This window comes from Alnus glutinosa, chromosome 13 (assembly GCF_958979055.1).
Source record: "Alnus glutinosa chromosome 13, dhAlnGlut1.1, whole genome shotgun sequence".
NCBI lineage: Eukaryota > Viridiplantae > Streptophyta > Magnoliopsida > Fagales > Betulaceae > Alnus > Alnus glutinosa.
In genome coordinates this window covers 518,356-589,220 of record NC_084898.1, presented here as the reverse complement: position 1 = coordinate 589,220, position 70,865 = coordinate 518,356, and the positions used below count along the sequence as shown (strand labels likewise).

At 36.5% G+C, this 70,865-nt stretch overlaps 8 protein-coding genes across 8 annotated transcripts; 7 read left to right on the top strand and 1 right to left on the bottom strand.

The window, feature by feature from the left end:
* The first annotated feature begins 1,230 nt into the window (after positions 1-1,230).
* Positions 1,231-3,835, top strand: LOC133854709 (beta-carotene isomerase D27, chloroplastic). Its single transcript, XM_062290963.1, has 6 exons — positions 1,231-1,742; positions 2,171-2,263; positions 2,808-2,869; positions 3,042-3,148; positions 3,388-3,483; positions 3,554-3,835. The coding sequence occupies exons 1-6, from the start codon at positions 1,362-1,364 to the stop codon at positions 3,601-3,603; spliced, it is 789 nt and encodes a 262-aa protein (XP_062146947.1). The 5' UTR covers positions 1,231-1,361; the 3' UTR covers positions 3,604-3,835.
* Positions 3,836-8,297: 4,462 nt separating this feature from the next.
* LOC133854882 (endoglucanase CX-like) lies at positions 8,298-11,711 on the top strand. The gene is made up of 7 exons (XM_062291147.1): positions 8,298-8,588; positions 8,686-8,895; positions 9,794-9,994; positions 10,082-10,174; positions 10,254-10,415; positions 10,596-10,707; positions 10,951-11,711. Exons 1-7 carry the CDS (start codon positions 8,370-8,372, stop codon positions 11,445-11,447), a joined length of 1,494 nt encoding a protein of 497 aa, XP_062147131.1. The 5' UTR covers positions 8,298-8,369; the 3' UTR covers positions 11,448-11,711.
* Positions 11,712-15,466: 3,755 nt separating this feature from the next.
* LOC133854153 (protein CANDIDATE G-PROTEIN COUPLED RECEPTOR 7-like) lies at positions 15,467-17,297 on the top strand. Its single transcript, XM_062290212.1, has one exon. The coding sequence runs from the start codon at positions 15,621-15,623 to the stop codon at positions 16,926-16,928; it is 1,308 nt and encodes a 435-aa protein (XP_062146196.1). The 5' UTR covers positions 15,467-15,620; the 3' UTR covers positions 16,929-17,297.
* Positions 17,298-20,014: 2,717 nt separating this feature from the next.
* LOC133854502 (endoglucanase 20-like) lies at positions 20,015-26,589 on the top strand. The gene is made up of 5 exons (XM_062290742.1): positions 20,015-20,254; positions 23,193-23,245; positions 23,365-23,419; positions 23,597-23,667; positions 25,986-26,589. The coding sequence occupies exons 1-5, from the start codon at positions 20,015-20,017 to the stop codon at positions 26,587-26,589; spliced, it is 1,023 nt and encodes a 340-aa protein (XP_062146726.1).
* Positions 26,590-30,505: 3,916 nt separating this feature from the next.
* Positions 30,506-31,769, top strand: LOC133854341 (protein CANDIDATE G-PROTEIN COUPLED RECEPTOR 7-like). Its single transcript, XM_062290496.1, has one exon. It carries the CDS (start codon positions 30,526-30,528, stop codon positions 31,738-31,740), a length of 1,215 nt encoding a protein of 404 aa, XP_062146480.1. The 5' UTR covers positions 30,506-30,525; the 3' UTR covers positions 31,741-31,769.
* A 7,980-nt stretch (positions 31,770-39,749) lies between these two features.
* LOC133854488 (protein BRANCHLESS TRICHOME) lies at positions 39,750-41,249 on the top strand. The gene has a single exon (XM_062290719.1). It carries the CDS (start codon positions 39,969-39,971, stop codon positions 41,010-41,012), a length of 1,044 nt encoding a protein of 347 aa, XP_062146703.1. The 5' UTR covers positions 39,750-39,968; the 3' UTR covers positions 41,013-41,249.
* A 6,255-nt stretch (positions 41,250-47,504) lies between these two features.
* Positions 47,505-48,741, top strand: LOC133854815 (uncharacterized protein At5g39865-like). The gene has a single exon (XM_062291084.1). It carries the CDS (start codon positions 47,594-47,596, stop codon positions 48,524-48,526), a length of 933 nt encoding a protein of 310 aa, XP_062147068.1. The 5' UTR covers positions 47,505-47,593; the 3' UTR covers positions 48,527-48,741.
* Positions 48,742-58,766: 10,025 nt separating this feature from the next.
* On the bottom strand, positions 58,767-60,541 carry LOC133854444 (NAC domain-containing protein 43-like). Its single transcript, XM_062290652.1, has 3 exons — positions 60,173-60,541; positions 59,810-60,078; positions 58,767-59,713 (listed from the first exon to the last, which is right to left on the bottom strand). The coding sequence occupies exons 1-3, from the start codon at positions 60,354-60,356 to the stop codon at positions 58,916-58,918; spliced, it is 1,251 nt and encodes a 416-aa protein (XP_062146636.1). The 5' UTR covers positions 60,357-60,541; the 3' UTR covers positions 58,767-58,915.
* Positions 60,542-70,865: the final 10,324 nt, after the last annotated feature.

Sequence of the window (70,865 nt, the reverse complement as noted above, 5' to 3'; positions counted from 1 at the left end):
TTATAACCTTTATAAATGGCAAGGATCAGTTGAAAGCACTGAAAAAAATGTACTCTAATTTTCTTCATATACAAATCTTTACCTATTTCATTGATTTCAGGAGATTTGGTGTTACTGCAACGATTGATGATGGTTCTACTCGACAGTTCTGTTACATCCCAATCAGGGTTTTTTTTTCTTATTATTATTATTTTTTTATATATATATATATATATTTATTCAATATGGGAGAGGGGAAAGGGAAATACATCCCAATCAGGTTAATCGAAAGATAGAAGCACTTATTTGACACCCATGAGGTTGCCTGGGCCTAATTAATGGGGCTTGCCCCAGCGAAGGGCAAAATCTCGGCCTTGTTTTCCCTCGGGGCTGAACTTGCTGGACTGGATTTAGAGACCACTTTGAGAGTCTGAGACCCAACGTCCGTGAGCCCTTTGACATATGTATCCTCAGTACCGACCAAATAATAAATATTTATTTCTGAGCAACTCCAAGAAAAAATAAATAAAAAGAAAAGAATTGGGGTTTATGTAGGGAGTGACAATTCATACTCTTGGGTCGTGTTTGAGATATTAGTGCAAGACTATATAGGTTAAATCACTATATATATTGGAAAAACTAGATTTTTCCTGCCTAATTATCATCCTAATTGCAATTTTTTCAATATTTAAATTTTACAATATTTCCCTTCCACACCTAAAATGATAAAAATACCTAATATGTCAAAAAAAAAAATCAAGAAAAAACCGAAAAACCAAAAAAAAAAAAGAAAAGGAAATAGACAAAATTAAATTCATAAAATGGTAGATTAAGTATTTTTTTTTTTTTTTTTTTCACTTTAGATCACAGAAGGAATACCTTGCAAGTTTGCAACCCCATTGGTAGACTAGGAGGGATATTGCAATTTTTTTTTTTTTTTTTTTAATGAAAGATTTGAGTGTTTCATTTATCAAAGATTACGAGCATAAAATTCTTACATCACAAAGTATAAAACTCTGCAAAAATTTAAACATTAAAAAGACATTATAAATAGAGTAGTAGTAAGAGGAGTACATATATAAATATTCAACATGAAATGTGAAATTAATGTGGAATATAAAATATTCTTTATAAATGGTTATAGATGAGTGGGGGGCTGTTTAGTCATTCAACAAATAGAAGGATCCAATAATTGAAAATGAAAAAAGAAAAGAGAAATATTAATAATCTGTTCCAGAAGTGGCATGTATGGCCACAATTTTTCCTATGGAAACAAACCAAACTCAACCAACCATACGATCCTTAGCCTCTCCGGAGCTGTTTTGTACTGTTCTTTCTGGAATCTCCAGATGCTACATACAGTTTGAGGTCAGTGAAAATTCATGGTGGTCCTAAGCCTGCAAGTTGCCCAGTTTAGGCCTCCTCTGCATTTCACATTGCCTAGACGACCAAGCTCCGGCAATGTCATCCGGTGTGGGATTGCGGAGCCATCCGGAGAGCCTGCTCCTTTAGGACAGAAAACACTGTACAATGATGGGTTTTTTGAGAAGGTGTTCATGACACTGTTTGCTCGGAAGATGGAGAAGTTTGCAGCTCCGGCAAGAGATGTGACAGAGACTAAGAAGAAGGGATGGTTGGAATATGACTACGAGAGTTTTGTGGACGTGTCCAAGAGAGTGATGCAGGGAAGGTCTCGCATTCAGCAGCAGCAAGTTGTTCGTGAGGTTCTCTTGTCTATGCTCCCTCCAGGTGCGCCTGCTCAGGTGGATAATGAATGATAATTCTCAGTTCTCTCACTTACTTTGGTTCAGTGGTTTTTACTCTGTTTACAATTCCTTAATGGTTAATACATGAAAATATTAGCTAGGGACTTGGTTTTTACTGGTCTATATGATGTCTTGGTATGAGAAGTGAATGATAATAATGTTTGAATTCATGACTTTTACTCTGATACCATGTTAAATCATCAGTTATCCCAAAAGTTTAAACAGATAGAAAATAGTGAATTCAATCAATTAACTAATATTCTAACAATGTGTAGATGCGGGTGCTATTGCTAATAAGGTTTAATGAAAGAATGATTGATCATGAGGGTAAACTTTTAAGTTCATATCAGGGAGGTAAAACAACACTAAATAATCTTCTCACAATTGGTGCAAGGTATAGGCTAACAAAGTTAATGTTGCTGCAGTTCAGGAAACTATTTCCTCCAACAAAGTGGGCTGAAGAGTTCAATGCTGCATTGACAGTGCCCTTCTTCCACTGGTTAGTTGGGCCTTCTGAGGTAATTATGCTGCCAACTTTTCTTAACAATAGTCTTACATGTATTGCTCAAGCTCAAAGGGGCATCTTCTGACAAAGTTAACAATGCGCATAGAAGACTATTACGTTAAATCTTCACCTATTTCAAAAGTTTAAATTGATAAGAAATGATGAATTTAATCACTTATTTAATATTCTAACACTCGTTTTTTACTTGTGACCCCAAACTCTTTTTCAACAAATGAGATCCAATACGTGCAATATTTAACCGAAATTGGGGTAGGTAATACCATTTAAATTCTAAAAACTTAAACTGATAAGAAATATTAATCTAGCTCACTCACCATATCCATATAGAGGAAAATTAGTTTAAGGTTTACATTCCAAGTTCATTTCCTTTTTAACTTGATACAAAGCATCAAGGAGGCTTGTTATTCATTTTTCACTTTTATGAATTACATGCATGTGCAGCTAGACTTAAGATCTTTCAGACTTTCATATTGAGATTCATGTGCTGCTTCTTTTAGTGTTCTATCTTTAAGATTAATTTGATGAGTGTCCACTAGGTTGTAGAGGTTGAGGTAAATGGGGAGAAGCAAAGGAGTGGAGTTCATATAAAGAAGTGCAGGTAATTTCTACATCATAAGAAATAATTCGACTTACATTTCACTTTTCCACCATGGCAGCAGCCAAATGAAGCAGTGTTCTTGAAAGAGAAGAAATGATTAGTAGATGGTATTATCATTTAGAATAAAGACCTAACAATGATTTTCCAATTTCCACAATTCTTCCCCTCCAAGGTATCTGGAGAACAGCGGGTGCGTAGGAATGTGCGTAAATATGTGCAAGATTCCTACACAAGATTTCTTCACCAATGAATTTGGGCTTCCATTAACCATGATCCCAAGTATGTATTCTTATGCTCTTGTTCTTATCATGCCCCAAATCTTTGATCTAAGACTGAAATAGTGACATTGTTTACTTTAGATCGATGATTTGGTAGTGCATATCAGCTTCTATGTAAAATAATTGTGCTCTGATTTCGCAGTAAAAATACATTCTAAAATGCTTGTGATGGAACATATTTAAGCAGATTCTTAATTTTTTTTTTTTTTTTTTTTTTATCTTGTCTATGTTCATCTTTAGATTTTGAAGATATGAGTTGTGAGATGGTGTATGGCCAAGTTCCACCCCCACTTAAAGAGGATCCAGTGTCCAAACAGCCTTGTTTTGCAGATATTTGTAAGTTGTAAAATTTCTATTATAATCAATGAACATTTTCTCTGTTTTCTAACTATAGCACCATCTGCAGGCTCCATGGCAAATCCCAGCTCCAGTGTTTGTCCTAAACTACAAGCTTGAGAAGAGCTTCCATTTCATATCAAATTGTTATACAAAAAATTAGCTTATTTCATGTATACAGCTAAAATCCATTTGGCATGCCCCTTTCTCCTGCTTAACAGAGATATATGACTTTAAAGAATGTGAAAGTTAGGCAATGCCACTATTTTTGTTTGTAAATCTTAAAAAAGAGACTGATATTTCACCCTTTTTCATATCTCATTTTGGAGAATTACAGAGAACAATTCTAAAAGTGTGATGGACTGTACAGATATCATATTCTCAGTTTCTATTCAAGAAACAAGTACAAATGTTCTCCCCTGCTTTTGGGATGCATAAACTTTCTTCTACATTAAGAAATTTATGGTATACATTACAGCTTTTACAGGGGATTCTGTCCTTGCATCTATATCAGTTCTCTTCCATATTTTAACAATATGTTCTGTCTTTCTACTTACCCTTTAATTAAAATAATAGAAACAAGTTTTCTCTTATATATCAGAGAAAAAGTAATGATTTCGCGTATGATATGGAGTTGGCATACAAATACAAGATAAGAAGCACTCTCTTTGATTAGCATAGTAGTTTCAAGTGTCCAAATGAAGATTAAGATTGAATCTCAAGAATCTGTTTATCAAAAAATGTGTATTTGTGGAACCAAATCATATGGATCAGACAGCATCTAGCATGTAAACTAGAGCAAGGATTATCAAAGGCATAGTTCCAATCCGAATTCAAAAGCAATGGGTACAAGAGCTGTGGGAGTTCTCTCGATGATGCTGGAGGATGATTTGTCTCTCTTTGAAGTTAGAATTCTATAAAATGAGTTGGTGGTTACCACAGCATAGGGTGAGAAAGTTTAATAACATGCTAAAATAAGTGTTAACATCTTACTTATCTCAAATAAAAATACCTCTTCTCTAAGTAGCTCTAGCAATTTCTTCTTCATGCGTTCTTATCAATTCACTTGAAGAGTATGTTTTCAAGTGCATATATAGTTGATCAGATCATTAACTCACTAATTATTCTAAAAACTTAAAAGTAATTAAAAAAACAAAAAAACAAAAAGACAAATGAAGTTAGTAGAAGGTTACTTTGGAGCATTTACCTATTAAGAGTACGTTTGGCATTGCGATTTCGCATACCAAAAGTTCATTTTTAAACAAAATCGCAAAAAAAATGTATCGTTTGAGAGTACATTTTTAAAAAATTATGATTTGAAAATGTTAAAAAATCTGTATTTTCAAAATCCAATGAAATGGTCGGGGTGTGTTTTTAAAAATGCGCGATTTTAAATGCCAAACTGCGATGCTACCAGACATTTAACTGCATTTTTAAAGGCCAAAATAGCATTTTCATGTACGTTTGTGATTGCAATTTTGTAAGCAAAAAGTGCGATTTTAAACTAAATCACAAAAAATGAATATTTTGAAAATTTAAAAAATTGCAATTTAAACACGTAGAAAACTGCTTTTTCAAATCGCAGAAAATTGGACGCTTTTTTGAAAATGCAAAATTTTAAATGCTAACTTGTAATTTTAAAGGTTAAACAACGATTTTGCCAAACGTTTAACTGCGTTTTTAAAAATTATTTTTTCAAATCGCACATTTTAATCACAAATTCAAATGGATCATTCAAATCATACATTTTAAAATCATTATTTATAATCTCACATTTTGAAATCGACTTAAATTTCACATCAGTGGAATGTTGCCGTTGCACCGCTCACTTGTTGGTAGATATTAGTCGATCCTGCATGCGCTCCTAACACCTGCTTACTGATGTGGGTGTTTTTTATTTTATTTTTTTTTAGAGGGAAAGTTTTTTTTTTTTTTTTTAGAGGTTTTTGAGGAAAAGTTAAACATTCATTAATACAATAAAACAACATTACAACAACTGATGTGGTTTTTTAATAAAGTTGTCTTATACATGTCGAGGCATCTTGCAATTTATGCTGGAGTTGACCAGCCTGCCTTGTACTGTTCATACATGGAACAAAAACAATGTTTTGGCTCTTCAGCAGTAGAAAAATCTTCTAAAGGTGTTTTTAATATTCCTGTTTTTCCTCTGGAAATGGACAGGAAACTAACGTGCAAGGAAGCATTTCTAACATTAAGAAACATAAATATTTGGTCGTTGAATTGGTTGGCAGGTAGTTTGTTCAATAAGTAAAGCTATTTTCCTTTTAATAATAGCTCAGGACTTTCTTTGTCAATATCTCCATTTTAGCCTTTTAGGCATCAACTCCTTCATTAGAGTTTTTCCCAATTTGTTTGTGGCGTTTTTCCGGCCTTATCTACCTCAAATTGGGTCAAGTTTTCCTTCAAGCTGGGTTGAAAGATATTTCTCTAACTCGGTCTATTAAACTGATATCTGTCTTTAGAGCACGTGATTCTCACATATATTTTTAATAAGATTAACAAAGAGCATGTGAGAATCACGCAATCTAAAGACAAATTTCAATTTAATAAATGGGGCTAATTTTTTTCTTCTCCCAAAATCTTAGTTTGGGAGGAGGGAAGAGCTTCACTCCTCTTTGTAGGAAAAATAGAAGAGAAAGGCTGAAAACTCACATTGAGTGTGCCGTGTATTCCATTCTTTAAATATAGATTACGTACAACATCAGAATTAATACAAAAGATCTTGAGAAAATCTGTAGAATTGATAGGGAGACAATCATGGGATTGTAATTGAGGAGAGGATTAAGGGATTGGGATTATGATTATGATTAGTTGAGGAGAAAATCTTGAGATTACGTTTTTTTTTTTTTTTTTTTTTTTTTTAATTTATTTTTTTATGAATCAGTAAGCATTTTCATTCAAACAAACTGCAATTACAAACAAAGGTCTAACTATCTAACTAGACCCATCAAAACAACAAAGCTCAAAATCTACTCTGCATCAAAACAGAGAGAACTAAACAAGAAGAGAATCAGAAATCAAAATAAGACTGATTCTGCTACTATATTCCAGATATGACAAAGAGAAACATTTACTCTAGAAATAGGAAACTTGAGATTATGTTTTGAGAAATAATACACATACATCTTTTTTTAGTACATCTTTTTTTAAAATTAATTATTTGACCTATACAGATTTAATAGTTGATTTAAAAAAGAGATGTACTTTTCGTCCCCAACTCCTTCCTCCTATTCTCTCTTTTTCAGCTTCTTTAATTTACTTTCTCTAGCCTACATGCATATTAGAGGTTATATCTACTGTATTCCCTCCGCCTCTACCATCCACGCGCCCATGCATGACGCATCCTCCTCCCTCGTCGGCCTTTGGTCCATCGACTATTCACCGATTTCCCACCCCTGCACCCACATGGGTACCCCACGTGCCGCCTTGGGCTACATGTGATATCTTTTCCCTTATTAAAATCACCACCGATGGAGAAAGAATCCAAGATGAATCATCGCCATCACGGCCATATATGATATGTGAAAACATAATCCAAAGTTAGGCTACTCTACCACTCGTGGTCCTCCAAGAGTCCAAAAATCAAGCCGCAGCTTCCTCACACGAAAATTCAGTGAAATAAGAAGATGGTTTAATTTTCCCACAAAAAAGAATCCTAATATACTTGACCATCCACGTGAAACTCTAGGCCATTCAAAAGGCCAAATCACATGATTTGGAATTATGGTTGAACTTTTAACTAATTAAACTGTTAACCCAATTAAGCAGCCAACCTCCCCCACCACTGAGTAGTCACTGATGGCCTTATCTTTTTTGCTTTGACGGCTCATGCATGTGATTCACTTTTCTACGTATCCCGTGACTTTGTTGCTGCGGACAAATTTATTTTTCTTCAAAACTTTTAATACCATAGTACTGTGCCTCAATTTATGGCATCCAAAGTCCAAAGATGCCTAAATTAATACCATATTCGTCACACGTAAATCACGCTTTAATTTAAAGACTTTTGGGGATAATCAAGAGTGACTCTCTCTCGGTACGAAATCCTAAAAACCATAAAGTTTTCTCTAAATTTAGTTGAAAGAAACTTCTTTTATTTTATTTTTTTTTTTTTTTTGAATAATTTAAATTGATAAAAGAAAAGACCTAATGACAATACATTCCTTATGAACAATGTCAAAGATAATGATTAATTAGAATTTCTTTCAGTCATATACTATCTATGACATCGATCTATTACACCCGTTTTAGTTAGAAACTTCTTTAATTTAGTTTATTAAATCAACATCTATTTTTAAAGTATGATTCTCATATGGATACGAGAATTAAAAATATGTATGAAAATCGCATGCTCTAAGGCAAAATATCCGTTAATTTAAAGGGTGTTTCTAAATAAAGCCACGGAACACGTCCGTGTGAAAAATACAGTGGTTCCAAGCGATTTTAAAGGCCGAATCACATGCATTAACTGCGTTTTAAAATTAGACTTACCCTTGGTAACTATATTTATAAAAAGCACATTTTGAAATCGTTATCTTTACAAACAGAACCCTTTAAAAAAAGATAGCGAGAATTATGCTCGAGTCTATCTCTCAGTCACGGCTCATGATTTTCAGGCTCAAACAGTCATGAGGATAAAGTTTTGTTTGTTGTCCCCACGACAAATGTCCCGTTAAGCGCCTTTGATTCCGTGAGCAGCATGACACACAGGACACAAACACATTATCTCAACGACCATTAACGAACCTCGCTCCCAACGTCCTGCTTTCTATAAATTGCAGTCCCTACCACGAGACATGTCAAGCTAGCCCACAAAATCTCTCTGGTGCTTTCTGTATTAAACTACCAGAATTAGAAGCGAAAAGATGGCAAGTACCACCGCACCTTCAATGAAGATTCAGATTCTGTGCTTGACACTTTGTTCCCTCTTCTTGTTATCCTCTGCCTTTACTTCTAAGGATTACTCTGAAGCTCTTGAGAAATCTATCCTCTTCTTTGAGGGGCAGCGGTCAGGAAAGTTGCCGTCAAACCAGAGGGCCTCGTGGAGGGGGAATTCTGGGCTGTCAGATGGCTCTTCTTATCATGTATGAAGCTCCATTGTGGTGTTTGTCATTGCTTATTTAGACCAACTGTAAACTAAATGGATGAAGCTGAACTTTTTTGCTTGCTTGTGGATTTCAGGTGGACCTTGTCGGGGGTTATTATGATGCTGGAGATAACGTCAAGTTTGGCTTGCCAATGGCCTTCACCACTACATTATTAGCATGGAGTGTCATTGAGTTTGGGAGCTCCATGCACGACCAGCTTCACAATGCCAAAGATGCCATCAAATGGAGCACTGATTATCTTTTGAAAGCAGCCACTGCAACCCCTGACACTTTATACGTACAAGTGAGCAAAAACAATATGCTCTAAGAACCAGCAAAAAATATGGCAGTATTTATATATATATATATATATATATATATATATATATATATATATATATATATGAATCCTTACATAATTACATTAGAGTTAATGCTCACTGTTGGATCCACGAAAAATCTACCATCCGCACGTTCGGATTGAGCCTTTTCCAAAACCTACAAAAAAAAGAAAAGGGGTCGCCAACAGGCCGCCGGTCTTTCGACCGTAGGCACTCTTATATTGGACACATATGTCCAAATCAATCTTTGATGTGCAGTAGGGGAAGGAAAATGGAGAGAGTTAGGTGAGAGAGGTCCTTCTCTGAGAAGGAACCCTCTTGAGTGTAGAGAATGAACATGTCTTACTTAGTGAGGAGGAGACCTTAATTAAGAGTAATGCCACACTCATTTTTTCATCTTAAGTGACTTTTAAAATTACTATTAGTTTTGACATATATCTTTATCGGATTTTAATCCAATAGTGATTTTAAAAACAACTTTAAGAATGAAAAAATGGGAGTGTGTGTTACTCCTTAATTATGTCTTTCTTAGGCGCCTCCCCGGAGCCTTGTAGCAGCTTGCTTTCCACTAGACCATAGGGCTTCTCTTGAGTCTAGTAACAGTAGGTCTTGTATTCGATTGGATCTCTGATCTTCTTGACTATGCTTGAGTTGGTCTAGGCCGGGCCTCTGGAAACCCATGTAGTCCCTGTGCGGGTTAGAGACCCCTTGGGCCTAGCTTGGGTCTCCTAAACTAGTGACCCAAAGGAACCCCAAGATAGGCCCAGGCGGGTTGAATCTAGACCCAACACTCATCAACACTATGGAATGGTGCAGAATCATATTGCTCGAGAGCTGATGGTTTGGTGCTGAATGGTGCAGGTGGCAGATCCAAACATGGACCATCGTTGCTGGGAGAGGCCTGAAGATATGGACACGCCTCGCAATGTATACAAGGTATCTGCTCAGAACCCGGGATCTGATGTGGCAGCAGAGACAGCTGCTGCACTGGCTGCGGCTTCAATAGTATTCAAAGACTCCGACCCTTCTTATTCCACCAAATTGCTTCATACAGCTATGAAAGTAAACATCCAGACCACTTGTGTTCTTGGTTTCCCTGTTCTCTGTTTCAGCAGCTAAATTAACAAGAAAGCTCATCACAATGGGCAGGTGTTTGATTTTGCAGACAGGCATAGAGGTTCTTACAGTGACTCTCTCAGTTCGGTTGTCTGCCCATTTTACTGCTCTTACTCAGGCTACAATGTAAGATAATGAATTTTAATTTCTTCTAGCTTTGTTTTTACTTAACAACAGTTCTTGACCCCAGAATTCTGTCAATTAGGATGAGCTTCTCTGGGGTGCATCATGGATTCATAGAGCCTCAGAAAATAGTTCATACTTGGCTTACATCCAGTCCAATGGCCACGTATTGGGAGCAGATGATGATGACTACTCCTTCAGTTGGGATGACAAGCGGGCTGGGACCAAAGTTCTACTTTCCAAGGTCCTATTCCAAATGTTAAATTACTACTTATCTCAAAAGTTTAAGCTGATAAGAATACATCATAACTATAACACTCCACTCACGCGTGGGCTCAAATTCTCCAATTTTGAGTCAATTGTTGCTACTCTAAATTATCTTAGTGGTCTCATGAGAATTACCGTACTTGGAACTTTTCCACAGGCTTTTCTAGAGAAAAACAATGAAGGATTTCAGATATACAAAGCACACTCAGACAACTACATATGTTCTCTAATTCCAGGAACATCTAGTCTCCAGGCTCAGTATACCCCTGGTACGTCAGCAATCTCCTTCCTTTCTTTTCCTCTGCTTGTATATTGCAATGCCAATGGTATAGGTGCAGCTCACATTCACAGTATGGCGGGCCTGTCATCATCTCAATAGAGATCACAAATTTCTTGTTTTCCAGTATATGGACGACAGTGACTCCCCCGTGCTGTGATTTGAGGCAAATTTTCACTCCAAAAAGATGGACCTTAATGGTAAATGCATGATTGCCTAACATTATAGTTTACAGGGGGACTTCTTTACAAAGGAAGTGCGAGCAACTTGCAGTATGTTACTTCCACAGCTTTCCTTCTCCTGGCATATGCAAACTATCTTAGCTCCAATGGCGGAGTTGCCACATGTGGTAGTTCAAAGGTGACAGCAGAAAATCTCATCACACAGGCAAAGAAGCAAGTTGACTACATTTTAGGAGATAATCCTGCAAAGATGTCTTACATGGTGGGCTTCGGGGAGAAGTACCCCCAGTACGTCCACCATAGAGGCTCCTCCGTACCATCCATACACGCACACCCTGCTCAAATTTCCTGCAACGATGGGTTTCAATACCTCAAATCCGGTTCCCCCAATCCAAATGTCCTTGTTGGAGCTATAGTTGGAGGCCCTGATAGCGGAGACAATTTCTCCGATGATCGGAATAACTACCAGCAATCTGAGCCGGCTACATATATAAATGCACCATTTGTTGGTGCTCTTGCTTTCCTCTTAGGCAATCCCACCACTAAGTAATAACACTCTTATTACCTATGGCTTGAGGATTAGTATCTGTACCATGTAAGTTTGAAATTTAGACCGAGTGGATTTGAAGAGAAATATATATATATATATATATATATGCTTCCCTGTAAAAGCAGAGGAGCTTTGAAAATGCTCTCATGTTGGCTTTCAAACTTACTTTGGTTTTGAGAAATTGAGATAATATCATCAATGAGAAGAAGCTTCTTGCTCTACAAGTACAATGTTATAAATAAAAGAAGGACATTCCTCTATCCATACTCAATCTAGCACCTGTGAAATTGCAACCTTTGCCATAACATGGGCTGCTTTATTAGCTTCCCTTCCAACATGTGGAATCGTCCGGTTGCTCAATCGCTTTAGCTTTATTTTGGTATCTTCTATCAGTTGGCCGAAACCAGACCAGCAAGGCTCCGTGCTCTTGTATCAATTGGCTTTCAAACTTAAAGCTGATAAGAAATTGTGAATTTAATTATTTATTTTACCAAAATGAAGGTTAAACTATAGAGACATATTTGAACTTAGAGACTTTTATTCTAATATCATATTAAATCACCAATTATTTCAAAAGTTTAAATTCATGGAAGGTGATAAATTTAATAAACTTTAATAACCACAATGCCAAAAAGCCGTAGGCATAGATGAAAGCATTAAATTAAATAGCTCATGAACATTGTATGATATCGAGCACTTTTAAGTTATTTGTGACCAAAATTTAATTAATAATCCTAAAAATTACATTTTTATTTTATAAATATTCCACAATGTTAATGTGACAGTCACAACTAACTTTTGTGTGTTTTTTTTTTTTTTAACAATAATTAATCCAAAAGTTAACATGGCAGTGCCAATCAACCTTTGGATTAGTCATTGTTAAAAAAAAAAACAAAAACAAAAATTAGTTGTGACAGTCACATTCGCATTGTAAAATTAAAATATGGTGAAGAGCATTAGTTAATTCCAATTGCAGCAATGAAGGGTACTCACAACAGTTTCTTTATAATATATTTCATTCCCCTAAATAAAGGGAAAATCTAAAAATTAAAAAAATTAAAAAAAAAAAAAAAAAAAAAAAAAAAAAAAAACCCTCAAAAAGTCATATGCAACGGCTTCTCTATTACTTCCCTAAACATTCGGTATGGATGTATGGTACCTGCTACCCAAGGCATTGAGTAGCATTTTAGTTTTCCTATAACTTCCTTATTCATTATTTAATAGAAATATTTCTCTCCTCAATCTCTCATCTTTTCGCCTTTAATTGAGAAATGTGTTAAAATTTTGTAAAAAATGTAAGGATAGGTAAGGAACTTGTATTTTGTAAATAAATAATATTTTAATAATACAAGGAAAGATAAAGGAAGTTATTGTGGAGTATATTAAGATATGAAAGTAAAAAATAGTTTTATTATCTAAATTTAAAGAAATCTAAGGGAAGTTATTGATAGTCTTTTTACTCAGAGCAGTTTTTCCTTTGATTCAACGGAGTTTAGTCAAGATCTGGGTCTACAACAAATTGTTTTGGAGGGTGATGCGAGTCAAATAGTAAACATTGCTAATTTTGCTATCGCCAAAAAAAGGATTCGGAGTCGATATGAGTCATATGAATAACTAGTGGAGGGTACCAGATATGTTCCAAAGCTGGGAGGTGTGTCATGCCAAAAAAGAGGCTAATTATGCTCTACGCATGAGTTGGCCAAAGCAGTTGTTAAACAAGTTTCGATTAAATTTGGATTGAGGAGATTCGTACTTGTATATGATATCATAAATTTAGAGCAAAAATCTCTATCTATTTGAAATCAAATGAAGTATGAAATTTTCTCAAAAACTATTTTAAGACCATTTTCAGGGCGTTATTCCGGCAATAAAATATCAATAGCTTCTTAAAAATACATATTCAAAAAATAAAATTATTTATATAAAAATATAGGCAAAAATATATTTTGAAAAAGATGGAGAAAAGAAAGAAGAGACAAGAAAGCCTACCTCGTCCTGCAGATGATGTTATGCTCTGAAACTGGGCTAATCCTCAAGAGGCTACAAATATTCTTTCATGCCTTAATAGATAAACTGCCCTATCTGGTTAAAAGGTTAACATGGCCAAATCTGCTATTTCTTTTAGCAACAATGGTAGTCCATTCAACAAAACAAAAAGAAAGCTTTTGAGGAGATAAAGGATAAAATTCTTAATAGAGTTTCTGGTTTGAAGGCAAGAACATTATCTCAGGCTGCTATAAGCCTATAACAATTCTGATTAGATCCATGGCTGCTTCTCTACTGCCAAAGACTCTATGCTCCTAAGTCGATTCGATTTTCAGAAAGTTTCTTTGGTGTTTTTGGAATTTTGGAAACAAGATATGATTCTAATTCTACTTTTTTTAAAAATAAATCATATTTTATATTTTATTCAACTTTTTCTAAAAAGTCAAACATCAAAATTCGCAAACAGAATAAGAATTCAATTTTAATTTCAAAAATTCAACATCCAAACGCACTAGGATTCAAAGAAATCAAATTTAGCCCCTCTTGCCTGGTCTAAAATCTGCAATTTTAAGTTTTGACACAAGAGTTAAAAGATGATAAATTAGATTTATTGTTGTTAATGTAGAAATAGAAGAGATTTGTAACGTTCAAACTATTTCTCTATAATCAAAGTAAAATATAATTAAAAGGTTTTAACGTGTGGACGTAGGCCATTGTTAAATATGAAGGAGCATCCACATGGGCACGCCCCTCAGCATTCAAGTCAAGCGATACAACGCTTGGCTATTGTAAAATATAACTGATTATTTTTAGTTATTGTTCCTATGGTATAACTGCTCCAAATCGTTGTCTATAAATAGTCTCTTGATAAATGGGTTAAGATAAGTTTTTAAGAAAAAGACAAACTTCAATTTTTTCTGTGCCTCTAGACCGTGGATATTGTGAATATTACTTCATTACTTTTTGGTAGTGTATTCCACAGCTAAGAAAAAGATAAACTGCCATTGTAATTGTTCTCGTGATTTATAAGTTGCTTTGTATTTGTTTTTTTTTTCTCTGAAAGATAGAAACTGTGTTTCTGCTATTTGTGGCCGTGCTAAATCGAGCCACGTTAATTTTGAGTCTTTCTTTCATGTTGTCATATCTTTCTTTATGAGATTATGCATTCTTACTCACTAAGCATTTGGGAGATCTTTGTCTTAGATCTATTATGAGTCAAAACAAGGCATCGCTTGGATAAAAAAAAATTTAGATGAGGAGCAACTGTTATGGGTTAAGGCTCTTAAGCAGAAATCCCTCAAAGACAAAAGCCTGTTAGAGGTCTCTATTAAGTATTAATCCTGTTGCTTCTTGACTTTGGAAAGGAAAAGTAAAAACACAATTCTCTTGTTAGCAAGAATTACTGCAATCTTTTCTTTGGAGACTTTCTAAATGGCCTATTAGTATAAAGACTTTTGAAAATTCATCTCTTGCTGTTTGGGTGAAAGTTATTCTTATCTTGCGTAGAAAGAAAAAGAAAGTAATAAAACTAATAGAGGTAGTTTTTTTTTTTTTTATATTGAATTGTATATAATTATATTACAATAAAGACATCTATAAAGAAATGAAACGTGTCACATTAGATAAAGTGGTGAGGTATGCAAGACCAAGTATATTAAGAAAATTATCTATCTTTCAAAAAAAAAAAATAATCTAATTATTAAGAATAAGATACAAGGTTAAGATTGACAAACACATTTATAATTTAAAATAAATACATGTAACTGAAGAAATAGAAATTACCAACTTTATATATACAAATTCGTGAGACATAATAACTTTAAAAAATAAAAATAAAAATTCCAGATATTCTAAATTTCCTGAGACCTTAATTTAATTTATTAAATTAAATTAATAAGTGTTTTTTTTTTTAATTTACATTTTTATTTAATTTTAATTTAATTTAATTTTGTGGAAAAAACATGTAAATAGTTTAATTTAATAAAAATAAAAATAGTTTGAGGAGGAAATCGAAGTCAAAGTCACCTCGAATATATCCTCAAGGATATATTGTTCCTCTCTCGAGCTCTCCGAAGACTTGTGTTCCTTAGTTCGGTGAAGCGTAATCGTCCGCTTACCGTTTATTTAATCCAGCCTCCACAACCACCAAATCCGACCGCAGATCTGAGAGATCTACGCAGTCCTCTCATGGCTCCCCCGACCCGCTCCGTTTTCCTATCTCTCTTGCTGTTCCTCTCCATGTCTATTTCTCTGGCGGAGATCCGGTTCACGAGCGTCCGATCCGACGGCCGGCCCATAATCCCCTTCGACGAGTTCGGGTTCACGCACAGGGGCCGCCTGGAGCTCAACTTGTCCAGGATCTCGCTCTCCAGCCCGAACCTCGACCTCAACCAGGTCGGGTTCTTCCTATGCACCGGGGAGTCCTGGATGCACGTGGTCCAGCAGATCGAGGACGGCGAGGTAAAGTGCGCCCTCCTCTCCGACCTCGTCAAGCCGGTGTACACCTTCGACAAGCTAAAAGCTGACAAGGACGTTAACACCGTTTTCACTGAAACCGACGCCGATCAGTACACGCTCGTGTTCGCGAACTGTTTCAGCAACGAGCTTACGGTCTCGATGGATGTGAGGTCGGCGATGTACAATTTCGACGGGAAGAGTCGCCGGGACTATCTCTCCGCCGGGAAGACCGTGCTCCCTAGGGTTTACTTCCTCTTCTCGCTGGTCTACTTCAGCCTCGCTGGTATCTGGATCTCCGTGCTCTACAAGAAGCGATTGACCGTGTTCGGAATCCACTTCTTCATGCTGGCCGTGCTCATTCTCAAGGCTCTGAACCTCGTCTGCGAGGCCGAGGACAAGTCGTACATCAAGCGCACCGGAAGCGCGCACGGCTGGGACGTGTTGTTCTACATCTTCAGCTTCTTGAAAGGAATCACGCTGTTCACGCTGATCGTGTTGATCGGCACCGGATGGTCTTTCCTGAAACCCTACCTTCAGGACAAGGAGAAGAAGGTGTTGATGATTGTAATCCCGTTACAGGTGATCGCTAACATCGCTCAGGTCGTGATTGACGAGAGCGGTCCGTTCGCGCAGGGCTGGAGGATGTGGAAGCAGGTGTTCCTGCTCGTCGACGTGATCTGCTGCTGCGCCGTTCTGTTCCCAATCGTGTGGTCGATCAAGAACCTCCGCGAGGCCGCCAGGACCGACGGCAAGGCCGCGGTGAATCTGATGAAGTTAACTCTGTTTAGGCAGTACTACATTGTGGTGATTTGCTACATTTACTTCACGCGTGTGGTGGTGTACGCGTTGGAGACAATCACTTCGTATCGGTATCTTTGGACCAGCATGGTGGCTGCGGAGTTGGCGACGCTGGCGTTTTATGTGTTTACAGGTTATAAATTCAAGCCCGAGGCGCATAATCCGTATTTCGTGATCGATGACGAGGAGGAGGAGGCAGCGGCGGAGGCACTGAAGCTCGAGGACGAGTTCGAATTGTGAGGGAGGTGACGAAGGAAGAGTGACCTTTGGAGCTGTTGCAGTGATTGAGGTAGAAAATTCATACTTTTACAAATGGGTCTTGTTAAATTTGAGTATTATAGGCATTATGTAGGTAGAATTTGCGCTATGTTATATTTGTTGTGCTGATTGATCTGCTGCGCCTGTTACTAGGATGGTTTCATAGACCTCTTATGTATGTCTGTGAATTGGATAGTAATTGTAAGTATTGATACCAGATCCTTTGCATTTCAATTTTTGGGGAAAATGGTTGTGTCTTATATTAAGTTCTTCAACTGCGCATATGAAATGTTGTAATCGTTTTTCAACTAATTAGTTGATGCGAATTGAATAAATGAAACATTTCATAAACTTCCAGCCTCCTGAATGCGACAGACTTGATTAATGGAGTTATTCACTTGTAGAGTTGAGTGGATGCTTATTGAAACATGATAAACTGATTCAGCTGTAGTGTTGTAAGATTGCCTAGTTGCAATTGCTCGATGGTGAGTTGGTTTATGTCCAGCTTGTTAACAAATCTTATAAAAATGTGGACTATGGTAGAGCTATGGTACCCATCACTGTGCTGCTTGGATTGTGTAATGCAAGACGCCGTCTATTTTCATGTAAGGGTCTTAATACATCTTTTTTTTTTCTTTTTTCTTTTTCTGGGGGGAGGGGGTGGGAGTTTGGTGAAAGCAGTCACATCAGGCTCATCAAATTTATTCTCTATTTTAGCTAAAAAATCATATTTCCTTGTTTTAGCCACCCACTTTCACTAATCCATTAAAAAAAAAAATAAGATTTCTTTATTCTTTGTCCAACAATCATATCACACTCCCTCCATATATTTTAATGTCTTTTTCTCTATTTGGTGAGTGAACGGCAATGTTCACGCTCACAAAAAATTTCAACACTTCAGTGAGCCTTTTCTCCCCATTTTAACGTTATGGCTAGCCAAAATAGCCTTTTAGCTAGCCTGCTGTGAATGCTCATGAAGTGGTACCTAGTATCATAAGTAAAAAAGAGGCAGGATCACAACATATGGATGCCAATTCAAAGTATGGTCTATTGGGGTTGTTATTTATGTGGCTGATTCCTGGTTAACAGGCTCTTGAGAATACAAACAAGGATCTCTTTATTTGAAGGACTTGAATATTAAACATTACAAATGCTTTTTGTAAGTTAACTAAAAATAAATTAAATGAAGGTCATTCTCATACTTGAACCTATATATATATATATATATATATATATATATATATATATATATATATATATATATATATATATATATATATATATATATATAAACAGTGAGTTAAATGAATTATGCCCATCATTTCACCGTGTTGTTAAAGTATTTGTTAAGTGATTAAATTTACCTTTTCCTATAAGTTTAGGCTTTTTAGATAAGTTGTGATTTAACATGGTATTAGAGCTTAAGGTCTTGAGTTCAAACCTTGATTCTATTATTTATCTTCATTTCAATTAAATATTACATATATGTTGGACCTCACCTATTAAAAAAATAGTTTGAGCCCATACGTGAGAGGGAATGTTAAAGTATTGATCAAGTGATAAGATTTTCCTTTTCCTATAAGCTTAAGTTTTTCGGATAAGTGTTGATTTAACACGTATTATGAAAACGAAAAATGTTCTTCAGCTTGAGAACATTGATTCTAATTGTTACATGGACGAATGCTTTTAAAACAACCTACCGAGTGTTGACTTCACAAGTTGTATTTGACCTTCCTTTCCCTCCTCCCCCCCTGGCTAAGAGATACCTCTCTTTCAATTTGACATTGTCCGAGAAAGGTAACCAGTGTCATTAGTTTCCCCCCGATCTTGTAAGGTATTTAACCAATCTGAGACAGTTTGTCACCAAGTAGCATCACTTAGCTCTAACAGTAGCATCAGCATTTGAAAATTCCACTTGATATCACAATTTTCTGCCAGAGAATGAGTGAAGAATTTATAGGGGTAGTAGACTGTTGGTGGACAACTTTAATATGCATTTGTGTGTGTGTGTGTGTTTTTTTTGTCTATATCAGAAAATTTATTCATGATCTATCATTTGATGCATATAGATGTCTCTAGAAGTTTTGACTATTTTTCTTCAGCAAATAGGTAAGCCGGAATCCTCACCTTGTGGTGCTGTATCCTTCCTGCTAACTGTAGTTGATGATGGCAGAATGCATAGGTTAACATGCTTCTCGTGCAAAGATATGATTTATGGTTGAAATTGAAAAGTTAGAGGTGTTATCATTGCACAAAATGGCTTTCGAGCTTTAGTGAGATTTACAGGTGTAGTTTTTGATTTTGAATGGCTCTTAAGGTTCCATGTATAAATTTCAGATTTGTTTTTTGATTATATTTAGTGTAACTACCAAACAGCCGAGGCTCATGCCATACTTGATGCAACTCCCTTCGTTGTCACTTCTAAGCTAGCAAGGATGTAATTTATCAGCCCAGGTTGTCGTTGTAAGAGCACTCCCATCAGTTTCCTACCATTTTCCCTATATTTAGGGAACAAAACTACTTTTTACTTCCCTATAAAAAAACACCCCACAATAGATTCCCTAAATTGTTCTTATATCAATTAAATACTCTTTTCTTATCTTATTTTATTATTTTATTTCTTTTTTCTTTTTTTCTCTCTCTCTCTCTCGTCTTCTCCGGAAACTTCCCCAAATCCATCCTCTCTCGCCTCCGCCTCCCTCACCCTCCACGGCCTCCTCAATCCTCTCCCCAAAACCCTCTATCTTCAACCACAGCAACCTCAATTCCTTTCCTTTCACCGAATTCCTCTCTCCTGCAATTCTCACAATTCCCCCAATATCCTCTGCCTCTCTTTTCCCGCATTCCAAACACAGCCTCAAGTCCGAGCTTTTTCGCCAACGGATCGCCCGGTTTACTCCCTGCCGATAGCGACAAAAACTTGATTATTGGCAAGAAGACGCCACCGGCCCTCGCTGATCGTCAATCCGTAGGACAACCCCAAGGTACTCTTGCCCAGCCATTTGACGAAGTAGGTGGCGATCCTATCGCCCAAGCCAGTCTTGACGAAGCCGCGGGCGAAGAAGGAGATGACGATGAGCCAGATGACCTCGTTGGTGAAGGCGAAGATGGCGCAGGAGAAGGACAGGGTTTTAGTGATGACGGAGGCGGTGAGGCTGAGGAAGGCCCAGGCTCTGACGGGCAGGGGGCTGAGGACGAGGCTGGCGATGGTGGAGATGAAAATGGAGAGCAATTGCCATGAGGACGAGGCCGGCGATGGTGGGATGGTGAATTTGTGGAAGAGGAGGCGTGGATGGGTGGGAGGCGAGGTTTGAAGCCGAGGGAGAGCTTCGGCGATGGGGGGAAGATAGAGGAGGAGAGAGGAGAGAGATAGAGGAGAGAGCTTTTTTTTTTTATTAAAATAATGGGTTAGGAAGCACTGTTGCTTCCCAACCAAAAAACCCAATTTTAGGGTATTTGTTGGAGGTTGATTTTTTGTATTTTTTATGATATTTTTCCTAAACATAGAGAAGGAACCATTTTAGGATCATCGATGGGAGTGCTCTAAGAATTGCCTTAGCTGCCTAGATTGTTTTGAGGGGTTTCTCTTAGGAGGATGGATATGGGGTTGAAACTCTTTTGCTAATTTGGCCTTATCTGGAAAGTTTTGGTTTTATTATCTTAGCAGTCTATTAATTTAATTTATGGCCTTGACTTTCTTTGCCATCTTAACTTTGGATTTTAATTTGTTATTCTGGGAATTAATTCAGGAATTTAAACTAGTATTTTTATTTGTTGAGGGGTTGCTATCACTATGTATTTTCAATGTTATGCATCAGGAGGATTAATTCTGAGTTAATAGGTGCAAGTTGGCTTTTCGACTTTGAGTACGGGTATTATAGCTTTTACTACAATTTTCATAGCATTTACCGGTCACTAGACAATTAAATTCACTTATCAAATAAATGTTGTTGCTTAAATTTTCACTGTTAAGATACTGCTATAAGTTTATAAAAAAGTTGTAGTAAAAATTATAGTACTCCAAATATTTTTCTTGTAGCATAAACCCAAGTACAATCCAGCATTTCGTACCAACCAAGAACTTGTTGGTTGTTGATTGTCTGTTGTTATTTGAGGGGTTTTGTTTATTTTGAAAATATTTTATAGATGGATGTCTCCTAAAAATATATCAAATTATTGTCCTTGGTTAATTCTTGGCTTTTAAAAATAGTTGCTCACCTCATGGATTTAGAAGTTGACATTATCAATGACGTGTGAGCTTATCATGTACAAATTAAAAAAGAAGGGCTCGACAATAGCTTTTCATGTGCTAAATTCAAGGACAGGGAATTATGAAATTTAATGCTTCGTTTGTTTAAGCGTAAAATATTTTTTATATTTTTCAATGTTTGGTGCAATTCAAAATGATGGTCAACATAAATCATTTTCAATTTGACCGTAAAAGTTTCTTTAATTTTTGAAAAATGATTTACAGTTTTAAAAATCGTAAATAATTTTTTAGATTTAAACACTTCATTTTTGCATGCACGTTTATGGAAATCTGTCACTGTCGAGCATTGGAGTTTGTTGGTAGCTCAAATTTACTGTTGAAGGTCCACGAATTTTGGTATCCGATTGCTAAATTCTAGCACCAGCGACCACCGTCGAAATTCGGCCGGTACTGAAATTTGGCATTGGTCCACTGGATTCCAGTGACCAGATTCTGTCGAAACTAGTCAGAATTTGGTTGTATTGTGCCAGATTTTGGCCAGGTTGGCCGGAATTCGGCACAAATGGCTAAATTCCAACCTTTTTCGCCAGAATTTAGCTATTGCCCCTAGATTCCAGCCATCATCGCTTAAATTCTGTCGGCCAGTGACAAAATCTCATCACCGATGATTTTTTGCCGTTGGTAATTTTTTTCGTATGAGCCAAACGCCGAAAAATATTTTTAATCCGTTGGTAGAATATCCTAAGAATTCTAAAAAAAAAAATAATCCATTCTTGAGTTATTGTCACACACATGCAAATTTGTCCCTTAAATAAATTTATTAAGTCCTATAACAAATCATAAACGAGGGGAGGGGACTGTGGGCCTGTGGCCTCCATGGTTTTGAAAATTTCCTTATTTACTTTTGGGATTTCATGTGCTTACTGTAGATGGATTATCACACCAAAAGCCATGACCCAAGGACTTCCTTGATTCCGTCTCTCAAGGTTATCACATGTGACATACAATGTTAGGGGTATCTCATCATTTTCTAAATGATCACAAAATAGTTTAGGGGCTTGTTTGTAATTGCGTTCAAAAATAGAGATTTTGTCTACTGAAAAAGCTTTTTAAAAAAAGTCTAGTTTTCAGGTTTCTCAAAATGCAGTTTTAAATTTTTTTAGAGCAAAAAGGTTTTTAAAAAGTAATTTTTAAGTTTTTAACTAAACGTACTCATTTTTGTTTGGCACATTTTTTTATGTATTAGAAATATTTTTTCGAAAAATAAGTTTTTTGAAAATATTTTTCAACCAAAAGCAATTTAGGTAGAAAGAAAGAGAGCCTTGGTTTGGAGAATAGGACAGAGAGTGAAAGCCAAAACCCAAGAAAGACGTGCAATCTACAAGGATAAAGGCCACTGTTTATTTAGCCTATTGAAGCTGAGGTTTTTTTTGTGAATGAAAGTTTGTTCTAGAATTCTTTGTTTTTGCCCACACTATTTACTGCAAGAATTGAGACTATTCTTTGCATCCACAGCGTTTACTTGTATTATTCAACTTATATGACATTGGAAGATGGTCCAATTTTGTGGTCCATGTCCAATATATCTCTTATGCAGTTGAGCCTAGCCAACTTTCTTGTGCATGTGCCATGGGGCCTGTAGACTCTAGTCAACCATCTCCACATATAGAGGGCTTTTATCTATAGCAGTAGATACGTTTGTACATATTGAAAATACGAGTTATAAATTACGATTCCGAAGAATTTTAATTGTAACTTAATTAATCTTTTTGGAGTGATAATACTCGCTACTCATGTACGAGCAGAAGTTTGGAATTCTTGAGACGTGTGAAGCTTTTTTGTGTTGGTATGGATATATGTAATATGGTATATCGGGAGTAGGAAAAATGTTGTTAAAATATTAATTAAATAATTATATTTACCACTTTTTATCGGTTTAAGCACTTAAGCTTTTGAGCTAAATAGTGATTTAAATTGTTTGAGAGAAGACGTCTTGAGTTCGAATTTTATCTCCATTAATTTACTTTTCGTTTTAGTTAAATCTTTTACGTGTTGGACCGGAAGAAGAGGTAATTGAGTTTTTACGAGTGTAGTTGAACAAACTAGTTTATAGACAAATGGAGCATAAAAACAAAAGAGGGAGACAGCCATGTTGAAGAACGAAAAACGTTTCATGTGGCTCCTTTCTCTCTGTCTCTTTTCTTGCAGACAACAGAGAGAGCTCGTCGTTGCTGGGGGAGGGAGGCCTCCCTCCTTCCCCCAGGTTTTGTTTTTGTCCCTTGGTCCTCTTGGACTAAGGTTTTGTTTCCTCCTGAGCTTTTCTCAGTGGAGGCTAGCTTTCTCTCAGCCATTAGGGTTGTGGAGCTGTTGTCCCCTAGCCTTGTTAGGCTATGGTGGTTTTTTTCTGTGTTTTCTTGTCTCTTTCTTTTGTTCTTTGCAGGAAGGCCCAAATGGAGGTGTTCTAGCTTGGGAGTGCGGCGGGTTTTGTGTCTTTAACGGAGGTTCTGGCCGGTTTTATTCAAATTTTCTTCTTCAACTTTGGAGCCAGATCTGCACACCTCCGGCTATTATTCCAAGACACGCGCCCCCCAGCCGTGTTCACCGTCGTCGTCCGCTCCAGTGTTGATGATTGTAGGGACCCTCACGTTAGCCCACAGTGTCCTTTCGTTGTCAACTTTTCAGGACTTGAAACTTGGGTTGGGTGCCAAATTTGATCGAAGGTGAGAGAGCTCTTTCCATGTATTTGTCTTGTGGAATCCCAGCAAACTAATTTTATGTGTGATCCAAAAACGTATTGTAATTATGGACCTTCCCAAACCCTTTTATTCATAGAAGATCACATTTTGTAAATTACGGAAGAAGAAAAAAAGGAACATTAAAGAATGGGGTTGTGGTCGATGAATGATTGCTCACAGATAAATACATGGTCCCATGGTAATTAATTGCCCTGCGTGGGTCGTGTATCTCAGTAAGAAGAGCTAGGTAGAGTTCTTAAATATTGATGATGGTTGAAATCTACCCCGCCTTTAATAAATGATCCTGGAATATTAGTCTGTCACAACAAAGGCTTGCCGGTTGAGCCGACGAAAAATGTCTTTGATGCCCAAGTCAGTCGAGTAAATTAACCAAAAAAAAAAACAAAAGGAAAGAAAGAAGTAAACTCCAAGCATCAAATCTGGATTTGTTATGACACGTGATAAGTACTGAGTGTGACACATTTAATCCCCTTAATTTACATATGTTAATCTCTTAGTTTTGTATAATTTAATATTTTGTATTGTTTTGTGTTTTCTTGTATTTTACAAGTTCTTGAAAAAAATCCGTTAATTCCAAGATATTAATGAAGTCAAATCCATCAATACCAAGATAATAATGAAGCTGGCCAACTCAATTTTGGAAAGAATCAAAAAGCCAAATCAAATTTGACTTAAGGAAAAGAGAAGCCGGCCAAATCTTTTGTTTTGGAAAGAATCTAGAATGAAGACGTCTCATTGTTTTGGTCATAACTCTCTGCTCAGGAATCGGATTGCGATAAAATTTGTGGCGTTGGAAAGCTAACAAAAAATGAAACAATTACGTCAGAAATAGCTTTTTTCTAATTTGGATTTCCGCTAGGCCAAAATCGTCTCGCAATAAATGACCACAAATCTGGACAATTCTATTCCGATTTCTACCATGATTATTTCCTAATTTGACCCAAGAGATGATTTTCTAGAATTACAAGGGCTCTAGGGCTTGTTTGCTCCCTATAAATAGACCCATAAGCTTCAAGAGAAGGGTGTCCTGGGGTGTGCGTTCTTGGAGGCTTGACAAGTTGAAGAGGAGTATACCATGGCAGGAGGCCATCCTAGCACCACGATGAGCGGTTAAATTTCTAATAGGGTGTTGATGTACCCATTTCCAAGTAACGATAGTTTGATTGTATTTTAATTTTGGATTTTCTATATGCATGATGGTTGTATAATTGTCAGAATTGATCTTAATGTCTACACTCAATCATTATGAAATTCTTATCTTGTCTTAGAAAGTTTTTTCTATTGATTTAACTCAATCCTTCATATTTTCTGTGATTATGTGAATGATTGTTATACAACGATTTTCATTGACATATGATCAAGAGGGTTAGATAGGTCATACCTTAGGGAAGACGGATTGTACTACACCCTAACTTAGTGTAATTTAGGTAGGCAGTCGGTGCAAACCGAAGATGGGTTATGCTATTCCATTGATTGTGTGTAAATCCTATTAAAGACATAGCTAGTCCATACCTTAGGAAAGACGGGTCGTACCGCATCTTAGTGGTTAGGTGGACGGTCCGTGCCAACCGAAGATGGATTATACTTATTCTTTAAAGGTACTTTCTTGACTGCTCGAGTGAGACGAGCCCTATATCATACATCATACGAATTTTCCTTGTTAATTTATGATTGACCATTGTTATGCGGTGAGTGGTGAAATCAACCCCCTATTCTTTATCTCATCAAGATCATTTTTAAATTTATGTCTTTTTACTTTTATATTTATTTTTAGGAAAATCAAATCAAAATCAAAAATCTTTTTAATTAAGTTATATTTAATCTTGATAAAGCTTGATAACCATACCCCCGCAGTCCTTGAGGTTTGACACCCTCTCTATAGCCTTATCCTACAAGGATTCGTCCTATTGCGAGTGTTTTATTTATTATTGATATATTTTGGTAACAAAAGACCGCAATCAACACGCTATTGATTGAAGTGAGTTTGCAACTTACATGGTTCCTGGAGACTCAAGTCTCCAACCATATTAGTTTGAGCTTTTTGGTGAGATTACTTTGTTGAACTAATGTCAGTTTAAGATTGTCAAATAACAGAGACAGAGCATGGTTGCCTAACGTTATAGTTTTTACAGGGGGACTTCTTTACAAAGGAAGTGCGAGCAATTTGCAGTATGTTACTTCCACAGCTTTCCTGCTCCTGGCATATGCAAACTATCTTATCTCCAATGGCGGAGTTGCCACATGTGGTAGTTCAAAGGTGACAGCAGAAAATCTCATCGCACCGGCAAAGAAGCAAGTTGACTACATTTTAGGAGATAATCCTGCAAAGATGTCTTACATGGTGGGTTTCGGGGAGAAGTACCCCCAGCATGTCGACCATAGGGGCTCCTCTGTACCATCCATACACGCACACCCTGCTCAAATTTCCTGCAACGATGGGTTTCAATACCTCAAATCCGGTTCCCCCAATCCAAATGTCCTTGTTGGAGCTATAGTTGGTGGCCCTGATAGCGGAGACAATTTCTCCGATGATCGGAATAACTACCAGCAATCTGAGCCGGCTACATATATAAATGAACCATTTGTTGGTGCTCTTGCTTTCCTCTTAGGCAATCCCACACTAAGTAATAACACTCTCATTACCTATGGCTTGAGGATTAGTATCTGTACCATGTAAGTTTGAAATTTAGAGGGAGTGGATTTGAAGAGAATATATATATATATATAAGGAGCTTTGAAAATGCTCTCATGTTGGCTTTCAAACTTTTTTTGTTGAGAAATTGAGATAATATCATTAATGAGAAGAAGCTTCTTATTCTGCAAGTACAATGTTATGAATAAAAGGACATTCCTCTATTCATACTCTATCTAGTACCTGTGAAATTGCAACATTTGCCATAACATGGGCTGCTTTATTAGCTTCCCTTCCAACATGCGGAATCGTCCTATTGCTCAAACTCTTGAGCTTTATTTTGGTATCCTCTATCAGTTGGCCGAAACCAGACCAACAAGGCTCTGTGCTCCTCTATTAGTTGGCTTTTAAACTTAAAGCTAATAAGAAATGGTGAATTTAATTATTTATTTTATCAAAATGAAGGTTAAACTATAAATGCATATTTGAACTTAGAGATATTTGTTCTGATATTATGTTAAATTATCAATTATTTCAAAAGTTTAAATTCATGGAAGATGATAAATTTAATAAACTTTAATAACCATAATGCCAAAAAGCCATAGGCATTGATGAAAGCATTAAATTAAATAGCTCATGAACATGGTATGACATTGGGCACTTTTAAGTTATTTGTGACCAAAATTTAATCAATAATGCTATAAACTATATTTTTATATCACAAATATCCCTGTATGCTAATGTGACAGTCACAATTAACTTTTGTCTTTTGTTTTTTTTTTTTTTTAATGATGAAAAAAAAAAAAAAAACAAAAGTTAGTTGTGATTGTCACGTTAGCATTGTGAAATTAAAATATGGTGAAGAGCATTACTCAAATCCAATTGCAGCAATGAAGAGCACTCACAACTAGGGGTATGCATTGGGCGGGGCGGTGCGGGTTTCCGCCTTTTTTTGCCCCGCCCCGCACCTTTGCGAGTTGAAAATTTTCAACCTGCAAATCGCACTTGATAAAGACTAACCATGCGGGGCAGATCACTGAAGGGCGGGGCTGGTATTTTGAGTGACATTTATGTAATTTTGATTTTATTTTGTAAAAAATAAAAATTCGAAAAAAAAATATTGGTTTTTTTAATAAAAAAATTAAATTCATATTAAATTTTCACAGAATCTTATGAATGTAAAGTCAAATTTTTAGGAAATCAACTCTGTTTCATTAAAGAAAAAAATTATAATTTCAAAGCTCCTTCGACATGTTGACACATATCTTTCAATCGTTCCTATTTCCATACAAGAACATTTTCCATAGAATTAGCCTTGTAAACTAAATTAAAAACCCTATTAATTATAGATAAAATTCTAAGAAACATGATTTTTTCTTTTTTTCTTTTTTTTCTCCTTTGTGCGGTGTGGGGAGGGGCGGGGCGGGGACCTGCATTTTTTAAAAGGCTAAACCCGCAACCCGCCTCGCCCCGCATAAATTTCTCAAATTAAGACCCTAACCCGCAAAAAAACCTGAAAACCCAGTCCTCTGCGGGGCGGGGTGGGGCGGGTGCTGCAGGGCGGGGCGGGGATTACGGGTTTTGCACACCCCTACTCACAACAGCTTCTCTATAATCTCTTACATTCCCTAAATAAAGGGAAAATCTTAAAAAACAAAAAACAAAAAGTCACGTGCAACAGCTTCCCTATTACTTCCCTAAACATTGGATATGGTACACTACATTGAGTAGCATTTTAGTTTTCTTATAACTTCCCTATTCATTATTTAATAGAAATATTTCTCTCTCCCTGATCTCTCATCTTTTCGCCTTTAATTGAGAATTGTATTAAAATTTTGTAAAAAATTTAAGGATAGGAAAGGAACTTGTATTATGTAAATAAATAATATTTTAATAGTATAGGAAAAGATAAAGGAAGCTATTGTGAAGTGTATTAAGATATGGAAGTAAAAAATAGTTTTATTCTCTAAATTTAAGGAAATCTAAGGGAAGTTTTTGCTAGTCCTTTTACTCACAGTAGTTTCCCTTTGATTCAACGGAGTTTAGTCGAGATTTGGGTCTGCAACAAATTATTTTGGAAGGTGATGCGAGTCAAATAGTAAATGTTGTGATTGCCAAAGAAATGATCTGGAGCGAATATGAGTCATATGAACAACTAGTGGAGGGTACCAGATATGTTCCAAAATATGTTGCAAAGCTGAGAGGTGTATCATGCCAAAAAAGAGGCTAATTATGCTCTACGCATGAGTTGGCCAAAGGAGCTGTTAAACAAGTTTTAGATAAGTTTTGATTGAGGAGATTCGTAGTTGTATGTGATATTATAAATTTAGAGCAAAAAGCTCTATCTATTTGAAATAGAATGAAGTATGAAATTTTCCCTAAAAATATTTTAAGACCATTTTCGGGGCGTTACCCCAGCAATAAAATATCAATAGCTTCTTAAAAATACATATTCTAAAAATAAAATTATATAAAATTAAAATTAAAAATATAGGCAAAAATATATTTTGAAAAAGATAGAGACAAGAAAGAAGAGACAAGAAAGCCTACCTCGTCCTGCAATGATGTTATGCTCTGAAACAGGGCTAATCCTCAAGAGGCTACAAATATTCTTTCATGCCTTAGTAGATAAACTGCCCTATCTGGTTAGAAGGTTAACATGGCCAAATCTGCTATTTCTTTTAGCAACAATGGTAGTCCATTGAACAAAACAAAAAGAAAGCTTTTGAGGAGATAAAGGATAAAATTCTTAATAGAGTTTCTAGTTTGAAGGCAAGAACATTATCTCAGGCTGTTATAACAATTCTGATTAAATCAATGGCTGCTTCTCTACTGCCAAAGACTTTATGCTCCCAAATGGATTTGATTTTCAGAAAGTTTCTTTGGGGTTTTAAGGATTCAAAGAAATCAAATTTAGCCCCTCTTGCTTGGTCTAAAATTTGCAATTTTAAGTATTGACATAAGATTTACAAAAACTCAAGAAAGAAGAGTTGCAATAACTCAATAGACAAGAGTTACAAGATGATAAATTAGATTTATTGTTGTTAATGTAGAAGTAGAAGAAACTTGTAACGTTCATACTATTTCTCTATAATCAACGTAAAATGTAGCAAACAGGCTTTAACGTGTGAACGTAGGTCATTGCTGAATATGAAGAGGCGTCCACATGGGCATGACCCTCAACATTCAAGCCAGGCGATACAACGCCTGGCTATTGTAAACTATAACTGATTATTTTCAGTTATTTTTCCTATGGTATAATTGCTCCAAACTGCCACAAACTGCTCTCTATAAATAGTCTCATATTAAATCTCCTATTAAATGGGTTAAGATAAGTTTTTGAGAAAAAGACGGACTTTCAGTTTTTCCCGTGCATCTAGGCTGTGGATATTGTGAATATTACTTCATTACTTTTTGGTAGTGTATTCCACCACAAAGAAGAAGAGGCTTATTGGAAAATCACGTGTAACAATATTTGATTGCGGTGCATATAAGGTACTGCTTTATTCCGCTGTGCATGACAATTTTATTTCTAACATTGATATCAAAGCCATTGTTATTGTTATCATGATTTATAAGTTACTGTGTATTTGTTTTTATTCCCTGGAACATAGTAACTGTGTTTCTGCCATTTGTGGTGATGCTAAACCGAGCCATCTTAATTTTGTGTCTTTTTTTTATGTTGTCATATCTTTCCTAGGTTATGTGTTGTTACACACTGAGCATTTGGGAGATCTTGGTCTTAGATCTATTATGAGTCAAAAAAAGGCATTGCTTGTGAAGCTTGGATAGAAAATTTTAGTTGAGGAGCAACTGTTATGGGTTAAGGCTCTTAAGCAGAAATCCCTCAAAGACAAAAGCCTGTTAGAGGTCTCTATTAAGTATTAATCCTGTTGCTTCTTGACTTTCGAAAGGAAAAGTAAAAACACAATTCTCTTGTTAGACCTCCGCATTAATCTGAGAGATCTACGCAGTCCTCTCATGGCTCCCCCGACCCGCTCCGTTTTCCTATCTCTCTTGCTGTTCCTCTCCATGTCTATTTCTCTGGCAGAGATCCGGTTCACGAGCGTCCGATCCGACGGCCGGCCCATAATCTCCTTCGACGAGTTCGGGTTCACACACAGGGGCCGCCTGGAGCTCAACGTGTCCCGGATCTCGCTCTCCAACCCGAAGCTCGACCTCACCCTAGTCGGGTTCCTCCTCTGCACCCGGGAGTCCTGGATGCACGTGGTCCAGCAGCTCGAGGACGGCGAGGCAACGTGCGCCCTCCTCTCCGACCTCGTCAAGCCAGTGTACACCTTCGACAGGCTAAAAGCTGCGAGGGACGTTAACACCGTTTTCACTGAAACCGACGCCGATCAGTACACGCTCGTGTTCGCGAACTGTTTCCGCAACGAGCTTACGGTCTCGATGGACGTGAGGTCGGCGATGTACAATTTCAACGGGAAGAGCAGTCGCCGGGACTATCTCTCCGCCGGGAAGACTGTGCTCCCTAGGGTTTACTTCCTCTTCTCGCTAGTCTACTTCAGCCTCGCTGGAATCTGGATCTCCGTGCTCTATAAGAAGCGATTGACCGTGTTCGGAATCCACTTCCTCATGCTCGCCGTGCTCATCCTCAAGGCTCTGAAACTTCTCTGCGAGGCCAAGGACAAGTCATACATCAAGCGCACCGGATACGCGCACAGCTGCCCCTTGAATGGAATCACGCTGCTCACGCTGATGCTGTTGATCGGCACCGGATGGTCTTTCCTGAAACCCTACCTTCAGGACAAGGAGAAGAAGGTGTTGACGATTGTAATCCAGTTACAGGTGATCGCTAACGCCGCTCTGGTCGTGATTGACGAGAGCGGTCCGTTCGCGCAGGACTGGGTGACGTGGAAGCAGGTGTTCCTGCTCGTCGACGTGATCTGCTGCTGCGCCGTTCTGTTCCGAATCATGTGGTCGATCAAGAACCTCCGTGAGGCCGCCAGGACCGACGGAAAGGCCGCGGTGAATCTGATGAAGTTAACTCTGTTTAGGCAGTACTACATTGTGGTGATTTGCTACATTTACTTCACGCGTGTGGTGGTGTACGCGTTGGAGACAATCACTTCGTATCGGTATCTTTGGACCAGCGTGGTGGCTGCAGAGTTGGCGACGCTGGCGTTTTATGTGTTTACAGGTTATAAATTCAAGCCCGAGGCGCATAATCCGTAGGGGTGGACGTCGGTTCGATAGGCGGTTAATTCGGTCGGTTAACCGACTTTTGTCGGAATGCAGTCTTGAATTTATTTCGGTTAAGTCGGTTAAGCGGTTAATAGGCGGTCGGTTTAGTCGGTAAAGCGGTTAATAGGCGGTCGATTAAATCGGTTAGCATTCGGTTAAAATGGGTAATGAAACGACGTCGTTTTGATTTTATTTTTTAAAAAATAAAAAATCAAAAATCAAACGTTTTGTTCTTACTAAAACGACGTCGTTTCGTTTTATGTCGGTTCGGTTAATCGGTCGGAATAGAAGGCAGTTCGGTTCGGTTCGGTTAGGTTGCCGATCCGGCTTTCGGAATAAAATTTTATACCGACTACCGAACCGAAATTAGTCGGTAAAGTCGGTAGGCGGTCGATGGCGGTTCAGTTCGGTAAGTGGTCGGTAGGCGGTTAGGCGGATAATTTGCCCACCCCTGATAATCCGTATTCGTGATCGATGACGAGGAGTAGGAGGCAACGGCGGAGGCACTGAAGCTCGTGGATGAGTTCGAATTGTGAGGGAGGTGACGGAGGAAGAGTGACCTTTAATTTGGAGCTGTTGCAATGATTGAGGTAGAAAATTCATACTTTTACAAATGGGTCTTGTTAAATTTGAGTATTATAGGCATTATGTAGGTAGAATTTGCGCTATGTTATATTTGTTGTGTTGATTGATCTGCTGCGCCTGTTACTAGGATGGTTTCATAGACCTCTTATGTATGTCTGTGAATTGGATAGTAATTGTAAGTATTGATACCAGATCCTTTGCATTTCAATTTTTGGGGAAAATGGTTGTGTCTTATATTAAGTTCTTCAACTGCGCATATGAAATGTTGTAATCGTTTTTCAACTAATTAGTTGATGCGAATTGAATAAATGAAACATTTCATAAACTTCCAGCCTCCTGAATGCGACAGACTTGATTAATGGAGTTATTCACTTGTAGAGTTGAGTGGATGCTTATTGAAACATGATAAACTGATTCAGCTGTAGTGTTGTAAGATTGCCTAGTTGCAATTGCTCGATGGTGAGTTGGTTTATGTCTAGCTTGTTAACAAATCTTATAAAAATGTGGACTATGGTAGAGCTATGGTACCCATCACTGTGCTGCTTGGATTGTGTAATGCAAGACGCCGTCTATTTTCATATAGGGGTCTTAATACATCTTTTTTTTTTGGGGGGGAGGGGTGGGACGGGGTGGGAATTTGGCGAAAGCAGTCACATCAGGCTCATCAAATTTATTCTCTATTTTAGCTAAAAAATCATATTTCCTTATTTTAACTATCCACTTTCACTAATCTGTTAAATTTTTTTTTTTCTAAGATTTCTTTATTCTTTGTCCAACAATCATATCACACTCCCTCCATATATTTTAATGTCTTTTTCTCTATTTGGTGAGTGAACAGCACTGTTCACGGTCACAAAAAATTTCAACACTTTGGGGAGCCTTTTCTCCCCATTTTAACGTTTTGGCTTAGCCAAAATAGGCTTTTAGCTAGCCTGCTGTGAATGCTAATGAAGTGGTACCTAGTATCATAAGTAAAAGAGAGGCAGGATCACAACACATGAATGCCAATTCAAAGTATGGTCTATTGGGGTTGTTATTTATGTGGCTGATTCCTGGTTAACAGGCTTTTGAGAATACAAACAAGGATCTCTTTATTTGAAAGGCTTGAATATTAAACATTACAAATGCTTTTTGTAAGTTAACTAGAAATAAATTAAATGAAGGTCATTCTCATTCTTGAACCATATATATATAAAGATCACTCTCAATCTATAACTAGCTTAAGTTACAGTTAGTTAACTGAATTATGCACATCATTTCACCGTGTTGTTAAAGTATTTGTTAAGTGATTAAATTTACCTTTTCCTATAAGCTTAAACTTTTCGGATAAGTGGTGATTTAACATGGTATTAGAGCTAAAGGTCTTAAGTTCGAACCTTGACTCCGTTATTTATCCCATTTCAATCAAATATTACATGTGTTGGGCCTCACATATTAAAAAAATAGTTTGAGCCCACGCGTGAGGGGGAATGTTAAAGTATTGATCAAGTGATAAAATTTACCTCTTCCTATAAGCTTAAGTTTTTCGAATAAGTGGTAATTTAACACATGTTATGAAAACGAAAAATGTTCTTCGGCTTGAGAACATTGATTCTAATTGTTACATGGACAAATGCTTTTAATATAACCCACCGAGTGTTAACTTCACAAGTTGTGTTTGACCTTCCTTTCCCTCCTCCCCCCTGGCTAAGAGATACCTCTCTTTCAATTTGACATTGTCCGAGAAAGGTAACCAGTGTCATTAGTTTTTCCACGATCTTGTAAGGTATTTAACCAATCTGAGACAGTTTGTCAGCAAGTAGCATCACTTAGCTCTAACAGTAGCATCAGCATTTGAAAATTCAGCTTGATATCACAATTTTCTGCCAGGGAGTGAGTGAAGAATTTATTGGGGTAGTAGACTGTTGGTGGACAACTTTAATATGCATTTATGTGTGTGTGTGTGTTTTGTCTATATCAGAAAATTTATTCATGATCTATCATTTGATGCATATAGATGTCTCTAGAAGTTTTGAGTATTTTTCTTCAGCAAATAGGTAAGTCGGAATCCTCACCTTGTGGTGCTGTATTCTTCCTGCTAACTGTAGTTGATGATGGCAGAATGCATAGGTTAACATGCTTCTCGTGCAAAGATATGATTTATGGTTGATATTAAAAAGTTAGAGGTGGTATCATTGCACAAAATGGCTTTCGAGCTTTAGTGAGATTTACAGGTGTAGGTTTTGATTTTGAATGGCTCTTAAGGTACCATGTATAAATTTCAGATTTGGTTTTTGATTATATTTAGTGTCACTTCCTAACAGCCGAGGCTCATGCCATACTTGATGCAACTCCCTTGGTTGTCACTTCTAAGTTAGCAAGGATGTAATTTTTCAGCCCAGGTTGTTGCTGTAAGAACTGCCTTAGCTGCCTAGATTGTTTTGAGGTGTTTCTCTTATGAGGATGAATATGGGGTTGAAACTTTTTTGCTTTCGTCTTTTTTGCAAATTGGCTTTATCTGTAAAGTTTTGGTTTTATTATCTTAGCAGTCTATTAATTTGATTTATGGCCTTGACTTTCTTTGCCAACTTAACTTTGGATTTTTTTAATTTGTTATTCTGAGAATTAATTCAGGAATTTAAACTAGTATTTTTATTTGTTGAGGGGTTGCTTTCACTATGTATTTTCAATGTTATGCATCAGGAGGATTAATTCTGAGTTAATAGGTGCAAGTTGACTTTTCGACTTTGAGTGCGTGTATTATAACTTTTACTACAATTTATGTAACATTTATCGTATCAGTCACTAGACAATTAAATTCATCTACCAAATAAATGTTGTTGCTTAAATTTTCACTGTTAAGATACTGCTACAAGTTTATAAAAGAATTGTAGTAAAAATTATCATATTTCAAACATTTTTCTCAATCAGATAAACCTGAGTACAATCCGGCATTTCTTACCAACCAAGAACTTGTTGGTTGTGGGCTTCTTTTCTCCATAGAGAGAGAGAGCGAGAAAAGAAGCAAGGAAAAAAAGGGTGTTAGTCGTTGCCGGGGGAGGGAGGTCAGCCTCCTTCCCCCCCGGCTCTTGTTTGGCCCTTAGTCCTCTTGGACTAAGGTGTCTTTTGTTTCTTCCCTGAGCTTTTCCCAGTGGAAGCTACATTTCTCCCAGCCTTTAGGAATGTAGAGCTTTTGATCCCCTAGCCTTGATAGGCTATGGTGATTTATAATTTGTGTTTTTCTTTCTCTTTCTTTTGTTTCTTGCAGGAAAACTCAAATCTGGGTGTTCCAGGTTGGAGGTGTGGCGGTGATCGTGTCTTTAACAATGGTTGTTTGGCCTTTTTTTCTAGGTTTCTTCTTCAACTTTGGTGCCAGATCTACACAACTCTATTGTTTTTTCCAAGACACGCGCCCCCCAACCGTGCTCTTCATCTTTGTCTGCTCCAATTGCTGAAAGCTCGGGCCACGGTGGTCGTCGTTGTCCGGCGCGTGGCCTGCATGTGCCAAAGAGCCTATTGCTCTTTGGCACAAGTGACGGCCACGCCCTGCTTCTTTTGGCCGTGCACAATGCTAGTTGAGGTCTTCGGTGGTTGATCTACGGCTGGGTGGGATCGATGACGGCATGTGTCCCCCACGCGCTGTCGTCTCCGGTAGATTCCGCTTCTTCCTCTATTGTCGATAGCTTTTTTTGGGTTTTTTCCTGCTTTGTGTTGTGTATTCCTCTTGTTTCTTTCGGTATAGTCTGTCTGTGTATTACTCAAATTTTATTGAAATTTTTGTTGGTGAGTTGCTAGATCGGCCCTCTTTTATTTGAGAGTGAGCGTTAATGTAAGAGAGGCTCAAATGTAATTTTGGTAAAATTTGATGTTTCTGTTCGAGCAGCTGTTTTTAAATTAGATCCTTCTGGCTTAGAGTTTAGGGGTCTTGTTGACTTCCCTTTCTCTGTATTGGCCTTCGGGCTTTCTCAGTTATATATAGTAGCAAATGCTACATGTTTGGGAAAAAAAAAAAAAAAAAAAAAAAAAAAGAGAAAGAGAAAGAAAGAAAGAAGAAGAAGAAAGAAAGAAAGAACTTGTTGGTTGTCTGTTGTTATTTGTGGGGTTTTGTTTATTATGAAAATATTTTATGAATGGATGTATGCTAAAAATATATCAAATTATTGTCCTTGGTTAATTCTTGGCTTTTTAAAATAGGATTTGATTCCTACACAACACCACCACAACAACTGTACAACACCTCCTCACATGAGGGTGAACCCCACACACCGAGTCACACCCCCATGTGAGGGGGTATTGTGCAATTGTTGTAGTGGTGTTGTAAATCTATCATTTTCCTTTTAAAATAGTTGCCCACCTCATGGCCTCAGAAGTTGACATTATCAATGACGTGTAAACTTATAATGTACAAATTAAAAAAGGAGGGCTCGAGAATAGCTTTTCATGTGCTAAAATTCGAGGACAGGGAATTATGAAATTTAATGCTCTGTTTTATTGGGCATAAAATATTTTTTTATATTTTTTAATGTTTGGTGTAATTGAAAATAATGGTCAACGAAAATCATTTTCAGTTTGACCGTAAAAGCTTTTTTAATTTTTTCAAAAAAATTTATGGGTTTAAAAATCGTAAATCGTTTTCTAGATTTAAACTTTTCATTGTTGCATACATGTTTATGTGAATCTACCACCGCCGAGCATTGGAGTTTGTTGGTAGTCCAAATCTACTGCCAAAGGTCCTTGAATTTTGGTATCCGATTGTCGGATTCTGACACCGGCGACCACCGCTGAAATCTGGCCGATGCCGAAATTTGGCACTAGTCCGCTGGATTCCCGAGACCAGATTATGCTGAAACTAGCTGAATTTTGGCACAAATGGCTAAATTCCAACCACCTTCGCCGGAATCTGGCCATTGCCGCTAGATTCTAGCCTTTATCGTCGGAATCCTGTCGGCCAGTGACGAAATTTCGTCACCGGTGATTTTTCGCCGTTGATAATTTTTTCGTACGAACTAAATGTCAAAAAATATTTTACATCAAAACAAACAAAACATAAAGCTGATAATTTAATCCGTTGGTAGGATATCCTAAGAATTCTAAAAAGGAAATAAGCCGTTGCAGAGTTATTGTCACCCACACGCAAATTTGTCCCTTAAATAAATTTGTTAAATCCTATAACAAATCATAAGGGGGGGGGGGGGGGGGGGGTCTGTGGGCCTGTGGCCTCATTGGTTTTGAAATTTTCCTTATTTACTTTTGGGATTTCATGTGCTTACTGTAGATGGATTATCTCACCAAAAGCCATGACCCCAGGACTTCCCTCATTCCGTCTCTTAAGGTTATTCACATGTGACATACAATGTTAGGGGTATCTTCTCATTTTCTAAATGATCACGAAATAGAATAGGAGCATTTTTGAAATTGCGTTCAGAAATAGAGATTTTGTCAACAGAAAAAGCTTGAAAAAACTTTTTAGAAAAAATTCTCATTTTCAAAAAAAGCTTCTCAAAATGCAGTTTTGAGCTTTTTTTAGAGCAAAAAAGTTTTTAAGAAGTGATTGTTAAGTTTTTTTTATCAAATAGACTCATTTTTTCTTGGCACATCTTTTTATGAATTAGAAATATTTTTTAATAATTTTTTTGAAAATATTTTTCAACCAAAATCAATTTAGGTCGAAAGAAACATAGCCTTAGTTTGGAGAATAGGATGGAGAGTGAAAGCCACAGGAAAGACTTGCAATCTACAAGAATAATGGCCACAGTTTTTTTAAGCCTATTGAAGCTGAGGTTTTTCTGTTAAATGAAAGTTTGTTCTAGAATTCTTTGTTTTTGCCCACACTATTTACTGCAATAATAGAGACTATTCTTTGCACCCACCGCGTTTACTGTATTATTCAACTTATACGACATTCGAAGATGGTCCAGTCCTGTGGTCCACGTCCAATATATCTCTTATGCAGTTGAGCCTAGCCAACTTTCTTGTGCATGCTGTAGTCAACCATCTCCACATATAGAGGGCTTTTATCTATAGCAGTAGATACGTTTGTATATATTGAAAATACGAGTTATAAATTACAATTTCGAAGAGTTTTAATTGTAACTTAATTAATCTTTTTGGAGTGATAATACTCGTTACTCATACGAGTAGAAGTTTGGAATTCTTGAAACGTGTGAAGCTTTTTTGTGTTGGTATGGATATATGTAATATGGTATATCGGGAGTAGGAAAAATGTTGTTAAAATATTAATTAAATAATTATATTCAGTGCTTCTTATCAGTTTAAGCTTTTGAGATAAATAGTGTGATTTACATTGTTTGAGAGAAAAGGTTTTGAGTTCGAATCTTGTCTCCGTTAATTTACTTTTCATTTCAGTTAAATATTTTACGTGTTAGCGGGAATTAAGTTTTTACAGGTGTAGTTGAACAAACTAGTTTATAGACCAATGGAGCAGGAAAAACAAAAGAGGGAGACAGCCATGTTGAGCCTGCAGAATGAGTAGATGATTGTTGGGACCCTCACGTTAGCCCACAGTATCCTTTCGTTGTCAACTTTTCAGGACTTGAAACTTGGGTTGGGTGCCAAATTTGATCGAAGGTGAGAGAGCTCTTTCCATGTATTTGTCTATCTTGTGGAATCCCAGCAAACTAATTTTATGTGTGATCCAAAAACGTATTGTAATTATGGACCTTCCCAAACCCTTTTATTCATAGAAGATCACATTTTGTAAATTATGGAAGAAGAAAAAAAGGAACATTAAAGAATGGGGTTGTGGTCGATGAATGATTGGTCACAGATAAATACATGGTCCCATGGTAATTAATTGCCCTGCGTGGGTCGTGTATCTCAGTAAGAAGAGCTAGGTAGAGTTCTTAAATATTGATGATGGTTGAAATCTACCCCGCCTTTAATAAATGATTCTGTAATATTAGTCTGTCACAACAAAGACTTGCCGGTTGACCCGACGAAAACATCTTTGATGCCTAAGTCAGTCGAGTAAAATAACCAAAAAAAAAAAAAAAAGAGTGAACTCCTTAAACTTGGAGAGAATGGTCAGGGCAAGTTTAGTTGCAGCATCAAATCTGGATTTGTTATGACACGCTATTGATTGAAGTGAGTTTGCAACTTACATGGTTCCTGGAGACTCAAGTCTCCAACCATATTAGTTTGAGCTTTTTGGTGAGATTACTTTGTTGATCTAATGTCAGTTTAAGATTGTCAAATAACAGAGACAGAAACCAGTTCATTTATGTGTTCCTGTTGGATTTCCTCCAATTGTGTTGACCAAAAACAGTATTGGTTGGCATATGGGGGCCTCCCTAGTCCCTTGCATTAATCACTCTAGGTGAATCACTGTGGAAGTGACTGGTTTGGAGAAATAAATAAAACAGGACACATTCATTAAGAAATGGCAGAGAAAGAGAGAGAAGGAAGACTACCCTCCACTTCAGAATTATAAGGATGAGGTGCATGTGATGTATCCCTTTCCCTTTTGCAATCCACATCTTGAAAGCAAGTTCCCGAATCAAATGGGCCTACTCCTATTACTTTCTTGACAGGGAGAATCCCCATTAGAGAAAGGAAAAGAAAAAGGAAGCAGCAAAGGAGAAAGCAAAAGACTATAAAGAAAAGCACACAACATATAAACAAACAAGAAGAAGGACATGGAGGAGATGATGATGATGATGATCAGTAGCCCAGCAAATCCCAGAAATGAAACCATTTCTTCCGAACCCATCACCACCTCCAGTTGCCCTAGCTGGAAACTGTACGAAAATCCATTTTATTATCCTCAGCTTCATCCACAAGAACAACAACATCAGCAGTGTCAAAGTGACAAGCACTTTCATCAACTACACCTTCCTCGCTCTACTCGTAAGATTGCTGCCTCTTTCTGGGATTTAACCTTCTTCAGACCCATCATGGAGTCCGAGCTTGAATATGCTCAAGCCCAGATCATGGAATTGAAGACCAAGCTTGAGAATGAACGTAAGACACGTAAGAAGGCAGAGTCAACGAATAAGAGGCTGGCCAAAGATCTTTCTGAGGAGAGGAGAGGAAGAGAAGCAATGGAGAGGGTGTGTGAAGAGCTTGCCAAAGAAATTTCATCTGATAAAGCTGAGATCAATAGGATGAAGAGAGAGATGGAAGAAGAAAGAAAGATGCTAAGGATGGCTGAGGTGTTGAGGGAAGAGAGAGTTCAAATGAAGCTCACTGAAGCAAAGATTCTATTCGAAGAGAAGCTGTTGGAATTGGAGGAGTCTATGGAAAAGAATCAAGAAGAATATCATCCAGTAACTACCAATGCTTCTTATGCTTTTTCTAGTTTTTCAGGGAAGTTCAAACAGCCAGCTTGCAATGATAATAGTGGGATTGATTCAAGGGAATCCACTAGTTTGGTTTCAAGTGAGAAGTCATCAGCTTGTAATGACAATGATGCAGATCCTATTGTTTTGGGCTTCAAATCTTGTAATAACGATAAGGGTGGTCTTTCATTCATGACAAATCAGAGAAAAGCCTCACCAGAACCAGAGAATCCGCATGTAAAGAGAGGGATCAAAGGGTTTGTTGAATTTCCACGTGTTGTTCGAGCAATTGGATCCAAAACTAGGCCTTGGGGCACAAAGCTGGAGTGCCAGCAGGCTCAGCTAAGGATTCTGCTCAAACAAAGGAGTCCCATCCGATCCAATAATCTTATTATGAGTTGAAGATGATCATATGAACTCCCTTGTTCTTCTCACCTCTTTGTGTCTTGATAAATTTTGTTTGGTTTTCATCTGTAATCTTTACTTATTATTATTTGTTTGATTTGTTTTTGCAAAAGGGCATGCACCCAGTACCCCAAATTTTTCTGGTTTGAAAAATCATCAGAATGAAGTAAATATGTTTTGAGTTTGTTTCAATTGAAAGTTTGTTTATGATATATATAAAAGTATTTGTTTGAACGTTTGCAGAGTATTATTACAAGTTAATATGATCAGTAAAGTGTTGTTTAACTTCTTTTGGATCTGAGCATTAATGTAGGTGTTATTGCGGGATCTGTCAAAGGCTTATTTTTTTTTACTTCTGAAGACACTTGCACATGTGCACATGCTTCACTTTTACGGCAAGGGGTTTTGTGGCCCTTGACAAGGATAGAATATTAAACAGATTTTATGGAAGAAGGGAAAATTATAGAATTTTTCTTAAGGAAGAAATCTTCAAACCTTGGCTTATTAAAATTTTTGTTTTTTGGTCATATGTTGCCTCATGTTAGAGGGTATTCAGGTCTCACCTGTTCGGACAATTGTTCGAACAACCGTCCAAGCAACTTCTTACATGAAGTTGTCTATTGCATATCATTGCACTGGATCGCAGCCGATGATCACTTTATGCTTACAGTTTTGGAAAAAAAGAAAAAGAAATTCTTCGGTCTGGCTATGATTATATACAATTTAATAATGAATGGGAAAGCAAGAAAAGCTATGGCATTTGATCAAATGCCGTGAACTAAACAGAGTTCCAAACACAAATAATCATTCCTAATTAAAGCTAATTGATGAAAGCTATGATGCATGCCATCACAGCCTGGCATCTTTGTGGAAAAGTGGCCTTACTTTTGGGGTTCATATCCCCTAAATTCAGTTCCCATTTTATGGCTCTTTTACCTGTCAATCTCACCGAATTAGAAACATAGTATAGTTTAATTGCCTCTAAATGAGATATAAAGTTGATGGTACTTCTTTTACTTCTATTGTTTCTTCCATGTAGCAGTGATTGGGAACCCAATTTATTGTCCAGGAATTTGATTACCATCCTTGACTGTGGCCATATTAAAGCCATGTTCCTTTCAGCGACATGCTTTTTTTTTTTTCTAAGCCCTTTCAGCGGCGGGCATGTTCTTGAAAATTCGAGTATGCCATCTCAGAATGTGGAGGGGCATGGCGATACCATTTACCAAGGTTTCACCAGGGCCTCGGTCCATGTCAGCCCAACGAAGCCTGTTTACCCTTTGGGTTGGATTGTATTCGTTATCAGGTACCAGTGCTGTCAAGTTAATCCCCTCTCACTTTAGGAGAGTTACTGACCGGCAGCCCTCAGACTATCGGCCGCTTCAAGACAAACAATAAGACTACTTTGACAATTGCGTATAAATGAAAGTATTTTTGGGCCACTATACCCGCGTCACAGCAACAACGTCTGCTACTTGCCCAGACAGGACAGTCTGTACTGATAGGATGTCAAACGCCCAAGTAGGAGAGTCTATATTCACTCCCCAACCGGGCGATGCTACCTAAAATAGGTTGTTGTACGGTTATACCCTCTCTATTATAAATAGGAGCCGACTATAGGAAGTTCCTAGCTAGGTCTTTTTCTCACCTTCTTACTATTTATCCTGTTTAAAGAGTTTTCTATTGACCTAAGCATCAGAGTATTTATTGCCGACTTTCAACATATTACCTCTACCTATTTCTTATCTCTTCACAGTTTCTCTTGACTAGACTACCGGCGTGCACGTGTTCAACTAACTATACTAACAGGACACATACATTCAAAATTCTATAATTTTCAAATAGTTCGATTCGCTTTAACTTTAAGAACGTGCATTCATATAAACAAACGTTATCATATCACACTTGTGAGTCGTGATACTCATTGTTATATCAAGAATTCAAGATTCATCCCTAGTGTTATACTGACAATTTATGTTGAGATTTGGAGTTTAAAGATGCTACCATAAGACTACTCCGACGAATAAAAAAATGTGATCAATTGAAACATTTTTTTATTTTAAGGAAAACGATATAAACAAATAAAGTTTGCTATTTCATATACCAGATACACTCTGGGATTGATAAAGCCCAAATCATGAGTTCTGACCAAACTACAAAAACCAATGCGAGAAAGCAAAGCAAAGCACATATAACAAGACCAGATTAAATGGTGGGAACTTAGATAACTCGACTAGCCATATCAGGCTATCAGCATAATGGTTGCGTGGAGAACATTGGATTGCAGCCTAGAGAATAATCGCCCCTTGATTTCATCCCAACTACGTCGTGATTTCAGGCAAAGAATTTGGCAACGTTCATAACCTGCCAGCGAGCGTAGAGTTCGGCATTACATCTAACTACAACCATAACTTGCCAATAAGCGAAAAATCCGACACGACACTTGACTAAGGATCGACACCCCATATAAGAAGATGATACACAACCGTTTTAGGTACAATCGCATAACTAATCTAGATCGATATGCTTTGTTTCTTTGTTAACTTAAGCATCATAGCTAGGGTTCTCACTTGGCAAGCCTGCAAACTGTTTCAACCCTTTTTGTAGGCTCATATAGGCTGCATTCAACGTACGATCAACTAGATCATCATCATTTTTTAAGAATGAAAATGAGACTATCTAAGATATTTTATTTTATTTTTCTTAAAAAATAATAATAATAATAATAATAATATAGAACAAACTAAGAGCATGGCAGGATCTTAGTCGATCATCAGGTCAGTCTAGCTAGTTCAGCTAGTACATATACCTGACCAATCACATATACTTTCAGATAATCAATTGTAGAGATAATAACTTCAATGGAAAATGGTGAGATTAACGTTACTTGGTCTCCACCTCTTTGTAATGGGATCAAAATCAACTTGGATGCGGTTGTGGATCGAAGGAAGAAGTTTATTGGAATTGGGTTGGTTGCCCGTGATCATTTGGGTGGAGTCCGTGGTATTATGTGTTTGACGGTGTTATATTTCAGATTCAGCTTTAGTTGAAGCAATGGCGGCAAGAAAAGGAGTTGAGTTTGCAAGGAGGCTGGGTCTTTGGTCATTTACGCTGGAAGGTGATTCTATATTGATTGTGGAGTCTTTGAAAAAATGTGATGTTTCATCCGGTGTATATGGGGGAGTGGTCTGTAATATTATTTCTACACTCTCTGACAGTCTGACTTTGACTTATATGATTTTTCTTTTGTTCGTAAAAGTGGTAATAGTGTGGCCTATGAAGTTGTTAAGCTTGCTGTTTTTATATCTATCTACCAACTGTGAATTGATTCTTTTCCTAGCTTTTTGAAAGTTTATATTCAGAAGGACTATTGTAATCTTGCCGGTTAATGAGACAAGGATTTCTATTAAAAAAAAAAAAAAGCTGGCTAATATTTATACAATCATGTTAGCAATTAATATTTAAGCTAGCTTATACCATTCAATAAATCAAGCCCAAATTGATTGAATAGTGGGTCTAAATCTACTTTAGCGGTGGGGAGATTTTACATATATTCGAATTGATATCCGGAATTTAATTAGAAAAAATAAAATAAAAAATTTGATATCCGGAATAAGACCCAATTAATTAAGATTTTTCATAAATCAAGCTTTTATTGAGCTTGGCCTGCGACACCATTCCTCTCTTCTTATCAAGGCCTAGCTTTAACAAAAAATTTCCAGCATACCATATGAAGGGAGGGATCTACCTTGATATGACCAAAAATCTGACTTACTCTTAATATATAAAATCTCAAAGGGTAAATCCATTTTTGAATAAAGATAAAACTAACAATAAAATGTCGACATAAAACTCGAACAACAGTTTTTCTTCAAACTGTGTTAAAGTAATTTCCTTCAATTCAGTATATTAAATTAACATCTGTCATTCAAGCACATAATTTTTACTTGCATTTTAAAAAATTACATTTGAGAATCATATGTTATAGAGAAACATCAATGATTAAATGCGGTGATTTTATATCCTTTGTTCTTGAATCCGTCGGCCTTTTATCCTTATTGGGCAAGTTCTAAGAGGCAAGTCTCCCTGGATAAGGATCATCTACAATTATTTGTCCGAATTTGAGAGAATTCGGACAGATAATTATGAGATGCTACTTATGAAGCCCACCTGACCGGATAAGTGGTTGAATAGCTTAATTTTTATTTAGTTAGATGGGTTTCGTAAGCGATCTCTCACAACTACTTACCTAAATTTTTTCAAATTCAAATAAATAATTATAAAGGATCCTAATCCAGTTTCCTAAAGATGAATCTTGATTCCTCATATAGTTTATTTACATTTGGGGCGCAAGCAAAAGGAAGGGTTCCGGTATGCGCCCTGTTTGATGAGCTCGAATCTCGGATTGGGCCAAATCTTCTTTTGGGCCAATGGGCCTTGCTATATTCTTGATACTCCAATCGTCAGTGCTTAGGATTACTCATCTAGCGAAAATCAACCAACCCATAACCATTTTAAACCCAAATTTACTACCCATTTTGCAATCTGTTCTATTCTAGACCCAATCACAAGAACTGCCCTAAATTAGGCTTTTTATTTATAGACACAAAGCTAATACTAATTGAATAGTGGGTCCAAATCTAGTTTCATGGTGCTAACTTAGGGAGAAAACATTTATTGGGACCAAACTCAAAAGAAGGCCTAGGAAATTTAGTTAATGCATCACATCAATGGTCTTTTAAAGAGGTGACAACCAATGAAGCTTTGGTTTTACACCAAAAGACCTAAGTCAAAGGAGTGATGTTAAAGACACTTGATATGTTAAAAGATGCAACTTTTATTACGCCAATTATTAAAATATAGACAACAATTGTTAACATAACATTTATTATATTTTATAAATTAATGTGGCGGTTTATGTAGCACTAATCACATCAGTTACTTCATTTTCAATGTAAATGATCACCTAAATTTATAAGGAAAGTACAATAAAAATCATAATATCTCAAACATTTTTCAAGTCAAACGGAGGGGTTATTGTTTAGGCAGTTATTCTATTTTTATAACCACAAATGTTCCGTCTTAGGCGATTAGCGATTATTTAAAGCTATAACCGCACTACATAACTGCTTTTAAGTTTGGGCATTTTGGATCTATTTTTGGATGTTGGGCCTTCATTGGACCTCTTTTCTTGTATGCTTATTTTAGGTGTTTCTGTGCATTTTTCTTTGCCGGATGTGTGGTGGACTAGTGTCATTTAAAATTCCATATTAAACGTGCATGTGTGTGTATATATATGGATAGGCAGTTAGTTGCTAGTAATCACATTCGCCTACCCCTAAAACCACTAACCGCCCCGTCCTAGGTAGTTAGCAGATTTTTCCAACTGCCTACAAAATTGGTTAAGCTATTAGCATTTAGCAGTTATTAACTGCCAGTCTTTTCATCCCATTTTCTTGGACACATCTTTTGCAAATTCACTATTAAATCTGTGTAATTTATATGTGGTCTCACAGATTTAATAGTGAATTTGTATATCTCTTATACGGAGACTATTTTTTTAAAAAAAAAAAAACTTTTTATCATATTAGAACCTTTATTTTTATTTTTAATGAAAAAACTTTTATATGTACAATTATTAATTGAAGGTCTTAGGGGACCAAATAAGTTGCCAAAAGAGTTAAGCCGGTATTGTCTGTCCTAAATAGCCTAAAATATGGAACTCAACTACCTTAGGTGAACCTCACAGTCAAGGCTGACAATTTTGAACACAATCTGCAAATTCGACACGAATCCAATACAAAATTAGCGGGTTAGGATTGATGGGTCTGACATGTTTATTAAACAAGTTGGGTTAGGATTGAACAATATATTCTTAAACCTATATCTCGGTACGATCCAAACCCGAATCTAACATGCGACATTTTTTGCTGACAATTTTTCACACAACCTACGAACTCAATATGAACTAAACACAAAATTAACAGCTTATAATTAATGAAACTGACCCATTTAATTAAATAAATATATTAAAATTGACTAATATAAATTTTTACCTCTGCTTCAATACAATTCGTTTCCTCTACATAAAAACACAAATTGCGACTCGTATCCATTGTCCAATACACCTTTATTATGCTATCCAATCCGAGGCCACAAAGTCCAGCACCAAAGATTTAGCCCATATTCACGCAAAACGAGGCTCCAATTGGGGACACATACTACTATCTCATTGAATTTGAATTAAATTTTTGGCGCTCAAAGTTGGAGTAGAATTGTCCTTACACAGATTTTGAAAATTGAATGACAAACACTGTTCTGTTCATATCTTTTTTTTTTTTTTTAAAAGGGTTCGGTTCATATCTTTACCACACACAAAATCATTATTTAATTCTTTAAAGTTAAACAAAATAATAATAAATTAAATTAAATTCCATTCCCAAAAAGTCTCCCTTTGTATGTGAACCTTTTGTCCTCACTCTTACTCTCACTCTCACTCGTTCCCTCTCACCCTCACTCTTTGGTTTTCAAACTCGGAAGAGCATTGAAGAAGAAGCTCAAAGACCCAAAAGAAAGACATGGGGTGTGTGTCTTCCAATCTGCTCAACCACGAGGACGAGTTTACCCAACTCGGAAGCTCCGCACTGAGTCACCACATCGTCTCGCTCACCTCCACCACCTATGGCCTGCTCACTCTCGACCCACCATCATCTCACTCAACCACGCCGTCACCGACAACCCCACCGACCCCACCTTCTCGGTTCACCCTCGGCTCCATCTTTTCCGAATCCAAGTCTCTTTGGTCCGAGCCCAGGCCCCCCATCCTCCGCTCGGACCCAGCCGAGGTCATCAACTCCTGGGAGCTCATGGCCGGCCTAGAGTACACCGCCGACAGCTTCCGCTTCTTCAAAGACTCAAACAAAGCCAACAAAGAGAACTCCGACCCGAACCGTATGAAAAGCGACAACCTTTGGAGACCCTCTTCGGTCCTGGACAAGTACGAGAGGTTATGCCCGCCCAAGGGAGAGAACAGAGTGGTGATCTACACGACGACGTTGCGGGGCGTGCGGAGGACTTTCGAGGCGTGCAATGCAGTGAGGGGTGCGATACAAGGGTTCGGAGTGTTGGTCTCCGAACGAGATATATCAATGGACCGCGGGTTCAGAGAGGAGCTGAGGGAGCTGATGAGAGGGAAAGCAGAGAGAGACGCAATGGTGCCCCCGAGAGTGTTTGTGAAGGGGAGGTATGTGGGTGGGGCGGAGGAGGTGTTGAAAATGGCGGAGGAGGGTTTGCTGGGTGAGCTTCTTGATGGGCTGCCAAAGAAGAGAGGTCTTGGCGTGTGCGAAGGGTGTGGGGACGTGAGATTCTTGCCCTGTTTTCAGTGCAGTGGGAGCTGTAAGATGGTGATGGTGGTGAAGGAGGGAGTGGGTCAGCCACACGGCAGCACTGTGGTGGTGAGATGCCCTGAGTGTAATGAGAATGGCTTGGTGCTCTGCCCCATCTGTAGCTGATCAGTTCAACTACCTTGTTGACCATCTGCTTGGGTTTTTTTTTTTTTATATATATATATATATATAAATCCAATCTATTAATCACAGAGTAAGATTTACCCAAATTTCACTCTTTTGAACTTTGTGTTGAAATCATATTCTGTTGTGCTGTAATTTGGTTTATCTGTAATATGTAGTGGAATAATAGAAAAGTAAGCTGAATTATATTCTCACTATGCTGCTTGTCGTTAACTTTTTGTTGATGGTCTAAATTGCATTCCATGGCAGCTCAAATTACGTTATTTGAGCTGTATATAATTACTTAACATGTATAAATTTATGCAATTGAGAAGATTTTGAAATTGGATGATTTATATTGCACCATTATGATTGTTCTTAAGACTTTCTGCAGACATCTTTGTCCTAGGATGGAAAGTTGTCGTGGGGCTATATTCAGGGCCGGCCGCTTAACAATGCTTTTGGAGGATCCGTCAATTGGAACATCTTGTGGCTCGGTGGGTGCGGGTCGGCCCTGAATATTAGATGGAAGTTGGAAATGCGTCTTTCATGATTATGCTGTGGATCATATTGAAGGTGGTAGTGACTAGTGAGGGCAATCCTCGTTCACAAGGTAATTTTCATGCACCTATATTAGGATGTCTTAATTTTGAAAAGGCTTTGAACAGGGCTTGTGTCGTGTGTTCTGTATATACATGATGCAAGACGGGGTTGACGCATCAGTAATTGAAGACGGGTGATACCCCAGCTTGTGTACAGGCACTAAACACAAACCAAAGCCATATATTTTTGGAGTCCTTCTACACTTGAATCTCTTATCTTCCCTTCATCCTCCTTTGATAATAAAAAAATTAATTTTTATTAAAAAGTTGTCTCTGATGTAACATTAGAGACAACTTTTTCCTTAAAATCAATTTTTTTAAGGAAAAGAGGATGATGAAGGGAGGATGAGAGACTCATCTTTAGCATTTCCCATATTTTTGTATCCTACACAATTGCAAAGAAATTGACTTCAATATGTATCAAAATTTGACTTGTAATATCTTTTGCAAAGTCTTGCATTAAGGAAATAATGCGAAGTGCAGGCTCATATGGCCCCGTTTAGTAACCCCTTTCCCTCCCTTTCTCTTATGGGAGAATTTTTTTTGAAGTGTGAGTAAAAAGTGATTGATGTGATATAAAGTAAAAAGAATTTATATGAAAAAGTAGAAAAATTTTGTATTGTATTGAATTTTTTTATTTAAAAAATTATTGATGTGATATAAAAAGTAAAAAAAGGTTAAGAATGTTTTGAGTTAATGTTTTCTGGAGACTCGTCAATAATGAACTTCAAATTTAACACATTAAAAATAAGGTTGGGCTGGAAAATGGCCTTAAAACATTTGAAAACTCCAATGCCTCGGGAAGTCGAGTCTTTGTTTAAGTTTTACATTGGATTGTTTAAGTCAAACAGTACAGTTTTCGATTTGGTGACGTGTTAATTTTTTATTTGCTTTTTTCGATATCTACAAAATAATAAAGGTCTGTCGAATGTGCTAACGACGTCTCACTTTGATGCCTAAGTCAGTAATAGACAATTTCAGAGAATATTGAAAGTACGTAATATCAAAGAATTCAGTATCTTTTGATACTTGGAGTAGCAGTCTATTTATAGTCACAAAATTCTAATATAGTTGGAGTGGAATATGCCTCAATCGTTGATCTTTTGGGATCTAGGATCTTAGAGAGATTGGACTATCCCAAATCTTTTGTGATCTAGGATCTTTTCAGGGAAATTGGACTATCCCGAATCTTTTGGGATTTGGGATTTCCTCAATGAGTTATTGATCAAACCAATTCCACGGATATCAGGAGAATGATCCCAACATACTTTGTCCATATCACCTCATGGTGATCTCAACTCGGTCATGGGCTCACATGGACTTTGGGAATGATAATTTTGCCAACAAATTCTTTCATCGATTTCTTATTAGGTGAAACTAAGAAACTAGAAGTGATTTTATGGACCTTCAATTATAACATTGATTAATCATTTTAAGTAGGGGTGGGCAAATTATCCGCCTACCGACTGCCTACCGAACCGTCGACCACCTACCGAACCGAACCGCCATCGACTGCCTATCGAACCAAACTGCCATCGATCGCCTACTGACTAATTTCGGTTCGGTAGTCGGTATAAAATTTTATTCCGAAAGCCGGATCGGCAACCGAACCGAACCGCGTTTTAAGTGGCAACCGAACCGAACCGCCTTCTATTCCGACTGATTAACCGAACAAACATAAAACGAAACGATGTCGTTTTAGTAAGAACGAAACGTTTGATCGTGTTTTTTTTTTTTTTTTTTTTTTTTTTTTTTTTCCTTTAAAAAAAATCAAAACGACGTCGTTTCATTACCCATTTTAACCGAATGTTAACCGACCGCCTATTAACCACTTTACCGACTAAACAGACTGTCTATTAACTGCTTAACCGACTTAACCGACCGCCTATTAACCGCTTAACCGACTTAACAAAAATAAATTCACCGACTGCATTCCGACAAAAATTGGTTAACCGACCGAATTAACTGCCTACCGAACCGACGCCCACCCCTAATTTTAAGCTATATTACAGATGTGGTTAACATAGATACGGCCAGCGTTTCCTTGAGTCGTGACAAATACTATCAGAGTTAACCTAGTAACACCGTGTACAAGAGGGAGTTGGGTATTTTAGTAAAGATTGTGACACTCTAAAAAATTAAATCCCACATTAGATTGATAGATTGTGAAAATGTTGCATTGAGTGTTAAATTTTACATTGATTTTTGATTATGTGAGATTGTGGTATATAAATGATTACATAGAACTTTAATTAATTGTAACATTGACTAACTATTTTAGAGTATTGCAAAGATGTGGCTATCATTTTCTTGGGTTGGGACAAAAACATGGGATTTTGAGGTTAAAAACGGTTCCAAACGAGTATTCCTTTCAAGAACGTTGTAGTACTTGTTGAGATAGTCGTTTTGATTGGTCGTGACCCTCGCAACCTAGTCAGTCCTAGGTTTCTTCCAACAACTAAGTCCAAAAATTGTCGTTTTGAGACAATTCCTTTCAGTTTCATGTAACTTTTTGAAATTAACACGGCGGTTTGGTCACTTCGTTAAAGTTATATTTTAAAGCACAATAATCAAGCATGTTAAAGTAATTTATAAAATAATTAATTCCCAAGTATATACTATATTAATTTTACACATCGACAACTAGATTCACGACAAATCAATTTGATAATTGATCCATAACTTTAATTAATAAACGAGGGTGGTGGCGTGGAACTGCAGAAGGGATGATCGACATCAGGGGCTTTGCGGCAAGGGAAGAGGAAGACAGCATGGGGGCTCGACGAGAGAGGTCGACGCGTGAAAACGAAGGTGAAAGTGAGAACTGAAAGCAACAAAAAATTAGAGGATTTCATAAAATGTGGTCATGTACTTGGGGTTTTTAAGGATAAACATATTTTAACTATATAGGTTTTTGCAGGTAGACACAAATTTGATCCGTTTATTAATTATGTCTAACAGGGTCGGTCCATTTTGATGCGAATTCTATTACACTAAACTCTTACTCTCTAATTTCGTGTTGAGTTTACAAGTCGCGTCAAACATTAGTTACCATTAAGTAGGTAAAACACACTAAAAAGAAAAGAGAGACCGATAATAATTTTTTTTAAAAGAGAGAAAGAAAAAAAGAGGGCCTTCATTGAGATAGAACAAGCATAATCAATATTAACACCCCACAGCTTTTGGGTTTGGTGGGCCTAAAAGGCCAGATGTAAATGACAGCTACGGGGGCAACCGCAGTTTTTGGGTATGAGATGGAAATGCTAAATGGATTTGTTTTCTTTTTCTCCAAGCACAATTGACATTGGCTTTAAACGAACACAGATGGTATTTGATAAAAGGCCTCAACGAGTTGACGATTGCCTACTATCAAATACCTTCTGCGTATGTATTCGTTTATGGTGTCAATAGGGTTTATGTTTCTTAGAGTTTAGGTGCAATTAAGTAGTTGTTAGGTATTGAGTCCGTTAGAAAGTATTATTTGTTAGATTATTCAATTTATTGATTTACTAGTTGTTCTGTTCATTAGTTATTTTATTAGTTTACTATTGTTGTTTGGGTAGAAGTATGTTTTATGTTTATCTTTTTATGTTGTTATTTGAGTAGGCTTAGGTTTATCTCGTTTATCTTTATCTTATATGAGTCTTGTTGATAGTAAGATAAGTTGTTGAGTTATGAGTCAAATAGAAGTTCTATTTTATGTGAAACTCTATTTTCTATTGTATTGTATTCTTTTAAATATTGCTTTGTTATTGAATAAAAGTAATGAATTAAGTAAATTATCAAACTTTATGTTTGTGGGTTCAGAACACTTCTAATTGCTTAATATAATAGATCTAAAATTCCTCAAAAATCCTATCATATCTTGTTATTGTTAAATTCTCGTCTTGTTATTGTTAAATTCTCGTCCTACGTTACGTAAGCACGTAACAGTTTATATAAACCAATAGAATCTACTTAGCATTTTCAATCTTTCACACACTTTTGTCAAACTTGGATGATTAAAAATCACTTTTCCAGGCTAATGAAGTAATAATCCTTACGTAATCGATACTGATACATCGTTTGAAATGAACTTGTCAAAGTAGGTGTCGCTTCAATGGCTAATTTCTTCATTCATCTTCCAATATGTTCGAATCTCTGGTTTGCTATTATAATGCTCCTTAAGCCGAGCAGCCCCCCCCCCCCCACTCTCTCAAAATCCTGTTGTCTAGACAAAGCAGATCTGCTTTGTCACCATCATTAACTCTATAAATAGATCGATGTCTCTAGCCTTTGATCACCACGTACGTACATTCATACATTATACATTTGATTCCATTTCTATGTTTTTCAAACAGGGGGTCGTTAATTCAGACTTTGAGTCTTGGACGCTTCCAATCCATCATCGAAAGTCTCATAATTATTGAAGCCTCACATGTTCTATTAAGAATTAAAGTGAAAATTACATGTATTTTGGAAAAATATAAGTTTAATAGATTGATGGGATTTGAAGCCTCACTGCTCAGTCAGCCGTCTGCAGGGATTCTCATAGCCTAACTAATTACAAAAGCTTAACTAAATAACAACTAGTCTAAGCTAAACTGATGAAATATATCGTAATAATTCTCATAGCCGGATCATCAAAGCTATTTCACAAATTAGTTATCTCTGTGATTCTAATTATGGTGACGTCCTTATTGCTCTTGTAGCCTTCTTAGCAGTCTCTCTCAACCTTTGAGAATTCATTTTGGAGAGAGCTAGACTCCATTACTGTACGTGGTTTTGGTTAAGATTGACAATTTTGACATGACCCGCGAACACGACACGAATATATAGGGTTTGAGTTTAGGCTATAACCCGTTTATTACCCGTCAACCCGTTTATGACACATTTCTTACTAAATTAGCTAAACGGGTTGACATGCTAACCCGTTTTGCCAAGCCTAATTTTGGCTCTACAAAACCCCTCCCAGGTTCTAGATTGGAAGTTGCTGATTTAATTTTTGACTCTATTTTTATCATCTCGTCATCGTCCTCTTGGACGGCTCGAAAGTTCACTAAATTGCTAACTTCTACGCTCATCATGTGGCATATTGGGCCGCGGTTAAAGTTTACTCTAACTGCATTCTTACTTATTTTTTTCATTTTCTCTTTCCCCTTAAATATATAGTGGCAAAGATTCAATTTTCTCTCTTTGATTTGCTAGCTAGTTAGCTGGTGGGTTGAATTTCACGTTCTTATATTAATGGAATTTATTTTTTTTTTTTTGAAAAAAAATAATAATAATAATGAATCCAAAGATCTTCCTACGAATAAAGCATTTGGGTATTTTTCCAAGTAAACATGATTAATTAGTAGGCTGTTAAAATCAAGCTAGGGCGTACAGGAAGACTCCACGCAAGGTTTGAGCCGCCGGCTCCGGGGCCTACAAGATTGATTCCCTTCGTTGTGGGGCCAGTCGGTAAAACCCATATTGTGGGTTGGGGGCACGTAACAATCCATGCACCCACTTCAACGAACGACTAATTGTATTGTGGAAAAATCGATAGGGTATTGGCCCGTTTAGTAATTCTTCCCCTCCCCTCCCCTCCTTTTTTTTATAGAATTTTTTTTATTTTTTAGTGTGAATAAAATGTGATTAATGTGATATAAAATATAAAGAATTTTTATAGAAAAGTATAATTTTTTTGTTTTGTAGTAAATTTTTTTATTTAAATAATTTTTATGGAAAAGTAGAAATTGTATATATTTCGAATGATTTTTCAATTCTCTTAATTGGTATCAACTACTATCAAAGAAATTACTTTGAGATCGAAACATATTTGAAAGTGTTTTTTTCTCTGTTATCTGCCAAACTTCACCGACAAAATTTGTGCTTTTCAAAATCTTCATGTTATGGTCGATCAAATTAAAGAAGAGATCGATTGAGAATCTAATTTAAATGTCTTAATTCGTAGACAGTAGTTGAAGACTTGTAGTAAAAAGATAATATTGTTTGACTTCAAAAGAATGTGGTTCAACATATTTAAATCATTTCATTTAATCTTAATTATTGAAATTATCATGGACGAATCCGGATTTCTTATCATGAGGTCAAAGCAAAAATAAAAGGTCATGAAAGTCTAATTTTAAAGTCAATATATATATTTTAAAAAAAACAACAAATATATATATATATATATATATATATATATATATATATATACACCCTAGCTTGCATGCTAGAAGATACTTAGTGAGGTCTATATCTTGACTAGAACTTTGCATTTGTGTGTAGTTAACTAGAGAATGGTGGATTATGGTAGAAGTTGAATTCACAATTCCTTTCGGCCATTAGATTAATACTTTAACTACTCTAGTACGACATCAATGACAGACAATTGCTTTTTGTTTTAAGGTTTAAACACCAAGAAATTAACTCGTTGCTAAGTTAGAATATGAGAAGTTTCCGTATTCTATTTGATTTGTTTTCCTTACAGAAAATTTCACCATTTAGATTTAATTGTAGGGTTAAATACATTTTTTTTTTTCCCATTGGTTTTAACAATTTTACTTTCCCCTTCTCAGTTTCACATTCAATCACATATGATACTTCGCTTATGTGCAAATAATTCCATGTCAAACCAAGCAAAGTTTGACACGTGCCATATACCTTATTAAAAAAAATAATAATAATAATTAAATTTAAAAATCAAGAATAAAATTAAAAAATAAGGTGAAGTCTATATAACCCCTTCAAACTAACATCAAATTGATAATGTCTCATATAAACTATCAAAAAGTGTTAATGTTTCCCCCCAATGATGAAAATACCCTTAATAAAATACAATTTTTTTTTGGAAAAAAAAAAAAAAAAGTAAAAAGAAATACATAAAAACCAAGGCGACCAAATTTAAAAATAAAAATAATTTTAATTTCATTTTTTTAAAATTATTTTTTTTGTTTTTTATTTTTTAAACTTTTTTATTTTTTGTGTTTTATAAAAAAATTAAAAAATTTCGGTTTTTAAGAAAAATTAAAAATTTTCGTTTTTTTTTTATTTCTTTTAAAAAAAATCTTTTTTGGAATTTATAGGGGTATTTTTGTTTTATTGAAAAAAAAATATAAGGTCATTTTTGTCTTTTCCTAGCCTTGGAGGACATTGACAATTTGTTAGTAGTTTGGGAGGAGTCAATTGAGTGATAATTTGACGAGGTATGTAGACTTTTTTCTAAAAAATAATTAAAGAAAAAAAGAAAAAGAAAAGCCCAATAGGGTGGCTCAAGCCACCTCCAAATTAATAGCTAAATGGAGATCGGCCGAAACCATCCAAGGGCCAACTCCATTTTGCCAAAGTTATTTTTATGGGAAGAATCAAAGTTATATATCCAAGAGATCGAGTTCGTCGCCCATAAAATGATTTTGTGGATGGATCGATCGATGATATGTTGAACTTTCTACCACACAATAAAATGATTACTTTATTGTTTTTTGAGCATATAAACTAATTTAAAATAATTATTTTTTACAGGTGATAACTGATCGATGATCATAAGCCCGTAGAATGATTCTTAATTGTTTCTAATTAGTTCTAATAGATATATGCATTTTCCGCAGAAATACCGTCCTGCGTCAAGTCAACAATTACTCCAAATAATTACCTTCAAATGATTGTGGCAAATAATTGATGACTTGGAAAAATTGTAAACGTATGCATGGCTCCGAAAAAGTTGACCTAAACGACCAATAAATATTCATCCAAAAAAAAAACTAAACCAAGATTAATAGGTCCTAGCTCCGGTAAGGCCATCTTCATGCATGTGTCATTTTTATATATGGTGCCATGTTACATGTATATAAATGCTGAAGTTTGGTCACCCATCATTCCATCAACTCCTTAATTGGCTCGATCCGTTTCTTGTAATTCCCCTAATTTTTTTCTGCTTTACTTTTTTCTTGTTCCCTCTTCTTCAATGGACCTGCCCCTTTGTTTCTATAATTCAATCCGAAAGGAAGTTCATTCAACTAGGAAGGATGTATTTTGCCAATAAAGTATATATATATATAAAAGCCACTAAATTCGGCGTCAGGTTTCGGATTAATTAGCTAGTACACAAACGAAAATCAAGCATTAATTTCGTGTGCTGGATAAATAAATAACATATTAGGTGTCACATTATTAATTGATTGACAGTCGTGATGATCTTAATGGCAATTAAGGGACACATTAATTGTGACATCGAAAAATGATTGTTTTCGATCGATCTGGTTATATATATATACATTCGTGACCACAGCTTAATTAGCCACAAGCCCCAAGGTGTGAACCAAAAAATTGTTAGTCAAACTAACATTCGTCTCTACGCAAGATGTGCTTCCGAATTTGGAAACATCAAACGGCTTTCAAAGCTTTTGGTGGATAGCAGTGAACATCATGGACAATATTGCTGCCACCACCTGTTCCCAGAGAAAACGTTTTGTTTTTGGTCGACTTTTCTGAATTAGTGGGACTGTTTTGATATTTTGATATGCTACCAACTCCAATTGAAGCTATTCATTAATTAGATCCAACGGATGGCAGTGACCACTGACCAGTGAGAAAGACTTGGACCTACGACGGCTATTGCATGCCCAAGTCAGTCAAGATTTTTACCTTCAGGCTTCGAGATTTTTTCAGTAACTTGCTTTATCTTATTCAACTGATATATAGATATATATAACTTTTTTTTTTTTTTTAGTTAACAAAAAAAATTTTTAGATGAGAATTTTTTTGTTGTGAAAAAACCATGAATAAGGAGATAGCATTGATGGATCCGGTTTCATGACTTAATCACATGCGTATACCAAAACAATATTTATAAAACTTATTTTTTTTTGTTAGTTAAGAAAAAGAATTTTTAGATGAGAATTTTTTTGTTTTGAAAAAATCATGAATAAGGAGATAGCATTGATGGATCCGGTTTCATGACTTAATCACATGCGTACACCAAAACAATATTAAATTAAGCAACGTACGCCCAAGTAGTTTAGCAATTTAGCAAATATTGTGTCGTCTTTGTCACGTCCTACTTAAATGGTAGTTGAAGGGATTGAGTATCATAAATAAAATAAGTGTAAATGGGGATGTTAGTTGGAAGGGGTAAGTATATTTACTCTTCTTAATTTGTTACTAATTATCATCGATCTTAATTAATTTATAAAGACAATAGAAAGTGCTAGGGCCGGGGTTCCATCTTGGACTGATGGATCACCATGGCCTCCCCCCCTTCCCAGCAAAGGAAAAAAGATACGATATGTTTGCTTATGATTCTCGTGCTAGAAATATATATATATGTAAAATTGGTAAAAGGTAGTCGCCTTTTGTTTCATCTTTATTGGTGCAACGTTAGGTGAGGCCCCAAGAATCTCACTCTTTGTCGACACCACAATAACAAATCGATCAATTGGGATGACCTCTTACCAATGTGATCATGCCAAAGTTTGAACTAGCTGTACATATATTGCCAAGTACTGTCGATTGTGCGACAGGAAAACCCAATCCCCACTTGAAAGTCAGAGCAACGCCATGATTAACTTCTCAAGCTTTTCCATATAGTTAACGAATTCGGGTTGGGGATATGATTGCTGGTAGAAAGTGAATATCATATCAACCAAAATAGCTGACCTATAAAACAATAGTGGTTAAGGATCACATCTCAAATATATATATTATTATCTGATTATTCTTTGCAATACATGTGTACGTTCGTTGTCTGTTACATACATGACCTACACTTTATGAAATATACTATGTAATCTTATGCTGATATTCTGATCGATCAAGACTTAGGTTATACAGACAAGTGGGATAGAGGGTCCGATGACGACGATGGTGATGATGATTTGGTGAAGCTCCATATATCATTGGCGCTATTGTAGACATGCGCGATTTGACTTAGCCTACTTGAACGTATGTCTGCTAATTGTACGTCGTCATCAGGAGGAGGACAGAAAGCCATGTTGGGGTCAGTGAAGCAGGATAATTGCTTCGCTGTCTCTTCTTGGCCATTAAGTTGGGACGCCACCAGCCTATCAAAGGCAACCCAGTCATTAAGCCTAGTTTTCGTCGGGTCATGATCAACTGGGGCCGTGTCACTGCAGCCACCGGTTTGGTTGGTGAAGGAAGGTTCAGTTTCTGTAAGCATCTCATCAAATGATTGATAACATGCTTTGAGGCTATGGTGATGATCCTGATCGAAGGGTGAGCTACTGATGGGAAGAGAAGGAAGGGTTGGGCTCTCTAGGCGTGGGAGATGCATGAATCTATCAAGGAGCTGCCCTTGATGATGATCGCCGATGCTGCTACTTGTGTGCTTTGCAGTGAGAAATATCATGTTGTTGTTGGCACTCATGTTGTCGGAGATATTAAGGTTGCTGAATGATTCGTTTTCCGGCTTGCAACTCCTTCCCATGTACAATAGTATTTGATCCAGGACCCCGTCATTTCTTATCTGGGTGTTTGAATCCATAGAGATAGGCGAGGCTTTAGGACTCTCTAGGGCTTTCTGAAAATTCTTCTTCTTGAATACACGGCAAACCACCCATCCGTCTTCGCCCATCAATGACTGATCTCCTACTGTATTAGAAACCTGAATGCACATAGTTTATTTCAATATATATATATTTATATCTATACGACGATGAGAACTCAGGAAAACGTACAAAAAAGAGAGAGAATGGCTTACGCTAGTGTCGGGGATGCTTTCATCAAGCCTATACTCATGCATGATCCAATCTGATTTTTGTCCATGTGGAGCTCGTCCCTTGTAGAACACCAGAGTCTTCCTCAGTCCGATTCTTCTAAAGCCGCTATAGATGATCTTATCTCGGCCTGTGGCCTTCCAAAACCCAGCTGCTGTCGCACGATTTGTTCGAGTCCCCGTTGGATACTTTTTGTCTTTGTGACTAAAGAAGTACCAATCATTCTGTGGGGTGGATCCAATCTTGCACATCTCTACAAAGCAGCAACATAATATATATAAATATAAATCAAAATTCTGATGAACAACAATTACCACCGGCAAAGAAGAAGAAAACAATACTTGTACCTTGAATATCCCATGGCTCGAGCTTATTAAGATCAACTTCGCGGATGACATCAAGGTCAATCTTCTCATCGGCAACTTTCTTCCTGAGGTAGTAGTGAAGAAGTTCCTCTTCTGTTGGATGAAATCGGAAACCTGGAGGAACCTGGGATTGACCATTTATGGACAGATTCATATCTTTTGCCATTACCAGGAGGGAATTGCTGGCCTTAGATCCCCTAGCTCAAACAAAGAAACAATGGAAGAAGAAGAAGAAGAAGAAAAAAAAGAGGATGGTATAGAGAGAGTTAGGAAAGGAAGAGGAGAGAATAATACAAGGAGAAATAAAGGACAATAACAATGTGTGGCGGGGGCTGTGCGTAAAGGGTAATGCAGTCATGATAATTTATAATGGTTGTAGGACATGGGAAGGGTCCAAAATTGCATGAAAAGCTTTGGTATCATGGCCATTAGTGTACTTGGTGTGGGGTCAAGGGCCTCGAGAAGAACCAACCACCTAAAACTAGGGACTAGAGAGAGAGAAAGGGTTGGGGCCTACGTGGTCCCTAAATATTATAGGTATGTAAGATTTGGGTCACCCAAAAATGCGTTAGAGAGGCAAACAATGTATAGTGAGAGCGGGGGGCACGCCTCCATCTTAACTATGACACTCGACCTTAATATCTGAATGAAAAGCACCCCCAAAACCACCACTTTTCCAAAAGAATCTCTCGAAGATCACTCGTTTTACTTGTGCAACCAACTTGAGGACAAGAGGGCAAAAGAGAGAGAAGATGATGAGGTCGGAGGCACTGAGCTTTCATGGTCCCGTAGGCGAAGAAAAACATGATGGGTTTCGTGGGGACTCGAGTTTTCATCTCCTACTATCACTTTATTAACACCATCCACTGCACCCGCCAACTACAGGCCACTTTATCATGTTCGTACAATACTAGATGGTTAATATATATCAGCATCTGATGTAATTAATCCTGCGATTAATTACATTTGGCTAACAGGCGCCTTGCAAGTAGAGCAAGAACACTCTTAAACTTATTTAATGAAATTCTCGATCTTATGCTTAAGTTAACAATTAAGACCGAATATAATGATGTATTAGTATTACTCTAAGAAGGAGATATAGCTGGGATATTCGTGGAGAGAATGGTATGCGATAATATTTAAAATGATTGCATGTCTTCTTTTTATATATGCGGTGTGTCCACTGATCAGGTAAGATCTTAGTCAGGTTTTAATTTGTTCGCTACATAGTTATTGGGGTACGATCCTAACTGATTGAAGCACTGAATTACAGTTTCTTGATCGATATGCATGATATGATTGTAATTTCTCAAGATGCTCCGAATCATACGCTCGCTAACAATTAGGATAAGATCGAAGGGCAATTGTCTTATGTGTCTCTATAACACCTTAGTCTCATATATATATTGGGAAGAGATGAAAAAACTCACATAGAGTGAGTGATTTATAAAGATACTTATGATTATTAAATCTCACATTGCTTAGTTACTAAGTGAAATCGAGCTTTATAAGGGATTATAAGAAAATTTCAAATTCACTAGTCATTTTGGAGTGATAGTGCAGATGTGACTAACGCTTTTTTTTTTGTCCTTACAAATGGTATCAGAGCCATTTAGTAACGCCAAGTCATGTGGTACTGGAGCACCACATGACGTGGCCCTGACGAAGACGTCAGGGGTTTAAAAGGGGGAGTTTGTAATACCCCGGTTTCATATTGGGAAGAAATAAAAAAGCTCAAATAGAGTGAGTGGTTTATAAAGATACGTATTCATGAATGCTAAGTCTCACATTGTCTAGTTATTAAGTGAAATTGGGCTTTATAAAAGATTTTGAGAAAGTTTCAAATTGACTAATCTTTTTAAGATGATAGCGCAAATGTACCTAGCGTTTTTTCTTAAATCTTTACACCCTCACTCACAATATTCTTTATGCCGTCATTTTTAGCTTTTTTGGCCTAACCAAAGGCGGGGGTTTAGACTTGATTAATCCAGCCCAAACCAAGAGCTCCCGAGCCTACATTTTTGTCCTAGATTGATAAAGTGGGTGTATAATATGTTGCATATGTAGATGAATTACAATCCTAATTTAAGTGTGGCGCTGAATTACAGCTTACTTGGCAAGTTAGGCCATCTCCAGCAGTTGGAGTTAAAATAGCTAGTCAAAAAGTACAAATCTCTACTTTAACCACTGACTATCTTAAAAACACTCCAACAATAATCTTTATTCCACTCTTCATTTTTTTTAAATATTATTTTTTAATCTTTTTCTTTATTTTTCATTTTTTTTTCACTTCTCCCTCTCCCTCTCACTCTCCGGTCTCCCCCAACCCCCAACCCCGACCCATCTCCCCAACCCCAACCCCAACCCGCCGCCGCAGCCGATGGGACCCCCAACTGGACTCCAACACAGACAACGCCAACAATACTCAAAACGGTGACGATTCGGGCAGCGTCTCTGCCACTTCAGCCTATGTTTTGATCAATCCGAAGTCTGAACGGTCGTTGTCGATGGTTCTTAGAGACCACCGCGACACAATCGAAATCGCTGGAAATTTTCCACGCTGCCAATTCCCTTCACCACCATGTGGAGGAGGAGCTCACTGAGTCTCTCTTCCAAACTCCTCCACTCAAACCCTTGCAACCCTCTCGTTTCCACCTCATGCGGCGTCGTTCGGACGCCGATCCCTATCCCTCACCTCTACTCCGCGTCTTCGGAATCGTTCAATCTAGGGTTTCCGAAGCCCGATGGGACCGTTGATCTCTTCCATGGCCGTCGGATCGGTGGCTAGGGTTCGCCAAGTCGCCGACCTCGCTCGCCATTACAACGTCTCTGCCACTTCAGCTCCCCGATTTCATGAAGGAACTCACCGGAGGTATTGAATTCGATCCCGAAATCCAAGCTCTGAATAGTAGGCTTTTAGAGATTAGTCGGATGGAGAGGGAGACCGGTTCCAGGATTGTGATTTGGGGGAAAGGGTCGGTGAAGAGGATGGAGAGGGAGACTGGTTCCAAGATTGTGATTTGGAGGAAAGGGTCGGTGAAGAGGATGGAGAGGGAGACGGGTTCCAAGACTGTGATTTGGGGGAAACAGTCGGTGAAGGAGGGTAGGTTGCAATAGAAGAGGGATCGGAGAAAGAGAGAGGGAGAGGGAGAGAGAAAAAATTAATAAAAAATGTCTAAACACATGAACAGTGAATAGCCAATGTTGGCTATTTACTGTTCATGTGTTTAGAAAAATGGTTAAAGTAACCATTCTGTTGGAGAAGAAAAAAAAGCAAAAAAAGTTAAATATGACTTTTTGGTTAAAATAGAGCTTCTGTTGGAGATGGCCTTACAACCCTAACCTATTGCGGTAAATTACACGCTCGCTCGTAATCAGAACAAGTGATTGGAGGGTAGTTATTATTTGTACCTTATTTTCAATGTTCTTCATGCAATCATTACATCAGCTTTTATAGCCTGGCCGGAGCCTATGAGCTTTTCGTCCTGCACTGGCCGATCGAGTGGATATATAATAATATCGCCGGCTTAACTGGAACGATGAGCCGATGGCCCTGACGACAGACTGTACAAAACAAGAGTAGTTAATGATATAGCTATATACGGAATCGCTAGTACATATGGTATACTGGCACGTGCACACTTTTCATGGTGAAAGTCCAAAGGCCAACTTTTGCATTTTTCTTCTCTTTTGTGTATAACATTTTCCTTCTTGAAATATATATATTTTCTTTTCATGACCGTACATGGCAGGTGGCAACTGCTGAACCTTTCTTTCGATGAAAGAAACCACACCAAGAGTGCATATACCGACAGAAGTTCCATTATTCTGTGCATGCCTTATCCTCTCCTCTCCATCGAACTTAATTAGATTCCTCATCCATATTAATGGGAAATAATATTTCATTAGTTTCTAAAGTTTTTGCACGAAGTTTGATGCCGAAAAAATTGATGGAAAAGAACACACAATCACTCATAAATAGAAGTGAAAATTCAAGTGTTCGTGTCGGGTTTGGATTGTAACGAGTCAGGGGTATAATTAAAAACTTATAGATTAACTTTAATCCAACACATTTAACTAAATGGGTCAGACCCCTCAACCTTAATCTGTTAATTTCATGTTGGTTTCAAGGGTCGTATAAAAAATTGCTAATCTTTATTAGGGGTATAAATCCGGACCGGTTATAACTGGGCCGGATCCGGAACCGAGCACTAACCGGGCCCGGAAAACCGAAATCCGGGTAGGTACCCGGTTATTTAAGACAGGGTACCCGGTCCCGGTCCCGGGTACATGTTTTTAAAATACCCGGTTAAACCGGGAACCCGGGACCGGTTGTTAATTATTAAAATAATTAAAAAAAAAAAAAAAATACCCCCTACCCTGAACCCTGCGCCTACGGGCTACAACCTGCCCTTTTTAGTTTTTAGCCTTTTAGTCTTTTACTTTTGTTTTACAGTTTTAGGTTTTTACGTTTTAAGTTTTTAACTTTTAACTTTTATTGTTTTAACCCTAAATCACTAAAATCAGTAAATCATAGTATCATACCCTCAGACCTCAGTCCCTCAGTGCCTCACGCTTCACGCCTACACTCTTCGTCTCTTCTACAATCTTCTTTGTTCCGTTGTCCAATTTCCCTGCCAGTCCGGTGTCACTCTTCTTGTCTTCGTTTCTTCTTTTCATTTCCTCTTCAAGGTGGGTTTTTATTTTTTATTTTTTAAACCCGATCTAGGTACCCGGTTTACCCGGATCCAGTCCCGGTTATTGAAAATCCAATAACCGAGACCCCGATTCCGGTTCCCGGTTTTGGCCAATAACCGGGAACCGGAACCGGATTTACACTCCTAATCTTTATGTCATGTATTATATTTAGGTCGGGTCAATACATGAGTATAAGACTATATTGATCAACCCTAATCCGATCTATTTAATTAAGTATATCAAATTTCTCAACTCTAACTAGTTAATTTCGTTTTGAGTTCATAAGTTGTGTCAAAAATTATCAGCCATACTCACAAATGAAAACACTAAGGCCTCGTTTGGTTCGCAGAATAGACTTAAAAATAAAATGACTATTCATATGGAATAGTTATTACTTCGTTTGGTAGGGACCTATTCCTTGGAATAGTTATTCCTATTGGAATAACTATTTTCTTACGAAGAGGAATGTCTATTCCTCTAAAAAAAATGAGAGGAATAGACTACATTTTCCAAAAAAAAGCACTCATAATTTTTTATTAATTTTTTTTTTTTTGTTTAAAAAACAAAAACCTACGTCATAGTGTGGCTAGCCGACCACCCATTGCCGAGGGTGGTCGCACCACCCCCAAACGCCTCATGGTGGACCCCTGAGGTGTTTTGGGGGTGGTGCGACTACTCCAGGAGCATTTAATAGTGGCCTGGCCACCACCAATGGGCTTCGGGGATGGCCGCGATCACCTATCAATTTTCAAGTTTTTTTTTAATATAATTTGGTTTTTTTATTTTTTTTAAAAAATAATAATGTTAAATTTTTTTTTAATAATTTTAATTCAATTCTAATTCAAGTATGTGTTGCCACCAAATTAAGGAGTATGAATAGGTATTCCATTTCACTCTATTTTATTTCCAGTAATAATTATTCTTTTTTCTAATGGAATACTCAAAATGAAACCTATATGAAATCCACCTAAATAAAAAATTAGCTATTAATTTTCACCGCTCAATAAATTATTATAAGATACTTAAGGATCTCCATGTTCGCCACCCAATGAACATTGATGGTTAATTTTCCCCAGCCTACAATTTAAAATCCCAACAAATCTCCTTTCCCTGCTTGTGAGAAGCTTCCTATTGTAGAGGTCCTACTGTTTATATGGTGTTCAAGCAGGCCAGGTGGGCTCTAAAAAATGTCCTTTCAAGATTCCGGCAATCCAAACAGAAAAAATTGTAAAGAATTAATTCTGATCGGTTTTACTTTTTAGACTTCGATCACAACAATCTCTTAGGGCAAAATTGTCCCTTTTATTTCTTGACAATGAAACAAGAAAACAGAAGGCGGACGGGTAAAATTGTCTCTTAAATTTTATCTTTTAAACCATATTTCTATCACTTTACTTTTTTACTGCTGGCTATATACAAGCACAATGATGATGTCATATCTTGCCTATAACTTGCGTAATTTGGGTTAATTTACTGAAGTTTTTGTATAGTTAAGATATTGGCCACGTTGAAACACATGTCAGCAACTAATTGACCAACCCATTTAGATGAGGTCATTTGGGCATCATGAACAGTACGTAAATCAATGGTGAAAAAATAAAAAATAAAAAAATCTGATTTTGGGTATATCACGAACTTCATACTATGAGTTGAGTGGTATTTGTGTTCGTGTATCGAATTTGTATCGTGATGATGTATAAGTATATGACTATGGGTTTATTTGAGTTTGAGATATCAAAAGATACAGTTTAAAAATAGCGATTTTAAAATATGCGATTTGAAAAAGTGATTTTTAAAAATGCAAGTAAGCATCGTTAGGTAAAATAGCGCGCAGTTTGACCTTTAAAATTCAGTTTTTTCAAAAAAGCATCTCCTTGTATGCCTACGATTTGAAAAGGTAATTTTTTGCATTTTCAAATCGAAAATTTTTAAAACGCAATTTCCAAGCAGTTTAGTTTTTGCGATTTGGTTTAAAATCGCATTTTTTGTCTACGAAATTTCAATTCCAAACGCACCCAATATGTATCAACCCTATAACTCGCTAATTTTATATTGGGTAACTCATGAGTCGTATTAAAAATTATCAGCCCTAACTGTCAGATTCGGGTCTCGTCGAAATATGAGTATAAAACTATACGGTCAACCTTAATCCGACCCATTTAATTAAACAGATCAAATAATTTTGTATTATAAAAAATTGTAAGCTATGTCTATCCGCATTATATTGTATAATAATAAGAAAGCTAGCAATGAAAGAGCACTATGACCATGTGAGTTGTAGCATGCACTATATGTTTATGTTAGTCAATATAAATCCACATTTAACGACTACCTTAATCACTACAAGTAGCCCTTCTCCATGTGGCCAACACTTACTCATATTAGCACCGAGGGTTATCGAGTATGGGAGACTATATGAATTTCACCGACACACTTTACCCAATTGCCAATTATATTTGTGCTTTGTTGATCTCTCTCTCTCACTCTCTCTCTCTCTCTCTCTCATATTCAAGTAACGGTACCACCAAGCACTAGGCATATATATTCCGTTATGAGGTCATGTGTCTTAACCAAAATCATGAGCTTTACTCCCCATATTCTATGACTAATCATGATTTTGGGCAACAATTGACGGAACAACCACTTCTTACTGACCTGCACTCGACATCTCATCTTCTTGTCATCTTGCTTTGATGTTGTTGTTGTTGTTGTTGTTGGTTGTAGAATATTTAGAAATTAATTATTTTATTGACATCGAACTACTTAATTACCATTACATTTTTCCCAAGTTTCATATTTCATGACTTCCATGCCCATACAAAACCTTTGCACTATGCCTTTCAAATGACGTGTATTGTGACGACAAATTTTGAATTCCAGGGGGAGACAGAATATGATGATTAGTGACACATTAGACTGTACACAGTGTACAGAATTAACTTAATTAAGCATCCGTCTACATTAGTGCCCCAAATTCTGAAAAAAATATAATATATAATATTTCTTAAATTTTACAAATAAATTTAATTGCTTTGCGATTGGTGCGCGTTATTCATGTGAATTGACTACTATGTCAGTTTGCATATATATGTGTGTGTTGATGTAGCACTATCATCGGTCATTTGAATTTTTATTTTTGTTTTAAACAATATTATTGATTGGCAGTGTCACATTAGTAAAGTGGGATACACGAGTAATGCTAGAAGTTACTCTTTTATCATTCTTGTGTCCTTTCAAAAAGAATCGATATGATATTTTTTTATAATCATCTTGAGTTTATGATTAATACTATTGAATTTTGATCAAGTTATAATTTTAAAAGCCACATTATTTTTAAAGTGATACAAGAGTAATTTATAGAATTACTCGAAATATATATATATATATATATATATATATATATATATAGCATTTTTCAAATTCAAAGTATAATTTATAATATTATAATATTTATATATATTGAAGGTAGTGTCGGTAGACGTCGAGGTTGAAGTTTGCATGGGAAGCAATATTCTTAGGATGTCATGCTGTTGTTAGAAATTAATTGAAAAGCTGATCATGTGTTGGCACATTACGTGTACGCGTCTATGTACGTGGAAAGATGTAGAAATCTCTTTCTTTCTTCTCCCTCAATCCATCCTTTTCAATTTTTATTTTTTTATTTTTTTTGTTTGGATGAATAATTTTATCCAAAAGAATATAGTAGAAGCCATTAATCTTTTTTAATAACCAAGGTTTTGCTCTAATAGGCTAATATTGTGCACATTTTCTTCCATATTTTCCTTATGATGGGTTTTTGAACTTGACAAAATAACATATATATAATTGATGTGCGTACGTATTAAGTTATCAAATCACACATAAATTATAGGTCATCTTTCGTGAACACATAATCAATGATCACACGTCAGTTTTAACAAAATGATAATGAAGTTTATATATATATATATATATATAAAATACTTCACGTAACGTTTTTATTTTCTTCGATCTGGCTATTGACTAATCAGTGTTTCTAGATCGAGGTTAATTAATAGAAATGGAGAAGATTTATGGAATTAACATGAATAATACTCGGACCCCATATTGCTTCCTATAAAACCCATCACTGGAATATATATATATATATATATATATTAAGAACTTATAAAATTAAAATTAAACAATCAATGGAATTAATTAATACAAATTGACTAAGAATATTATTTCCTTGAAAAATACAATTGGGCCAAGTTGGCTTATAATTTAGTCAATCAAATTTATGGAAGCATCTATATATATAGGTCTCTTGCTCAGTGGCGGAGCCACATGGAGAGCAGTGGAGGCCACAAAGTTTGAAAAAATAAAATAATTGTATTTGTTTATTAATGAAAATCCTAGCCTCTTCCAATTAACTCTCAACGGAAGTGATATTTACAGTGAATATGTCACAAATCTATTCTTAGGTTTTGTAAACATTAGATTTAATTATTTAATTAAATATGTTATAATAAATTAAAATTTGATAAGTGGTGGGGTTGGATCTCAAAATCACACGTTTGCATCTAGATAATAGCTTAAGCAACTTTATCTATTTACTCTCGTTTTTTAGTACTCCTTTTCCTTTTCAACTGTAAGGATGTGTTTGGAATTGCATGCGATTTTATAGACAATAAGTGCAATTTTAAACCAAATCGTAAAACATAAATCATTTGGGAACTGCTTTTTTAAAAATTGAAATTTAAAAACGCAAAAAATCTGTTTTTTCAAATCGCAGATAAAATTGTGATTTTTTGAAAACCCAGAATTTTAAAGGCTAATTTGCAATTTAAAATACTAAACTACGATTTTGCCAAACGCTTAACTGCGTTTTTAAAAGTCACTTTTTTCAAATTGCACATTTTAAAATCGTGATTTTAAATATCATTTTTTGAAATCGCAAACCTAAACGGACCCTAAGTCACTCCAAAATCAATTAATTCACCAAGTAGGTTTAATTAGAACCAAAATTTATCAAAATCTTTTTAGGTTACCCGAAGAAAAATCTATACTAAATTGTTTCGCAGATAAAAAAAGTAAATAAATAAATAATTGGAATCAGTAAAAATTTAAAATTTCGCTAAGCAAGTTGTTCAAAATATTTTCAAATAAGCCAAAGCAAAATTCATACTCGTTTTCAGCTTGATGTGCTTAACAATAAAAAATTCTAAATTTGCCTTCCATTGGGAATTATGTCGATCATTGATAAAGACAGAAAAATCAAAGCATATATAACAGCTTGTTAATAGATTGATTCGCCTTTTTTTAACTCTTTGAGTACGACGACTAGTACTGAACAAGCATTTTCAACGACAAAAGTTTTTAAAACAATGAAAGGGAAATTTCCAAGAATTTCAACCCAAACTCGATAATTGGTAATTTTAGTTTTATAAATGGAAAAATATACTTAGGCCCCATAAACTATGACTATAGTACATTTTCATTTACACTTCTAAATTTTAAAAAGTGATATTGTGGGCCTTTGAACAACTGTTGTACCAAAAAGGATGCAAACCCAAGTGTAGGCTTTCGCAAGTAATAATTCTCGGTAAGTACGAGGTCGATCTACAAGGAATGATTCAACACGAGAGAATAATTTTTATTATTATGCAAAAAAAAAAAAAAAAAAAAAAAAAAAAAGAAGAAGAAAAGAAGAAGAAATTAATGGAAATACTAGGGTTTCAAGGATTCACCTAACATTATTTTACATATTCATGAGACATATAATGATAACTCAATTAGGTAGAATTTCAAGTCTCCTAATCGAAAAATACAGCAATAAAGCACTCCTAAAAGTAAAATAAACTGAATGTGGGTTAATTAGAATTTGAATATGATAACATGACACAATAAAATAAGTATCTATTATTAATTCGGATCATATCAAATCAAATAGAATAAGCATTTGATATAAACGAAAAATAATAACAAATCAAAATAAATTTATTCTCATGAAGCT

Coding starts and splice junctions, on each gene's coding strand:
- LOC133854882 (XM_062291147.1), top strand. CDS start 8,370: ATGGCAAGTACCACCGCACCTTCAATGAAGATTCAGATTCTGTGCTTG. Junction 10,416..10,595: donor CCAAAGTTCTACTTTCCAAG/GTCCTATTCCAA, acceptor ACTTTTCCACAG/GCTTTTCTAGAGAAAAACAA. Junction 10,708..10,950: donor CCAGGCTCAGTATACCCCTG/GTACGTCAGCAA, acceptor TATAGTTTACAG/GGGGACTTCTTTACAAAGGA.
- LOC133854444 (XM_062290652.1), bottom strand. CDS start 60,356: ATGGCAAAAGATATGAATCTGTCCATAAATGGTCAATCCCAGGTTCCT. Junction 60,079..60,172: donor CGAGCCATGGGATATTCAAG/GTACAAGTATTG, acceptor GCTGCTTTGTAG/AGATGTGCAAGATTGGATCC. Junction 59,714..59,809: donor AAAGCATCCCCGACACTAGC/GTAAGCCATTCT, acceptor ATGTGCATTCAG/GTTTCTAATACAGTAGGAGA.
- LOC133854815 (XM_062291084.1), top strand. CDS start 47,594: ATGGGGTGTGTGTCTTCCAATCTGCTCAACCACGAGGACGAGTTTACC.
- LOC133854153 (XM_062290212.1), top strand. CDS start 15,621: ATGGCTCCCCCGACCCGCTCCGTTTTCCTATCTCTCTTGCTGTTCCTC.
- LOC133854502 (XM_062290742.1), top strand. CDS start 20,015: ATGACGATGAGCCAGATGACCTCGTTGGTGAAGGCGAAGATGGCGCAG. Junction 23,420..23,596: donor GGCCTCCCTCCTTCCCCCAG/GTTTTGTTTTTG, acceptor TGTTCTTTGCAG/GAAGGCCCAAATGGAGGTGT. Junction 23,668..25,985: donor TTTAACGGAGGTTCTGGCCG/GTTTTATTCAAA, acceptor AACTAATGTCAG/TTTAAGATTGTCAAATAACA.
- LOC133854341 (XM_062290496.1), top strand. CDS start 30,526: ATGGCTCCCCCGACCCGCTCCGTTTTCCTATCTCTCTTGCTGTTCCTC.
- LOC133854709 (XM_062290963.1), top strand. CDS start 1,362: ATGGTGGTCCTAAGCCTGCAAGTTGCCCAGTTTAGGCCTCCTCTGCAT. Junction 1,743..2,170: donor CTCCAGGTGCGCCTGCTCAG/GTGGATAATGAA, acceptor ATGTTGCTGCAG/TTCAGGAAACTATTTCCTCC. Junction 3,149..3,387: donor TCCATTAACCATGATCCCAA/GTATGTATTCTT, acceptor GTTCATCTTTAG/ATTTTGAAGATATGAGTTGT.
- LOC133854488 (XM_062290719.1), top strand. CDS start 39,969: ATGGAGGAGATGATGATGATGATGATCAGTAGCCCAGCAAATCCCAGA.